Here is a 71,233-nt window from a genome sequence, read left to right on the forward strand (position 1 = left end):
ATGGTGGAAATCCAGGTGGTCACTTCTGGTGTGGAGTGTTACTGAGGGACCCTGTCCCACTTCAGCTGCCAGAGCAGCAGCCAGAAGTGGCTGGTTTTCAGAACCAAAGTCCAGTTGGTTATTTTGCTGAATGGATGCTGTGTTAATCAGACCCGCCTGTTTGAAACTCCGCTTTTCACTCACCATTCTGATGCCCAGAGTTTGAACTTGCCGGGAGACACTAAAACTGACACCGGCAGCTTGAAGACTCCAGAACTGGTTTGAAGCAATTCTCCTGGAGCAGTGTATGTGGGCTCCGCACAGCCACTTCCACTGAAGGTGTGGAGTGTGCTGTCTGACACACAGTGACATGTTCAGGATCACTCAGGGACTGAGTGAGAGGGGGCCCAGGTTCTCCTCCCATCCCTCCTGCAGACACAGCAAGATGTCAATGACCAATCATTCCCTTTCTCCTGGTGACTCCTATAAGGTGTCCAATAAGGTGGAGGAACACTGCACTTACTCTTTATAGGTGAACTCCTCCGAGAATTTCCAGAATAATGCTGAGAGTGTTGGTGAAATCTTGACAAATTCTCTGAGTCTCCCGACGTGTTTCGAAATTCCTCTTCAAATCTCCAGCAGGAATTGAACAGTAAAAGGTGATTTCCCTTTAAATAACTCTCCAAATCCTCAGCAATGGTTTGTTTACTCCTGATCAGTGTTGGGAGAGGGAGTTAGTCCAAGTGTTAGCTCCCAAAATACTGCAGCCAGCAAGATGCTACTGAGTAAACATTTCCTTTCTCCTGGTGACTCCTATAAGGAGGGCTCGACCCAATTCACAATCTCACCCATTTCAGGCAAACGGTAAAATGCAGGAATGTCCGAGGAATTCACCTTCAAAACAGGATTGAAAAGAAAATGGGAATTAATCATCAAATAGTCTGTTTACAAGCTTCCCTGTGGTCACTGTGATGGAAAAATACTTTACCTCCTTCATGTGATGATGGGATCTTCGAAAAAGAAATGGACAAAGTCCTCACTCAGGAGTAAGAATTCTCCTGGTCACTGGCTGCAGAGTTAAAGGTGCCAATGACAGCTTCTCCTGTTGGCGATTTCCATTGCAATCACAGACATGGTTTAATCGAACAAGGAGAGTGTTTACCAACATATATCAGCAGTTTGTAACTGGATGGTGCTTACAGGAAAGGGAGATGGGAACAGCACAGGGACATGGGATTAGGATGACTGCTCATGTGGGGGATAAACACCAGGAATCGATCAGAGAATCCGGACAAACCAACCAGACTCAAAAAGAGAAACTTGTGTTGAATTTGTCAGCCTTGCTTTGTGGAATGTTTCAGTGTTTGGTGAGAATGTTGATGCAGTGAAATGTTTTCCCTGTGGGATGACAGTTGTTGAATAGATATTATAACATTTATTGTAACATGAAGGTACCGTTTGCACTGAGTGTAACAACATTTGCAGCATCCCATCATGTCAGAACTTTGTAAATATAATGGAAAGAAGCATCAAAGAGCTGAAAGACATTAGCAGAAGAAAGTGGATGTGAAAAACTAGGACACTGATGTGAGAGGATGAGATAACTGAAAGCAAAGTGGGCTGCTTTGTCCTGGATGGTGTCAAACTTCTGGAGTGTTGTTGGAGCGGCACTCACCCAGGCAATTGGAGAGTATTCCATCACACTCCTGACTTATACCTTGTAGGTAGTGGACAGACTTTGGGGAGTCAGGAGGTGAGTTACTCGGCACAGGATTTCTGGCCTCTGACCTGCTCTTGCAGCCACAGTATTGATATGGTAGACCAGTTCATTTTCTGGCCAATGGTAACCCTCAGGATGTTGATAGTGGGGGATTCAGCGATGGCAAACCCATTGAGTGTCAAGGGTTGATGGTTAGATTCTCTCTTGTTGTAGATGGGTCATTGCCTGGCACTTGTGTGGCACGAATGTTACTTGCCACTTGTCAGCCCAAGCCTGGATCTTGTCCAGATTTTGCTGCATTTGGACTTGGGCTGCTTCAGTATCCAAGGAGATACAAATAGTGCTGAACATTGTGCAATCATCAGCAAACATCCCCACTTCTAAAATTAAGACAGAAAATGCTGGAAAAGCTCAGCAAATCTAACAGCATCTGTGGAGAGAGAAACAGAGTTAACATTTTGCGTCCATATGAATCTTCTTCAAAGCTAAAGAGAAGTCGAAATTTGGAGGAAGAAGGTGTGGCTATGGGTACTCACATGGTCCCCAGTTATGCCTGTCTCTTTATGGGGTATGTGGAACATTCCTTGTTCCAGTCCTACTCAGGCCCCCTCCCACAACTCTTCTTCCAGTACATCGATGACTGTTTCAATGCCGCTTCATTCACTCGCCTGGGCCTGGAAAAATTTATCAATTTTGCTTCCAATTTCCACCCCTCCATCACTTTCACATGATCCATCTCCGACACTTCCCCTCCTTTCCTTGACCTCTCTGTCTCAATTTCTGGTGATAGACCGTCCACCAATATTTATTACAAGCCCACCGACTCCCACAGCTACCTCGACTACAGCTCCTCACACCCTGACTCCTGTAAGGACTCCTTAGAAAACAGGAGCAGGAGTAGGTCATTCGGCCCTTCAAGCCTGCTCCGTCATTCATTATGATCATGGCTGATCATCCAACTCAATAGCCTGCTCCCGCTTTCTCCCCATATCCTTTGATCGCTTTCACCCTAAGAGCCATATCTAATTCCTTCTTCAAAACTTACAATGTTTTGGCCTCAACTACTTTCTGTGGTAGCGAATTCCACAGACTCACCACTCTCTGGGTGAAGAAATTTCTCCTCACCTCAGTCCTAAATGGTCCACCCCGTATCCTCAGACTGTGACCCCTGGTTCCGGACTCCCCCACAATCGGGAACATCCTTCCTGCATGCGACCTGTCTAGACCTGTTAGAATTTTACAGGTTTCTATGAGGTCCCACCTCATTCTTCTGAACTCCAGCGAATATAATCCTAACCGACTCAATCTCTCCTCATATGTCAGTCCCGCCATCCCAGGAATCGGTCTGGTAAACCTTCGCTGCACTCCCTCTATAGCAAGAACATCCTTCCTCAGATAAGGAGACCAAAACTGCACACAATATTCCAGGTACGGTCTCACCGAGGCCCTGTATAATTGCAGCAAGACATCCCTGCTCCTTGTACTCAAATCCTCTCACTATGAAGGCCAACATACCATTTGCCTTCTTTACCGCCTGCTGCACCTGCATGCTTACCTTCAGCGACTAGTGTATGAGGACACCCAGGTCTCATTGCACATTCCCCTCTCTCAATTTGTAGCCATTCGGGTAATAATCTTCCTTCCTGTTTTTGCTACCAAAGTGGATAACCTCTCATTTATCCACATGATACTGCATCTACCATGCATCTGCCCACTCACTCAGCTTGTCCAAATCACACTGAAGCAACTCTGCATCCTCCTCACAGCTCACCCTCCCACCCAGCTTTGTGTCACCTGCAAATTTGGAGATATTACATTTAATTCCCTCATCTAAATCATTAATATATATAGTGAATAGCTGGGGTCCCAGCACCGATCCCTGCGGTATCCCACTAGTCACTGCCTGCCATTCGGAAAAAGACTCGTTTATTCTTACTCTTTGTTCCCTGTCTGCCAACCAGTTTTCTATCCACCTCAATACACTACCCCCAATCCCACGCGCTTTCATTTTTCATATGTGGGACTTTGTCGAAAGCCTTCTGAAAGCCCAAATAAACCACATCCACTGGCTTCCCCTCATCAGCTCTGCTAGTTACATCCTCGAAAAATTCCAGTAGATTTGTCAAGCATGATTTCCCTTTCGTAAATCCATGCTGACTCTGTCCGATTCTGCCACTGTTTTCCACGTGCTCAGCTATTAAATCTTTTATAATGGACTTTAGAATTTTCCCCACTACCGACGTCAGGCTGACTGTTCTATAATTCCCTGTTTTCTCTCTACCTCCCTTTTTAGATAGTGGGGTTACATTAACTACCCTCCAATCTGTAGGAACTGTTCCAGAGTCTATAGAATCTCGAAAGGTGAACAACAATGCATCCACTATTTCTAGGGCCACTTCCTTAAGTACTCTGGGATGTAGATTATCAGGCCCTGGGGATTTATCAGCCTTCAGTCCCATCAATTTCCCCAACACCATTTCCTTACTAATACTGATCCCATTCTCTCAGTTCCTTCACCTCCATCGCATCTGTTCTGATGATGCCACTTTCAAAAACAGTTCCTCTGACATGTCTTCCTTCTTCCTTAACCGAGGTTTTCCACCCACAGTGGTTGACAGGGCCCTCAACAGTGTCCGGCCCATCACCCGCGCATCTGCCCTCACACCTTCTCCTTTCTCCCAGAAACATGATAGGGTCCCCCTTGTCCTCACTTATCACCCCACCAGCCTCCGCATTCAAAGGATCATCGTCCGCCATTTCCGCCAACTCCAGCATGATGCCACCACCAAACACATCTTCCCTTCACCCCCCCTGGCGGCATTCCGTAGGAATCGTTCCCTCCGTGACACCCTGGTCCACTCCTCCATCACCCCCTACTCCTCAACCCCCTCCCAAGGTACTTTCCCATGCAATCGCAGAAGATGCAACACCTGCCCCTTCACTTACCCTCTCCTCACCGTCCAAGGGCCCAAACACTCTTTTCAAGTGAAGCAGCATTTCACTTGTACTTCCCTCAATTTAGTCTACTGCATTCGTTGCTCCCAATGCGGTTTCCTCTACATTAGAGAGACCAAACGCAGACTGGGTGATCGCTTTGCAGAACACCTTCGGTCTGTCCGCAAGCATTACCCAGACCTCCCTGTTGCTTGCCATTAACACTCCACCCTGCTCTCTTGCCCATATGTCCGTCCTTGGCTTGCTGCATTGTTCCAGTGAAGCTCAACGCAAACTGAAGGAACAGCACTTCATCTTCCGACTAGGCACTTTACAGCCTTCCGGACCGAATATTGAGTTCAACAATTTTAGAGCATGAACTCTCTCCTCCATCCCCACCCCCTTTCCGTTTTTTCCCCCTCCTTTTTGTTTCTTCCAATAATTTATATAGATTTTTCTATTCCTACCTATTTCCATTATTTTTAAATGTATTTCCATCCGTTGTTTTATCTCTACCTTTTAGCTTTTTAAAAAAAATTCCTGCTCCCACCCCACCCCTACTAGGGCTATCTGTACCTTGCCTGTCCTGCTTTCTACCCTTAATTAGCACATTCCTTTATATAATATCACCACCTTCAACACCTCTTTGTTCTTTTGTCTGTGACATCTTTTGGTTATCTCCACCTATACTGGCCCTCTACCTAGCTCTTCTTGTCCCAACCAACTCCTCCCCCCCTCCTTAAACCAGCTTATATTTCATCCCTTTTCTATTTTTACTTAGTTCTGTTGAAGGGTCATGAGGACTCAAAACGTCAACTGTGCTCTTCTCCACCGATGCTGCCAGACCTGCTGAGTTTTTCGAGGTATTTCTGTTTTTGTTTTCACTAATGACATGTTCATCTTCTCCCTTTTGGGTTCAGCAGCAGGCGCTCGCACTCAGGACCCTGAAGGGCCACCCCTGACCCCGGAATATCACTATGTTCCCCACGCACCTGCCTCACACCCGCTCTGTCAAGCAGGCACCAGCGCAGATACCAGCAGCTCGGTGGGCATTAGATGGCCGTCCAGTATCTCAGTGCACATTGGTGAGGGAACTTCACACTCGTTTGAGGTGCAGGCGGAGGCAGAGAGTGCCCAGGGTGCTGGCAGTCGGAGGACTGCTGGAGACCAGGACGATGCTCAGTCGAAGGCTGATGATGAGCCTCTGGAGTCGTCCATTAGGAAGCAGATGCTGGACGTCCAGCGGGGTGTGCGGGAGGATCTAGCGGAGATCCATGAGGGTATGTGCGCCATGGTCTCCGTTATGGAGGAGTCCATGCGGAGCATGACCACTGAGCGCACTGCCTCAGCCAAGGAGAGAGTGGCGACTGTCAGGGAGAGGCTGCCCCAGGGACAGGATCAGGGGTCCCTGGGGATACACTCGGACCTGCAAGCGCTCACACCGGCAATGACCTCAGGTGGTCAGTGTCCGTGTGTGAGATGGATGGGGTACCCAGTATACCAGCTAGGTGCCCGTCCATCAATGGTGAGCAGGGAGGTCCTGAGTGACCTCACGTTGGCGCACGAGCTGCCTGTTGTCTCTGCGGGCTCCTCTCAGGGCTCTACGGATGATGGCAGCAGCCCCTCTGCCCCTCTGCCAGTGACCGTGGCATCTGATGAGGCTGCGGCGACTGGGGAGATGGCAGCCATGGCACTGGCCGCTCCCTCCCAGGTGGGGACAGCACAGGCTCCACTGGCCAGAGGACGACCGCCAAGGTCACCCAGGCCAACAAGGCAGCAGAGTCAGCAGGCTGCCTCCAATGCCAGTGCCAGCGAGGGGGCAGCACCTAGACATAGCACCCACAAATGTAAATTTAAAGCACCTTAAGCACAAGATGGTCTTGTCACGGGTGATGTTTTGTTCCCCCATTTTGCTTTGAGTTTTTTAATGGTGTGACAAACAACACCGGTTAATGTTCAGTTCAGGAATCTGTCACCTGCAACATTAAATGACATTTGATTTTGTGTTATTGGCCTGAGTTTGCTTCATTTGTTCTGCAGGTGCAGCGTAGGCCAATATTTAATGATGCACCGAAATATCGCGAGAGTGCGCGTTGACGTTGGGACGCTCGGCTGATGTCAACATGTTTCATTTCAGGCTCGAGCGAATCGGACACGCGCCCGCCCACCAAGCCAAAAATTCTGCCCATTGAGTTCAGTCTTTAGCCTATTTTGGGCAGTGAAAGAAGTTGTTTTGGACAATGGAGCCCCAAATCCTGGAAAACCGTTCATACAAAAGCACCATTCACTTGCAAATACACCTCTCCACCACTCTCTCTCTCTCTCTCTCACTCCACTGCAGCTTTTACCTCACAACATTTTAAACCAGTTCTCTGCTGCCGCTGCTGATACCGCTCTTAAAAGTACAGCAAGCTCCCAGCTCAAAGCTCATAGACTTTACACAGCTGCTGACAAGCATCTAAATTCACGATCACACAATGGTTACGGTGCATAAGCAGGCCAATCGGCCCATCGTGTCTGTACTGGCTCTCTGAATGAGCATCTCAATACCCAGTGCCATTCTCCTGCCCTCACCCAATAACCCTACAGATTGTTTCTTTTCAACTAATTATCTAATTCCCTCTTGAATGCTTTGATTGAACCACACTCTCAGTCAGTGCATTCCGGACCCTAGCCACTCACGGTGTGAAATCGGTTTCTCTTATGTCACTTCTGCTTCTTTGACCCGTTGCTTTAAATCTGTATCCCCTCATTTTCGATCATTTCACAAGTGGGGACAATTTCTCCCTATCTACTCTCTCCAGACCTCTCATGACTTTCAATACCTCTATCAACTCTCTTCTCAGCCTTCTTTTCTCTCAGGAAAACAGTCTCAACGTCTCCAATCTTACTCCGTAACTGATCTTCCACATCCCTCTTCGGCACTCTCTCCAATGCCTTCACATCCTCCCTAAAATGTGGCGCCCAGAACTGTACGCAGTACTCCAGCTGTGGTCTAACTCGTGTCTTATACAAGCCCCTATTAATAAAGCCTAGGATACTGAATGCTGTGTTAACTGCTCTCTCAACTTGTCCTGCCACCTTTAATGACTTATGCAAATACACACCCAGGTCCATCTGTGTCGACGCCCCCTTTATTTTGTGCTGTCTCTCTATGTTCTTCCTACCAAAATGCATCAGCTCATATTTCTCCACACTGAACTTCATCTGCCACATATCCGCCCATTCGACCAACTAGTCTGTGTCCTTTTCAAGTTCTCCACTGCCCTCTTCACGGTTCACAGTTGCTTCCAAGTTTTGTATCGTCTGCAAATTTTGAAAAATTTTCCTCTACTCTAAGGTCTAAACCATTCATATATATCAGGAAAAGCAAGGGTCCAATACTGACCCCTGGGGAACTCCACTACAAACCCGCCTCCAGCCCTAAAATCATCCATTAACTATTACTCTCTGTTTCTTGTCACTCAGTCAATTTTCTATCCACATTGCTACTGTCTGTTTTATTCCATGAGATATAACTTTTCTCACAAGTCTGTGTGGCACTGTATCAAATGCCTTTTGGAAGTCCATGTACACCACATCAACAGCATCACCTTCACCAACCCTCTCTGTTACCTCTTCAGAAAATTTCAGCAAGTTAGGGAAACGCCATTTTCCCTTAAGAAATCCATGCTGGCTCTTCTTAATTAACCCGCATTTGTCCCTGAATTTTCCGTGCCCGCTGGTGGTGGGCATGATAGGTGGCGCGATCGGTTTCACGATGGTGGGAAGGCAGGTTGTGATTGTCCGCTCAGCCCGCCAACGACAGGCCGCGTTTCCCACCATCGGTCATCGGGAACCTCATTGTAATACACCAGCATATCATTATCAGGCCATCCCGCCAGGCTCTTGCACCCCCGCTGGATCATCCGTCCACGTCAGCGGGAAAGCACGCTGACGTGTTTCACAACAGCACAGAGGTGACGTGCACTTGGCGGCTGCACTTTGGGTAAACTGGAGGTGAGTGAACAGCTCACTGGGGTTGCCTGTTGCTTTCCAGGCTTCAGGGGCACAGGGGGGGTCGGGGGTATGTGCTGCCCTGCCTCGGAGGCGACTTTTGTGGGTGAGGGGGAGTGGGGGGCAAGTGCAGCCTTGCCGTTGAGGTGACTGGTGGCTGAGGGTCATCGTTTGCTGTGCCCTTTACTCTGGGTAGGAGACGGCAATGTCCATTTCGCCAAGACTGGCTCGGTAGCACCACTACTGACCGAGCTGGCCGAGTCCTAAAGGACATAGCTGCTAGACTGGGTCTGTGGCAGGTGGTGAGGGAACCAACAAGAGGGGAAAGCATACTTGACCTCATCCTCACCAACCTACCTGCTGCAGAAGCATCTGTCCATGACAGTATCAGTAGGAGTGAGCACCACACGGTCCTTGTTGAGACAAAGTCCCATCTTCACATTGAGGATACCCTCTATTGTGTTGTGTAGCACTACCACTGTGCTAAATGGGATGGATTTCAAACAGACCTAGCAACTCAAGACTGCATCCATGAGGCTCTGTGGGCCATCAGCAGCAGTAGAATTGTACTCGAAACAATCTCTAACCTCATAAACCGGCAAGTTCCCTGCTCTGCCATTACCATCAAGCCAGGGGTTCAACCCAGGTTCATTGAAGAGTGCAGGGGGGCATGTCAGGAGCAGCTCCAGGCATACCTAAAAATGAGGTATCAACCTGGTGAAGCTACATCACAGGACGACTTGCGAGCCAAACAGCATAAGCAGCAAATGACAGACAGAGTCAAGTGACTGACCTTGATATCAAGACAGCATTTGACCAAGTGTGGAGCGGAGCACATCAGTGTAAAAGATAAGGCTGAAGCACTTGCAATAATCTTCAGCCAGAAATGCCGAGTGGATGATCCATCTCGACCTCCTTCTGAGGTCCTCAGCATCACAGATGCCAGTTTTCAGCCAAAGCGATTCACTCCACTTGATATCAAGAAATGGCTGAAGACACTGGATACTGCAAAGGCTATGGGCCCTGACAATATTGCGGTAATGGTACTGAAACTTGTGCTCCGGAACATGCCGTGCCCCTAGCCAAGCTGTTCTAGTACAGCTACCACACTGGCATCTACCCGTCAATGTGGAAAATTGCCCAGGTATGTCTTGTACAGACAAATCAGGGCAAACGCAACCCAGCCAGTTACCGCCCCATCACTCTACTCTCGTTCATCAGTAAAGTCATGGAAGGGGGTCATCAACTGCGCAATCAAGCGGCCATTGCTTAGCAATAACCTGCTCACTGACAGGTTTGGGTTTGGCCAGGGTCACTCAGCTCCTGGCCTCATTACAGCCTTGGTTCGAGCATGGACAAAAAAGCTGAACTCCTGAGGTGACGTGAGAGTGACTGACCTTGATATCAAGACAGCATTTGACCGAGTGTGGAATCAAGGAGCCCGATCAAATCTGGAGACGATGGGAAATGGGGGGAAGCTCTCCGCTGGTTGGAGTCATACCCAGCACTAGGGAAGATGGTTGTGGTTGTTGGAGGTCAATCATCTCAGTTCCAGGACAACAGTGCAGGAGTTCCTCAGGGTAGTATCCTCAGCTCAACCATCTTCAGCTGCTTCATCAATGACCTTCCGTCCATCAAAAGGTCAGAAGCGGGGACGTTCGCTGATGATTTCACAATGTTCAGGACCGTTCGTGTCTCCTCAGTTACTGAAGCAGCCCATGTCCAAATGCAGCAAGACCTGGACAATATCCAGGCTTGGGCTGACAAGTGGCTAGTAACATTTACGCCACATAAGTGCCAAGAAATTACCACCTCCAACAAGAGAGAATCTAACCATCACCCCTTGACATTCAATGGCATTGCCATCGCTGAATCACCCACTATCAATGTGCTGGGGGTTACCATTGACCAGAAAATGAACTGGACTACCATCTCAATACTGTGGCTGCAAGAGCAGGTCAGAGGCCAGAAATCCTGCGCCGAGTAACTCACCTTCTGACTCCCCAAAGTCTGTCCACTACCTACAAGGCATAAGTCAGGAGTGTGATGGAATACTCTCCAATTGCCTGGGTGAGTGCCGCTCCAACAACACTCCAGAAGTTTGACACCATCCAGGACAAAGCAGACCGCTTAATTGGCACCCCATCCACAAACATTCACTCCCAACACCACCAACGCACAGCGGCACCAGTGTGTACCTTCTGCTAGATGCACAGCAGGAACTCCCCAAAGTTTCTTAGGCAGCACCTTGCAAACCCACGACCACTACCATCTGAAGGACAAGGACAACGGACACATGGGAACACCCCCACCTACAGATTCCCCTCCAATCCACTCACCATCCTGGCTTGGAAATATGTCACCGTTCCTTCACTGTCGCTGGATCCAAATCCTGGAAGCGCTCCCTAACACAATGTGGGTGTATCCACAGCACATGGACTGCAGCGGTTCAAGAAGGCAGCTCAGCACCACCTTCTCAAGGGCAATTAGGAATGGGCAATAAATGCTGGTCTAGCCAGTGATACCCACGTCCTGTGTAAATGAATGAAAAAAGACTGGAAGAGCCTTTCTCACCACCGGCCAAGCCAAGTCTTGCTGGAAGCTGTGTAAAACCCCTCGGGCTGTATGTTTAACATGAAATGAATGCTGTAATGTAACCTGTAACTCTAAGTGTAGTGAGGCACCCTGTATGGAATGAAACTGATGTGTTAAATTTGAACTGTTCTGGAATGTAGCTTTACACATTTTATGAAACAAAATGTACTTTTTCACAAGCTTAGAGATCAACAGCAAATCAAGTACAGTGACTGTTGTTTACTGGGCTGAGGGGAGGAGTCAAGGTGTTGGGCTTCTCTCTGTCCCTGATATCTGATCGATTCAGCAGCCTGGAATGTTTATTCAAATTCAGTGTGAGGAAAAGACCAGACTAGGAGCAGTGAGCGAACAGTGTAGCGGCATTTTAATTTTCGCATGGATGTTACTGATACAAGCCTTGATTGAAACAATCAAAGGTGAGCAGCCACTGCTGAGGACAGAAATACCGAGTGTTGATCTATCACGGAGCACTCACAAGAATTGACCAGCCCAGTGCATTGCCAGGAGGAACCTGAAAACTGTGCTAAGCACAAGAGACCAAGACAAATTCAATTGAAAAGAGGAAAGCTGAGATCTGGGAGAATTGAGCAGCAAAGACACTCAGGTAAGCATGCTAGTTTGAAGATCAAGTTCAAAATGTTGTGCAAGATGTATTTACAGCGCAGATAATTTTCACTTTCCTAGAACAAGCCTTTTCCTTTCTGCAAGTTGCTCAATCTGCACGGTTGTTCTTTTCTGCTGCCCCTTCCCACTCACCTTGCCTGTCGCACAGGGGCTTCATGAAATGATGGGGAGATGATTAAAAGTAAAGTGAGAGGAAATTGGTGCAACCTGGCAGATATTGTTCTGTGCTCACAAGTGATTTTGTTCCCAAGTTTGCCTTGCATTCAAATGCAGGTTGAGGTTGAAAAATTCCTAAAATGTTGTAGAAAATAACCTTGGAGAAGGACGGATAAACATTGTAAAAATGGAATCTCAAGTGATTGTGAAGGAAATAATGGTGTGACGGCAAAAGTTGATAATTTGTCTCATTGTATTGCACGGCCTCAATTGGGCTGAGCTGTGTCATGTTGCAGCTTCTGTAATTTTGAGATTGTTTTCCGAATGTCCGGCAGTAAAGCTTTTTTTAATAGTTTACTGTCGGCCCCACATGAAGCGTCTGGGTCCTGATTTGCACATGTAAGGGAGCCATCCACTCCAACAGGTCTTGTCTCGCTTTAGCTGTTGCCCCCATCCCCCACCAGGTTCCACCTCATGGCTAGGGGAGGGGTGCTGCTGAGGTGGGATTCTTTTGAAGAACCGAAACGTTTTTTGTGAAAAATATACTTTATTCATAAAATATCTGGAAGAACATTCCAAAATATTTCAAATTCACCATCACAAAAAGTACAGTCAGATTCAACTTTTACACATGGATCACCAGGTGCATCAATACGATCAATGAATATTACAATCATTTCAATCTGGTCATTACAGACAGTCAGACAATGGGGTTGGAGTTATCAACATCCATCAAGTTGCTCTCTGAGGTGCTTCAATACAATTATAATACAATTAGCATTCAATGCATTCAATGCATTGTGAGCTGGACAGCCCGAGGGGCTCTGATTTAAAGCAACTGGCAGAAGAAGCAAAAACGATTTGAGAGAAAGCTTTTTCACACAGAGTGGCTAGGGTCCAGAACGCACTGACTGAGAGTGTGGTTCAATCAAAGCATTCAAGAGGGAATTAGATAATTAGTTGAAAAGAAACAATCTGTAGGGTTACTGGGAGAAGGTAGGAGAATGACACTCGGTATTGAGATGCTCATTCAGAGAGCCAGTACAGACACGATGGGCCGATTGGCCTGCTTATGCACCGTAACAATTGTGTGATCGTGAATTTAGACGCTTGTCAGCAGCTGTGTAAAGTCTATGAGCTTTGAGCTGGGAGCTTGCTGTACTTTTAAGAGCGGTATCAGCAGCGGCAGCAGAGAACTGGTTTAAAATGTTGTGAGGTAAAAGCTGCAGTGGAGTGAGGGAGAGAGAGAGAGAGAGAGAGTGTATTTGCAAGTGAATGGTGCTTTTGTTTGAACGGTTTTCCAGTATTTGGGGCTCCATTGTCCAAAACAACTTCTTTCACTGCCCAAATTAGGCTAAAGACTGAACTCAATGGGCAGAATTTTTCGCTTGGCGGGCGGGCGCGTGTCCCATTCACTCGAGCCTGAAATGACACATGTTGACATCAGCCGAGCGTCCCAACGTCAACGCGCACTCTCGCGATATTTCGGTGCATCATTAAACATTGGCCTACGCTGCACCTGCAGAACAAATGAAGCAAACTCAGGCCAATAACACAAAATCAAATGTCATTTAATGTTGCAGGTGACAGATCCCTGAACTGAACATTAATTACCGTTAATTAAATTGCACAATCAGAAAAGTAAAATCTAAAATAAACCAACGCAATCAGGCAGAATAATAGAAAGCAATCTTTTCTTTGTTTTCCATAAGCAGCGTTCCTTGAGCTATTTAATAGAGGCAGCACTGATGTTGATTCTATTGCTACCACTGAAAATACTGTAACTCCTTCCGCTGACTGGAAAGGCGTCAGCAACAGTTGCGCCTGCGCACTCGGGCCTCACTGTTGAATAGAAAAGTAGAGAGCTGATGCTTCAGTTATTCAGGGCATTGGTGTGACCCCATCTGGAGCACTGTGTACACTATTGGTCTCCTTATTTGAGGAAGAATGTCAATGCGTTGGAAGCCATTCAGATACGGTTTACCCAGCTAGTACCTGGATTGGGCGGATTGCCTTATGAGGAAGGATTGGACAGGCTAGGCCTGTATCTGCTGTAGTTCAGAAGAGTAAGGGGCGACTTGATTAAAACATACAAGAAGCTGAGGGGCCTTGAGAGGGTGGATGTGGAGAGGATGTTTCCTCTTGTGGGAGAATCTTGTATTTGGGGCCACTGTTTAAGACAGAGGTGAGGGGAAATTCTTTTCTCTCAGAGAGTCGTGAAACTTTGGAATTCTCTTCCTCAACAGGCGATGGAAGCAGAATCGTTGAATATTTTTAATTATTGAGAAGTAAGTGGGTGAAAGGTTATCGAGGGTAGGGGGTAATGTGGAAATGAGGTTACGATCAGATCAGCCGGGAGCTTATTGAGTGGCGAAGTGGGCTTGAAAGGCTGAGAGGCCGACTCCTGTTGCTAATTCATATGTTCATGTGTTTTTGTTAGTAACATGAAGAGGTTTTCACCCTCAAAGGTATTCAGAAGGCAAGAGAGAGAGGGAGAGGCTGGGGGAACGTTTCCCGTCTCCAGAAAAACCTGAACAAAAACAAAAATACCTGGAAAAACACAGCAGGTCTGACAGCATCTGCGGAGAGGGACACAGTTAATGTTTCGAGTCCGAATGACCCGTCAACAGAACTTCTCTGTTGAAGGGTCATTCGGACTTGAAACGTTAACTGTGTCCCTCTCCGCAGATGCTGCCAGAACTGCTGAGTTTTTCCGGTATTTTTGTTTTAGTTTTGGATATCCAGCGTCCGCAGTTTTTTGCTTTTATCCAGAAAAACCTGCTCCGGCTGCAGTCGATGGGGGTCGATATCAAGGAGGAACTCCAAGAGGTGAAGAGCCAGCAAGCCTCGCTCTTTGCCTCGGAGGCCTCTCAAGATGATCTTCCGGTCCAGAGTCCGCTCCGTGGAGCAGGATGAGACGTGCTCACGTTTCTTCTTCCAAAAGGTACACAGAGAGAGCTCTGTGATCAGCAGCCTGAAGGGAGAAGACAGCTCAGTAAAGTCATCGCAGTCCGACATTTTGAGGATCAGCAAATCCTTTTATGTCGGATTGTATGATGTGATGCCCACAGACAGTACGGAGTCCCAGTCCTTCCTGTCCACCATTACAAAGGGCTTTGATAACAGTACATGGGAGAGTCTGGACAAACATGGTGGATGTGCTCTCCAAAATGGGATTTGGGGAGGGAATCCGCAACACGCCTGGAGTCTCACCCCCTCTGCATGTTGCCCTCGAGGTGGCTGTGGTGGGGACAAGATCGTTGTTCACATCCTTGTGGATTGTGCCTTTGCAAAGAAGGTCTGGAGAGAGATTTTTTTTGCAAAAATATACTTTATTCATAAAATATCTTCAATCACATTCCAAACCATTTCAAAAACAGCATTACAAGGGTACAATCCAGGTTAAACTTTTACAAAATGTATCACCAGGTGCATCAGTACAAACAATATTACAATCATTTACAGCCTTTCATTTTGAGCTGTACAGCCCGAGGGGCTCTAAACAGTTCCCAGTCTCTCGGTGCGCTGTAGCACAAAAGGTCTTAGACAGCGACCCTTCCCCATTGTGCCTTTGCGGCGGCTGCCCCAAGCTTTAGTGCGTCCCTCAGCACGTAGTCCTGGACTTTGGAATGTGCCAGTCTGCAACACTCAGTCGGGGACAACTCTTTGCGCTGGAAGACCAACAAGTTTCGGGCAGACCAAAGCGCGTCTTTCACCGAGTTGATGATCCTCCAGCTGCAGTTGATGTTCCTCTCGGTGTGTGTCCCTGGGAACAGCCAGTAGAGCACAGAGTCCTGTGTCACAGAACTGATCGGGATGAACCTCGACAGAAACCACTGCATCTCTCTCCAGACCTTCTTTGCAAAGGCACAATCCATAAGGAGGTGAACAACGGTCTCGTGCCCAACACAGCCACCTCGAGGGCAACATGCAGAGGGGGTGAGACTCCTGGCGTGTAGGAAGGATCTGACCGGGAGGGCGTTTCTCACCACCAGCCAAGCTACGTCTTGGTGCTTGTTGGAAAGTTCTGGCGATGAGGCATTTTGCCAAATGACTTTCACAGTCTGCTGGGGAACCATCCGACAGGATTCTCCCTTTATTTTTCCCGCAGGGCCTCTAAGACGATATGTGCCGACCACTGCCTGATGGACTTGTGGTCAAAGGTGTTTCTCTGCATACATTTTTCCACCAGGGACGGGTGGTACGGCACGGGCCAACTACTTGGAGCGTTCCGCGGCAGCGTGGCCAGACCCATCCTTTGCAACACTGAGGACAAGTAGAACCTCAACACATAGTTACACTTGGTGTTTGCGTACCAAGGGTCTACGCACAGCGTGATGCAGCCGCACACAGTTTGAGGGCATGTTGGGAATGTATTCTCCCCCTTTATCCAGAGGCTTGTACATCGCGTTCCTGCTGACACGATCCATTTTCGACCTCCAGATAAAGCGGAAGATGGCTCGGGTGATCGCCATCGCGCAAGAGTCTGGAATGGGCCAGACGTGCGCCACGTACAGGAACAGCGAGAGTGCCTCACACCTGATGACCAGGTTCTTACCCGCAAATGAGAGGGAGCGTCGCTCCCACATGCCCACTTTTCTTTCCACTATTGATACTCGCTCTTTCAAGTTTCTAACACATGCCTCGGTCCCTCTGAACCATATCCCCAGCACCTTCAGGCCGACAGCCCTGACGGTGAAGGGGACAAAGGATCGGTCAGCCCAGTTCCCAAAGAACATGGCCTCGCTCTTCCCACGATTTACTTTGGCTCCCGAGGCCAGATCGAACAGGTCGCAGACCTGGATCAGTCTGCGCACCGACAGCGGATCCGAGCAGAAGACAGCGACATCGTCCATGTACAGGGCGGCGTTGACCTGAGTGCCTCCACTGCCTGGGATTGTCACTCCTCATATGCCCGGATCCTTCCTGATGGACACAGCAAAGGGTTCTATGCAACTCACAAACAGGACAGCGGAGAGAGGGAAGCCCTGCCTGACTCCTGATTTAATCGGAAAGCTATCTGATTCCCAGCCATTGATTGAGACTGCGCTGTTAGTGTACAGCAGTCGGATCCAATTGGGTTTTGAAACATGTACATGTTGGAAAGTAAAGAAAGCTTTGCTGTCCTTCACCGTCACCCGAACGGTGTTACGTACCCCATGATATGGGGCTCGACTGGTTATAGCCATTGCTTCACGACTACACTTGATCTTTGCCAAAAGGCCGAGAAGCGATTCCATTTGCCTTCCTTGTTACCTGCTGTACCTGCATACTAGCTTACAGCGATTCATGCGCGAGGACACCCAGATCCCTCTGTGCTGAAGCATTTCTGAAGTTTCTCTCCATTTAAATAATAAGTCACCTTTTTATTCTTCTGACCAAAATGGATAACCTCACACTTATCCACGTTAAACTCCATCTGCCAAATTTTGCCCCATTCACCTAACCTGTCCAAATCCATTTGTAAATTTCTTATTTCTTCATTGCAACTTACTTTCCCACCTATTTTGGTGTCATCTGCAAAGTTAGCTATAGTACCTTCTACCCCTGAATCCAAGTAAATAGTTGGGGCCAAAGGACCGAACCCTGTGGCACCCCACTAGTTACAGCTTGCCATCCACAAAAGACCCATTAATCCTGACTCTCTGCTTTCTGTTGGTTAGCCAATCCTCTAGCCAAGCTAATATATTACCCTTAGCTGCGTGTGATCTTATCTTGTGTATTAATCTTTTGTGCGGCACCTTATCAAATGCCTTCTGGAAGTCCAGACATGCTACATCTACAGGATCCCCATTATCCACTTTGCTTGTCACATCTTCAAAGAACTCCAGCAAATTAGTCAAACACGATTTACTCTTCGTAAAGCCATGCCGACTCTGACGGATTGCAATTTGACTTGCATTTTAGGAAGGTAGTGAAGGCATTGGAGAGAGTGCAGAAGAGGTTTACGAGTTTGGTTCCAGGGGCGAGGAAGTTGAGTTATGAAGTAAGATTGGGGAAGCTGGGAATGTATTCCTTGGGGAAAAGAAGTCCGAGAGGAGACTTGATAGAGGTATTGAAAATCATGAGGGGTCGGGAGAGAGTAGATAGGGAGAAACTGTTTGCACCGGGGAAAGGATCGAGAAGGAGAGGGCACAGGTTTAAAGTAACTGGCAAAAGAAGCAAAAGTGACAGGAGCAGCGAGTGGCCAGGGTCTGGAATGCACCGCCTGATAGCGCGGCGGAGGCAGGTTCAATTGAAGAGGGAATGAGATGATTATTTGAAAAGAAAGCATGTGCCGGGTTACGTGGAGAAGGCAGGAGAAAGGCACGAGGTGAAATGTTCATTGGGAGAACTGGTGCAGGCACGACGGGGGGAATGGGCTCCTTGTGCAATGTAAGGATTGTGTGAATGTGGATGTAGAGGTTTCGGAGTAGCTGTGTAAAGTGTGTGAGGTTTGAGGTGTGAGTTTTGATTGTTGCTGTATCAGCAGCAGCGGCAGCGGCAGCAGAGAGCTGGTTTAAAATGTTGTGAGGCGAAAGGTGCAGCTGAGAGAGTGTTTGAGAGGTGTATTTGCAAGTGAAAGATGTTTTTATATGAGTGAGGTAGAGTGTTTGTGAGATGAGAGTGCTGTCTGTGAGTGTTGGGTGAGCGTGCATGTTTTTTGTGTGTAGCTGCTGCGGGTGAGTGAGTGAGTGAGAGAGAGAGAGAGAGAGAAAGAAAGAAAGTTGGGTTTTGGAACATGTACATGTTGAAAAGTAAAGAAAGCAGATGTTTGTAAGAAAACTATTTTTAGCATTGAAAATCCCCTGGAAAGGGGAGGGTGCACCGTTCCCAGAGATACTGCAATACCGGGTCGATGCGTGGAGTGGACGGAGCAAGCCCCTATTCCATCTCCCTGCTCCAAAAATCAATTTAATATATGGTCCCCAGATAAGGGACGTATCAGATATTAAACTGATAAGAACAGATTTTTTTTTTTGTAAAAATATACTTTATTCATAAAATATCTTCAATCACATTCCAAACCATTTCAAAAACAACATTACAAGGGTACAATCCAGGTTAAACTTTTACAAAATGTATCAGCAGGTGCATCAGTACAAACAATATTACAATCATTTACAGCCTTTCATTTTGATCTGTACAGCCCGAGGGGCTCTAAACAGTTCCCAGTCTCTCGGTGCGCTGTGGTAGAAAGGTCTTAGACAGCGACCCTTCCCCATTGCGCCTTTGCGGCAGCTGCCCCAAGCTTTAGTGCGTCCCTCAGCACGTAGTCCTGGACTTTAGATTGTGCCAGTCCGCAACAATCGGTCGGGGACAACTCTTTGTGCTGGAAGACCAACAAGTTTCGGGCAGACCAAAGCGCCTCTTTCACCGAGTTGATGATCCTCCAGCTGCAGTCGATGTTTGTCTCGGTGTGTGTCCCTGGGAACAGCCCGTAGAGCACAGAGTCCTGTGTCACAGAACTGCTCGGGATGAACCTCGACAGCAACCATTGCATCTCTCTCCAGACTTTCTTTGCAAAGGCACAATCCACAAGGAGGTGGACAACGGTCTCTTCCCCACCACAGCCACCTTGAGGGCAACGTGCAGAGGGGGTGAGCTTCCTGGCGTGTAGGAAGGATCTGACGGGGAGGGCCTTTCTCACCACCAGCCAAGCTACGTCTTGGTGCTTGTTGGAAAGTTCTGGCGATGAGGCATTCTGCCAAATGACTTTGACAGTCTGCTCGGGGAACCATCCCACAGGGTCCACCCTCTCCTTATCCCTCAGGGCCTCTAGGACGTTACGTGCTGACCACTGCCTGATGGACTTGTGGTCAAAGGTGTTTTTCTGCATAAATTTTTCCACCAGGGACAGGTGGTACGGCACGGTCCAACTACTTGGAGCGTTCCGCGGCAGCGTGGCCAGACCCATCCTTCGCAACACCGGGGACAGGTAGAACCTCAGCACGTAGTGACACTTGGTGTTTGCGTAGTGAGGGTCTACGCACCGCTTGATGCAGCCGCACACAAAGGTGGCCATCAGGATGAGGGCGATGTTGGGCACGTTTTTTCCCCCTTTATCTAGAGGCTTGTACATCGCGTCCCTGCGGACACGATCCATTTTCGACCTCCAGATAAAGCGGAAGATGGCTCGAGTGATCGCCATCGCACAGGAGTCTGGAATGGGCCAGACCTGCGCCACGTACAGCAACAGCGAGAGTGCCTCGCACCTGATGACCAGGTTCTTACCCGCAAAGGAGAGGGAGCGTCGCTCCCACATGCCCAGTTTCCTTTTCACCATAGCCACTCGCTCCTTCCAGTTTCTAACGCATGCCCTGGTCCCTCCGAACCATATCCCCAGCACCTTCAGGCCGTCAGCCCTGACAGTGAAGGGGACAAAGGATCGGTCAGCCCAGTTCCCAAAGAACATGGCCTCGCTCTTCCCACGATTTACCTTGGCTCCCGAGGCCAGTTCGAACTGGTCGCAGATGTGGATCAGTCTGCGCACCGACAGCGGATCCGAACAGAAGACGGCGACGTCGTCCATGTACAGGGAGGCTTTTACCTGAGTGCCTCCACTGCCTGGGATCGTCACTCCTCTTATGCCCGGATCCTTCCTGATGGACTCGGCAAAGGGTTCTATGCAACACACGAAAAGAACAGGCGAGAGAGGACAGCCCTGCCTGACTCCAGATTTAATCGGAAAGCTATCTGTTTCCCACCCATTGATTGAGACTGCGCTACTGATGTTAGTGTAGAGCAGTTGGATCCAATTTCGAATTCCCTCCCCAAACCCAATTTTGGAGAGCACATCCCCCATGTAGGTGTGCGATATTCTGTCAAAGGCCTTCTCCTGATCCCAGCTGATGAGGCAGGTATCCACACCCCTGTCCTGTACATAGGCAATCGTATCCCTGAGCAGTGCCAGGCTGTCAGAGATCTTCCTGCCTGGCACAGAGCAGGTCTGGTCAGGGTGAATCACCAATTCCAGAGCGGATTTGACCCGATTGGCGATGACCTTGGACAGAATCTTATAGTCCACATTCAACAGTGAAATGGGTCGCCAATTTCTAATTTCCTCCCTTCCCCCCTTGTGCTTGTAGATGAGGGTGATGATGCCTTTCCTCATGGATTCTGACATACTACCGGCCAGGAGCATACTCTCGTACACTCCTAGCAGGTCTGGGCCGATCAAGTCCCACAGAGCCGAATACAACTCCGCCGGCAAGCCGTCGCTTCCGGGAGTTTTACTCTTCTCCATGGACTCAAGGGCCTTAGTCAGTTCATCAGGAGTTAGCGGTTTGTCCAGGCTCTCCCGCGTACTGTGGTCCAAGACCTCCGTGATAGAGGACAGGAAGGACTGGGAGGCCGTGCTGTCCGTGGGCTTCACGTCATACAATCCGGCATAAAAGGATTTGCTGATCCTCAAAATGTCCGACCGTGATGACTTTGCTGAGCCGTCTTCTTCCTTCAGGCTGCTGATCACAGAGCTCTCTCTGTGTACCTTTTGGAAGAAGAAACGTGAGCACGTCTCATCCTGCTCCACGGAGCGGACTCTGGAACGGAAGATGATCTTGGAGGCCTCCGAGGCAAAGTGCGAGGCTTGCTGGCCCTTCACCTCTTGGAGCTCCTCCTTGACATCGACCCCCATCGACTGCAGCCGGAGCAGATTCTGCATCTTTTCTGTCACGTCATTTTCGCCCGACCATTTGTTTTGTCGCCACCAAATTACTCGCGCCATTTTTAACCCCACATTTGCCCACTCAAAAATCTCTCTCAAACCCCCATGTAACTCCCAACCCACCATCACAACAGTCCCCCGACTCCCAGCAGCGCCCTCCACCCCCTACCTCTCTGGACTTTTGTGTAAATACAAACTCATATCAGTCAGCTATTAACTCATATGCATTCACCATTTAAAACATGTAGCAGCGACCCCTCACTACTTCAAACATGAACAAGCACCCTGTCCCCATGTTCATTCTAATTACCCCCCTCCGAAACGAACAGCAGCCTCCCTCCCCCTTGATCAGCCCCCTCTGTCACTCCTACCTTCTGAAACTCCTGCCCCCTCTCCCCATGTGTAAAGTCTTTCCCTGCCCCTTCTGCAGCTCACTTCCCCTGCTGTGGGTCCATCAATTCACCTGTGATTATTCCTTGAAGACTTAAATAGCGCAAAGCGAAGAAATAAACAGAAAGAAAACTGGAGAAAGGCAGATAGAAATCTAAACCCTCAGTAAAATGACCACCGGCAATCCCGTTTAACCGTCAGAATGATCGCACAGCCCAAAATACACGCATTATCCCTGAATTATAACAAGATTTTAGGCAGCTTCACATTAGGACTTTTCATTTCCTCTTGTGGGGCTCCTGTTCCTCACGCACCAGAGGCTAACATGTAAGTTTTAGATTGCAAGGCCGGGCTACTTTAACCCCAGGATTATCTTTTTGAAACTCCAGGCCTGCAGTCCAACAGGAACTGGTTAACCGGAGCCACCGAAAACCAGGGTCCCGGAGAGGAAATGAAATCTCAGGGTAAGAAACCGACACAAACTCACGTGGGCCCATGGGGCGCAGCCTTGGAGAAGGTCTCAGTCCGTCCCCTCTGGAGGAAGCTCCTGAAGAGGAAGAGTCCTTGTCCCGATCTGGATCTTCAGATTGCAAGTTTCAAAATAAAAATTCCTTGAGGGGTGGGGGAGAAAATTAATTTCATTAAAACAGAAAGCAAAGATCATTTTCAAACAAAATAGCACAAGAGCCAATGATTCACTCTCAGTTGCAACTCAGCAACATTCAAATACAAACAAGTCAAAAAGTTATAAAGCAGATTGAGACAGAGGGAACACACACACATTAAGCCAGAGTGGGGACTAGCTCCGCACTCTGGAGGCGGTCTTCGGATTGGGTTCCTAGCCAGGTATACCCTGAACGAGCAGTTTGCAGACTCCACCCCTGGCATGTTGGGAGGTCTTTCAATCTGCTCCCCAGGAGGCCTGTCCGTTGATATGTTCAGACAAGGCCATGTTCTTCGGGAACTGGGCTGACCGATCCTTTGTCCCCTTCACCGTCAGGGCTGATGGCCTGAAGGTGCTGGGGATAGGGTTCGGAGGGACCGGGACATGTGTTAGAAACTGGAAGGAGCGAGTGTCTATGGTGGAAAGAAAAGTGGGCATGTGGGAGCGATGCACCCTCTCCATTGCGGGTAAGAACCTGGTCATCAGGTGTGAGGCACTCTCGCTGTTGCTGTACGTGGCGCACGTCTGGCCCATTCCAGACTCCTGCGCGATGGCGATCACTCGAACCATCTTCCGCTTTATCTGGAGGTCGAAAGTGGATCGTGTCCGCAGGGACGCGATGTACAAGCCTCTAGATAAAGGGGGGAAAAACATGCCCAACATCGCCCTCACACTGATGGCCACCTTTGTGTGTGGCTGCATCAAGCGGTGCGTAGACCCTCAGTACGCAAACATCAAGTGTCACTACGTGCTGAGGTTCTACCTGTCCCCGGTGTTGCGAAGGATGGGTCTGGCCACGCTGCCGCGGAACGCTCCAAGTAGTTGGACCGTGCCGTACCACCTGTCCCTGGTGGAAAAATTTATGCAGAGAAACACCTCTGACCACAAGTCCACCAGGCAGTGGTCGGCACGTAACGTCTTAGAGGCCCTGCGGGAAAAGGAGAGGGTGGATCCTGTGGGATGGTTCCCCGAGCAGACTGTCAAAGTCATTTAGCAGAATGCCTCATCGCCAGAACTTTCCAACAAGCACCAAGACGTAGCTTGGCTGGTGGTGAGAAAGGCCCTCCCCGTCAGATCCTTCCTACACGCCAGGAAGCTCACCTCCTCTGCACGTTGCCCTCGAGGTGGCTGTGGTGGGGAAGAGACCGTTGTTCACCTCCTTGTGGATTGTGCCTTTGCAAAGAAAGTCTGGAGAGAGATGCAGTGGTTGCTGTCGAGGTTCATCCCGAGCAGCTCTGTGAGACAGGACTCTGTGCTCTACGGGCTGTTCCCAGGGACACACACCGAGACAAACATCAACTGCAGCTGGAGGATCATCAACTCAGTGAAAGAGGCGCTTTGGTCTGCCCGAAACTTGTTGGTCTTCCAGCACAAAGAGTTGTCCCCGACCGATTGTTGCGGACTGGCACAATCCAAAGTCCAGGACTACGTGCTGAGGGACGCACTAAAGCTTGGGGCAGCTGCCGCAAAGGCGCAATGGGGAAGGGTCGCTGTCTACGACCTTTCTACCACAGCGCACCGAGAGACTGGGAACTGTTTAGAGCCCCTCGGGCTGTACAGATCAAAATGAAAGGCTGTAAATGATTGTAATATTGTTTGTACTGATGCACCTGGTGATACATTTTGTAAAAGTTTAACCTGGATTGTACCCTTGTAATGTTGTGTTTGAAATGGTTTTGAATGTGATTGAAGATAATTTATGAATAAAGTATATTTTTACAAAAAAAAAAAATCTGTTCTTATCAGTTTAATATCTGATACGTCCCTTATCTGGGGACCATATATTAAATTGATTTTTGGAGCAGGGAGATGGAATAGGGGCTTGCTCCGTCCACTCCACGCATCGACCCGGTATTGCAGTATCTCTGGGAACGGTGCACCCTCCCCTTTCCAGGGGATTTTCAATGCTAAAAATAGTTTTCTTACAAACATCTGCTTTCTTTACTTCTCAACATGTACATGTTCCAAAATCCAACTTTCTTTCTTTCTCTCTCTCTCTCTCTCTCTCTCTCACTCACTCACCCGCAGCAGCTACACACAAAAAACACGCACTCTCACCCAACACTCGCCGGCAGGGCCGGCAGCAGATCCCTGATGGAAACAGTTAAGGATGCCAAGCTGCACGACGTCTTCAGCAACCCTGCAGACGGAGCGCAGCGTAGATACACCTGGTCGCGGCCAGACGGGTCCATTCGTTCCAGGATAGACTTCCTGTTTGTGTCCCGTGCATTCACAGTCAGATCCACCGACGTCAAGCCGGTGTTCTTCTCTGACCACTGCCTCCTACTGGCGGACTGCCACTTGGAGGAAGACCTGAGGGTGGGCAGGGGGGCATGGAAGCTAAATGTGCAACTGCTGACCCCAGAGAACATTGAGGAGCTCAAGAGGGATTACAAAGGTTGGAGAACTGTGAAACCCCTCTTTGAGTCCCTGACACACTGGTGGGAAGCGATCAAGGGAAGCATCAAGAGGTTTTTCATCCTCAAAGGCACCCAGAAAGCTAGAAAGGAACAGAGGGAAATGTCCCGACTCCAGAAAAAGATGCAGAATCTGCTGCGGCTGCAGTCGATGGGGGTCGATGTCAAGGAGGAGCTCCAAGAGGTGAAGGGCCAGCAAGCCTCGCACTTTGCCTCGGAGGCCTCCAAGATCATCTTCCGTTCCAGAGTCCGCTCCGTGGAGCAGGATGAGACGTGCTCACGTTTCTTCTTCCAAAAGGTACACAGAGAGCGCTCTGTGATCAGCAGCCTGAAGGAAGAAGACGGCTCAGTAAAGTCATCACGGTCCGACATTCTGAGGATCAGCAAATCCTTTTATGCCGGATTGTATGACGTGAAGCCCACGGACAGCACGGCCTCCCAGTCCTTCCTGTCCTCTATCACGGAGGTCTTAGACCACAGTACGCGAGAGAGCCTGGACAAACCGCTAACTCCTGACGAACTGACTAAGGCCCTCGAGTCCTTCGAGAAGAGTAAAACCCCCGGAAGCGACGGCTTGCCGGCGGAGTTGTATTGGGCTCTGTGGGACTTGATCGGGCCAGACCTGCTAGGAGTGTACGAGAGTATGCTCCTGGCCGGTAGTATGTCAGAATCCATGAGGAAAGGCATCATCACCCTCATCTACAAGCACAAGGGGGAAAGGGAGGAAATTAGAAATTGGCGACCCATTTCACTGTTGAATGCGGACTATAAGATTCTGTCCAAGGTCATCGCCAACCGGGTCAAATCCGCTCTGGAATTGGTGATTCACCCTGACCAGACCTGCTCTGTGCCAGGCAGGAAGATCTCTGACAGCCTGGCGCTGCTCAGGGATACGATTGCCTATGTACAGGACAGGGGTGTGGATACCTGCCTCATCAGCTTGGATCAGGAGAAGGCCTTTGACAGAATATCGCACACCTACATGGGGGATGTGCTCTCCAAAATGGGCTTTGGGGAGGGAATTCGATATTGGATCCAACTGCTCTACATTAACATCAGTAGCGCAGTGTCAATCATTGGGTGGGAAACAGATAGCTTTCCGATTAAATCTGGAGTCAGGCAGGGCTGTCCTCTCTCGCCTGTCCTTTTCGTGTGTTGCATAGAACCCTTTGCCGAGTCCATCAGGAAGGATCCGGGCATAAGAGGAGTGACGATCCCAGGCAGTGGAGGCACTCAGGTAAATGCCTCCCTGTACATGGACGACGTCGCCGTCTTCTGCTCGGATCCGCTGTCGGTGCGCAGACTGATGCACATCTGCGACCAGTTCGAACTGGCCTCGGGAGCCCAGGTAAATCGTGGGAAGAGCGAGGCCATGTTCTTTGGGAACTGGGCTGACCGATCCTTTGTCCCCTTCACTGTCAGGGCTGACGGCCTGAGGGTGCTGGGGATATGGTTCGGAGGGACCGGGGCATGCGTTAGAAACTGGAAGGAGCGAGTGGCTATGGTGAAGAGGAAACTGGGCATGTGGGAGCGACGCTCCCTCTCCATTGCGGGTAAGAACCTGGTCATCAGGTGTGAGGTACTCTCGCTGTTGCTGTACGTGGCGCAGGTCTGGCCCATTCCAGACTCCTGCGCGACGGCGATCACTCGAGCCATCTTCCGCTTTATCTGGAGGTCGAAAATGGATCGTGTCCGCAGGGACGCGATGTACAAGCCTCTAGATAAAGGGGGAAAAAACGTGCCCAACATCGCCCTCATCCTGATGGCCACCTTTGTGTGCGGCTGCATCAAGCGGTGCGTAGACCCTCAGTACGCAAACACCAAGTGTCACTACGTGCTGAGGTTCTACCTGTCCCCGGTGTTGCGAAGGATGGGTCTGGCCACGCTGCCGCGGAACGCTCCAAGTAGTTGGACCGCGCCGTACCACCTGTCCCTGGTGGAAAAATTGATGCAGAAAAACACCTTTGACCACAAGTCCATCAGGCAGTGGTCAGCACGTAACGTCCTAGAGGCCCTGAGGGATAAGGAGAGGGTGGACCCTGTGGGATGGTTCCCCGAGCAGACTGTCAAAGTCATTTGGCAGAATGCCTCATCGCCAGAACTTTCCAACAAGCACCAAGACGTAGCTTGGCTGGTGGTGAGAAAGGCCCTCCCCGTCAGATCCTTCCTACACGCCAGGAAGCTCACCTCCTCTGCACGTTGCCCTCGAGGTGGCTGTGGTGGGGATGAGACCGTTGTTCACCTTGTGGATTGTGCCTTTGCAAAGAAAGTCTGGAGAGAGATGCAGTGGTTGCTGTCGAGGTTCATCCCGAGCAGCTCTGTGAGACAGGACTGTGTGCTCTACGGGCTGTTCCCAGGGACACACACCGAGACAAACATCAACTGCAGCTGGAGGATCATCAACTCAGTGAAAGAGGCGCTTTGGTCTGCCCGAAACTTGTTGGTCTTCCAGCACAAAGAGTTGTCCCCGACCGATTGTTGCGGACTGGCACAATCCAAAGTCCAGGACTACGTGCTGAGGGACGCACTAAAGCTTGGGGCAGCTGCCGCAAAGGCGCAATGGGGAAGGGTCGCTGTCTACGACCTTTCTACCACAGCGCACCGAGAGACTGGGAACTGTTTAGAGCCCCTCGGGCTGTACAGATCAAAATGAAAGGCTGTAAATGATTGTAATATTGTTTGTACTGATGCACCTGGTGATACATTTTGTAAAAGTTTAACCTGGATTGTACCCTTGTAATGTTGTTTTTGAAATGGTTTGGAATGTGATTGAAGATATTTTATGAATAAAGTATATTTTTACAAAAAAAAAAAAAAAAAAATCTGTTCTTATCAGTTTAATATCTGATACGTCCCTTATCTGGGGACCATATATTAAATTGATTTTTGGAGCAGGGAGATGGAATAGGGGCTTGCTCCGTCCACTCCACGCATCGACCCGGTATTGCAGTATCTCTGGGAACGGTGCACCCTCCCCTTTCCAGGGGATTTTCAATGCTAAAAATAGTTTTCTTACAAACATCTGCTTTCTTTACTTCTCAACATGTACATGTTCCAAAATCCAACTTTCTTTCTTTCTCTCTCTCTCTCTCTCTCTCTCTCACTCACTCACCCGCAGCAGCTACACACAAAAAACACGCACTCTCACCCAACACTCGCCGGCAGGGCCGGCAGCAGATTGGACGCTACGTCCAGATCCCTGATGGAAACAGTTAAGGATGCCAAGCTGCACGACGTCTTCAGCAACCCTGCAGACGGAGCGCAGCGTAGATACACCTGGTCGCGGCCAGACGGGTCCATTCGTTCCAGGATAGACTTCCTGTTTGTGTCCCGTGCATTCACAGTCAGATCCACCGAGGTCAAGCCGGTGTTCTTCTCTGACCACTGCCTCCTACTGGCGGACTGCCACTTGGAGGAAGACCTGAGGGTGGGCAGGGGGGCATGGAAGCTAAATGTGCAACTGCTGACCCCAGAGAACATTGAGGAGCTCAAGAGGGATTACAAAGGTTGGAGAACCGTGAAACCCCTCTTTGAGTCCCTGACACACTGGTGGGAAGTGACCAAGGGAAGCATCAAGAGGTTTTTCATCCTCAAAGGCACCCAGAAAGCTAGAAAGGAACAGAGGGAAATGTCCCGACTCCAGAAAAAGATGCAGAATCTGCTGCGGCTGCAGTCGATGGGGGTCGATGTCAAGGAGGAGCTCCAAGAGGTGAAGGGCCAGCAAGCCTCGCACTTTGCCTCGGAGGCCTCCAAGATCATCTTCCGTTCCAGAGTCCGCTCCGTGGAGCAGGATGAGACGTGCTCACGTTTCTTCTTCCAAAAGGTACACAGAGAGCGCTCTGTGATCAGCAGCCTGAAGGAAGAAGACGGCTCAGTAAAGTCATCACGGTCCGACATTCTGAGGATCAGCAAATCCTTTTATGCCGGATTGTATGACGTGAAGCCCACGGACAGCACGGCCTCCCAGTCCTTCCTGTCCTCTATCACGGAGGTCTTAGACCACAGCACGCGGGAGAGCCTGGACAAACCGCTAACTCCTGACGAACTGACTAAGGCCCTCGAGTCCTTCGAGAAGAATAAAACCCCCGGAAGCGACGGCTTGCCGGCGGAGTTGTATTGGGCTCTGTGGGACTTGATCGGGCCAGACCTGCTAGGAGTGTACGAGAGAATGCTCCTGGCCGGTAGTATGTCAGAATCCATGAGGAAAGGCATCATCACCCTCATCTACAAGCACAAGGGGGAAAGGGAGGAAATTAGAAATTGGCGACCCATTTCACTGTTGAATGTGGACTATAAGATTCTGTCCAAGGTCATCGCCAATCGGGTCAAATCCGCTCTGGAATTGGTGATTCACCCTGACCAGACCTGCTCTGTGCCAGGCAGGAAGATCTCTGACAGCCTGGCGCTGCTCAGGGATACGATTGCCTATGTACAGGACAGGGGTGTGGATACCTGCCTCATCAGCTTGGATCAGGAGAAGGCCTTTGACAGAATATCGCACACCTACATGGGGGATGTGCTCTCCAAAATGGGCTTTGGGGAGGGAATTCGATATTGGATCCAACTGCTCTACATTAACATCAGTAGCGCAGTGTCAATCATTGGGTGGGAAACAGATAGCTTTCCGATTAAATCTGGAGTCAGGCAGGGCTGTCCTCTCTCGCCTGTCCTTTTCGTGTGTTGCATAGAACCCTTTGCCGAGTCCATCAGGAAGGATCCGGGCATAAGAGGAGTGACGATCCCAGGCAGTGGAGGCACTCAGGTAAATGCCTCCCTGTACATGGACGACGTCGCCGTCTTCTGCTCGGATCCGCTGTCGGTGCGCAGACTGATGCACATCTGCGACCAGTTCGAACTGGCCTCGGGAGCCCAGGTAAATCGTGGGAAGAGCGAGGCCATGTTCTTTGGGAACTGGGCTGACCGATCCTTTGTCCCCTTCACTGTCAGGGCTGACGGCCTGAGGGTGCTGGGGATATGGTTCGGAGGGACCGGGGCATGCGTTAGAAACTGGAAGGAGCGAGTGGCTATGGTGAAGAGGAAACTGGGCATGTGGGAGCGACGCTCCCTCTCCATTGCGGGTAAGAACCTGGTCATCAGGTGTGAGGTACTCTCGCTGTTGCTGTACGTGGCGCAGGTCTGGCCCATTCCAGACTCCTGCGCGACGGCGATCACTCGAGCCATCTTCCGCTTTATCTGGAGGTCGAAAATGGATCGTGTCCGCAGGGACGCGATGTACAAGCCTCTAGATAAAGGGGGAAAAAACGTGCCCAACATCGCCCTCATCCTGATGGCCACCTTTGTGTGCGGCTGCATCAAGCGGTGCGTAGACCCTCAGTACGCAAACACCAAGTGTCACTACGTGCTGAGGTTCTACCTGTCCCCGGTGTTGCGAAGGATGGGTCTGGCCACGCTGCCGCGGAACGCTCCAAGTAGTTGGACCGCGCCGTACCACCTGTCCCTGGTGGAAAAATTGATGCAGAAAAACACCTTTGACCACAAGTCCATCAGGCAGTGGTCAGCACGTAACGTCCTAGAGGCCCTGAGGGATAAGGAGAGGGTGGACCCTGTGGGATGGTTCCCCGAGCAGACTGTCAAAGTCATTTAGCAGAATGCCTCATCGCCAGAACTTTCCAACAAGCACCAAGACGTAGCTTGGCTGGTGGTGAGAAAGGCCCTCCCCGTCAGATCCTTCCTGCACGCCAGGAAGCTCACCTCCTCTGCACGTTGCCCTCGAGGTGGCTGTGGTGGGGAAGAGACCGTTGTTCACCTCCTTGTGGATTGTGCCTTTGCAAAGAAAGTCTGGAGAGAGATGCAGTGGTTGCTGTCGAGGTTCATCCCGAGCAGCTCTGTGAGACAGGACTGTGTGCTCTACGGGCTGTTCCCAGGGACACACACCGAGACAAACATCAACTGCAGCTGGAGGATCATCAACTCAGTGAAAGAGGCGCTTTGGTCTGCCCGAAACTTGTTGGTCTTCCAGCACAAAGAGTTGTCCCCGACCGATTGTTGCGGACTGGCACAATCCAAAGTCCAGGACTACGTGCTGAGGGACGCACTAAAGCTTGGGGCAGCTGCCGCAAAGGCGCAATGGGGAAGGGTCGCTGTCTACGACCTTTCTACCACAGCGCACCGAGAGACTGGGAACTGTTTAGAGCCCCTCGGGCTGTACAGATCAAAATGAAAGGCTGTAAATGATTGTAATATTGTTTGTACTGATGCACCTGGTGATACATTTTGTAAAAGTTTAACCTGGATTGTACCCTTGTAATGTTGTTTTTGAAATGGTTTGGAATGTGATTGAAGATATTTTATGAATAAAGTATATTTTTACAAAAAAAAAAAAAAAAAATCTGTTCTTATCAGTTTAATATCTGAAACGTCCCTTATCTGGGGACCATATATTAAATTGATTTTTGGAGCAGGGAGATGGAATAGGGGCTTGCTCCGTCCACTCCACGCATCGACCCGGTATTGCAGTATCTCTGGGAACGGTGCACCCTCCCCTTTCCAGGGGATTTTCAATGCTAAAAATAGTTTTCTTACAAACATCTGCTTTCTTTACTTCTCAACATGTACATGTTCCAAAATCCAACTTTCTTTCTTTCTCTCTCTCTCTCTCTCTCTCACTCACTCACCCGCAGCAGCTACACACAAAAAACACGCCCTCTCACCCAACACTCGCCGGCAGGGCCGGCAGCAGATTGGACGCTACGTCCAGATCCCTGATGGAAACAGTTAAGGATGCCAAGCTGCACGACGTCTTCAGCAACCCTGCAGACGGAGCGCAGCGTAGATACACCTGGTCGCGGCCAGACGGGTCCATTCGTTCCAGGATAGACTTCCTGTTTGTGTCCCGTGCATTCACAGTCAGATCCACCGAGGTCAAGCCGGTGTTCTTCTCTGACCACTGCCTCCTACTGGCGGACTGCCACTTGGAGAAGGACCTGAGGGTGGGCAGGGGGGCATGGAAGCTAAATGTGCAACTGCTGACCCCAGAGAACATTGAGGAGCTCAAGAGGGATTACAAAGGTTGGAGAACCGTGAAACCCCTCTTTGAGTCCCTGACACACTGGTGGGAAGCGATCAAGGGAAACATCAAGAGGTTTTTCATCCTCAAAGGCACCCAGAAAGCTAGAAAGGAACAGAGGGAAATGTCCCGACTCCAGAAAAAGATGCAGAATCTGCTGCGGCTGCAGTCGATGGGGGTCGATGTCAAGGAGGAGCTCCAAGAGGTGAAGGGCCAGCAAGCCTCGCACTTTGCCTCGGAGGCCTCCAAGATCATCTTCCGTTCCAGAGTCCGCTCCGTGGAGCAGGATGAGACGTGCTCACGTTTCTTCTTCCAAAAGGTACACAGAGAGCGCTCTGTGATCAGCAGCCTGAAGGAAGAAGACGGCTCAGTAAAGTCATCACGGTCCGACATTCTGAGGATCAGCAAATCCTTTTATGCCGGATTGTATGACGTGAAGCCCACGGACAGCACGGCCTCCCAGTCCTTCCTGTCCTCTATCACGGAGGTCTTAGACCACAGTACGCGGGAGAGCCTGGACAAACCGCTAACTCCTGACGAACTGACTAAGGCCCTCGAGTCCTTCGAGAAGAGTAAAACCCCCGGAAGCGACGGCTTGCCGGCGGAGTTGTATTGGGCTCTGTGGGACTTGATCGGGCCAGACCTGCTAGGAGTGTACGAGAGTATGCTCCTGGCCGGTAGTATGTCAGAATCCATGAGGAAAGGCATCATCACCCTCATCTACAAGCACAAGGGGGAAAGGGAGGAAATTAGAAATTGGCGACCCATTTCACTGTTGAATGTGGACTATAAGATTCTGTCCAAGGTCATCGCCAACCGGGTCAAATCCGCTCTGGAATTGGTGATTCACCCTGACCAGACCTGCTCTGTGCCAGGCAGGAAGATCTCTGACAGCCTGGCGCTGCTCAGGGATACGATTGCCTATGTACAGGACAGGGGTGTGGATACCTGCCTCATCAGCTTGGATCAGGAGAAGGCCTTTGACAGAATATCGCACACCTACATGGGGGATGTGCTCTCCAAAATGGGGTTTGGGGAGGGAATTCGAAATTGGATCCAACTGCTCTACACTAACATCAGTAGCGCAGTCTCAATCAATGGGTGGGAAACAGATAGCTTTCCGATTAAATCTGGAGTCAGGCAGGGCTGTCCTCTCTCGCCTGTCCTTTTCGTGTGTTGCATAGAACCCTTTGCCGAGTCCATCAGGAACGACCCGGGCATAAGAGGAGTGACGATCCCAGGCAGTGGAGGCACTCAGGTAAAAGCCTCCCTGTACATGGACGACGTCGCCGTCTTCTGCTCGGATCCGCTGTCGGTGCGCAGACTGATGCACATCTGCGACCAGTTCGAACTGGCCTCGGGAGCCAAGGTAAATCGTGGGAAGAGCGAGGCCATGTTCTTTGGGAACTGGGCTGACCGATCCTTTGTCCCCTTCACTGTCAGGGCTGACGGCCTGAAGGTGCTGGGGATATGGTTCGGAGGGACCGGGGCATGCGTTAGAAACTGGAAGGAGCGAGTGGCTATGGTGAAGAGGAAACTGGGCATGTGGGATCGAAGCTCCCTCTCCATTGCGGGTAAGAACCTGGTCATCAGGTGTGAGGTACTCTCGCTGTTGCTGTACGTGGCGCAGGTCTGGCCCATTCCAGACTCCTGCGCGACGGCGATAACTCGAGCCATCTTCCGCTTTATCTGGAGGTCGAAAATGGATCGGGTCCGCAGGGACGCGATGTACAAGCCTCTAGATAAAGGGGGAAAAAACGTGCCCAACATCGCCCTCATACTGATGGCCACCTTTGTGTGCGGCTGCATCAAGCGGTGCGTAGACCCTCAGTACGCAAACACCAAGTGTCACTACGTGCTGAGGTTCTACCTGTCCCCGGTGTTGCGAAGGATGGGTCTGGCCACGCTGCCGCGGAACGCCCCAAGTAGTTGGACCGTGCCGTACCACCTGTCCCTGGTGGAAAAATTGATGCAGAAAAACACCTTTGACCACAAGTCCATCAGGCAGTGGTCAGCACGTAACGTCCTAGAGGCCCTGAGGGATAAGGAGAGGGTGGACCCTGTGGGATGGTTCCCCGAGCAGACTGTCAAAGTCATTTGGCAGAATGCCTCATCGCCAGAACTTTCCAACAAGCACCAAGACGTAGCTTGGCTGGTGGTGAGAAAGGCCCTCCCCGTCAGATCCTTCCTACACGCCAGGAAGCTCACCCCCTCTGCACGTTGCCCTCGAGGTGGCTGTGGTGGGGAAGAGACCGTTGTCCACCTCCTTGTGGATTGTGCCTTTGCAAAGAAAGTCTGGAGAGAGATGCAGTGGTTGCTGTCGAGGTTCATCCCGAGCAGTTCTGTGACACAGGACTCTGTGCTCTACGGGCTGTTCCCAGGGACACACACCGAGACAAACATCAACTGCAGCTGGAGGATCATCAACTCGGTGAACGAGGCGCTTTGGTCTGCCCGAAACTTGTTGGTCTTCCAGCACAAAGAGTTGTCCCCGACCGATTGTTGCGGACTGGCACAATCCAAAGTCCAGGACTACGTGCTGAGGGACGCACTAAAGCTTGGGGCAGCTGCCGCAAAGGCGCAATGGGGAAGGGTCGCTGTCTAAGACCTTTCTACCACAGCGCACCGAGAGACTGGGAACTGTTTAGAGCCCCTCGGGCTGTACAGATCAAAATGAAAGGCTGTAAATGATTGTAATATTGTTTGTACTGATGCACCTGGTGATACATTTTGTAAAAGTTTAACCTGGATTGTACCCTTGTAATGTTGTTTTTGAAATGGTTTGGAATGTGATTGAAGATATTTTATGAATAAAGTATATTTTTACAAAAAAAAACAACCTGTTCTTATCAGTTTAATATCTGATACGTCCCTTATCTGGGGACCATATATTAAATTGATTTTTGGAGCAGGGAGATGGAATAGGGGCTTGCTCCGTCCACTCCACGCATCGACCCGGTATTGCAGTATCTCTGGGAACGGTGCACCCTCCCCTTTCCAGGGGATTTTCAATGCTAAAAATAGTTTTCTTACAAACATCTGCTTTCTTTACTTCTCAACATGTACATGTTCCAAAATCCAACTTTCTTTCTTTCTCTCTCTCTCTCTCTCTCTCTCTCTCACTCACTCACCCGCAGCAGCTACACACAAAAAACACGCACTCTCACCCAACACTCGCCGGCAGGGCCGGCAGCAGATTGGACGCTACGTCCAGATCCCTGATGGAAACAGTTAAGGATGCCAAGCTGCACGACGTCTTCAGCAACCCTGCAGACGGAGCGCAGCGTAGATACACCTGGTCGCGGCCAGACGGGTCCATTCGTTCCAGGATAGACTTCCTGTTTGTGTCCCGTGCATTCACAGTCAGATCCACCGAGGTCAAGCCGGTGTTCTTCTCTGACCACTGCCTCCTACTGGCGGACTGCCACTTGGAGAAGGACCTGAGGGTGGGCAGGGGGAATGGAAGCTAAATGTGCAACTGCTGACCCCAGAGAACATTGAGGAGCTCAAGAGGGATTACAAAGGTTGGAGAACCGTGAAACCCCTCTTTGAGTCCCTGACACACTGGTGGGAAGCGATCAAGGGAAACATCAAGAGGTTTTTCATCCTCAAAGGCACCCAGAAAGCTAGAAAGGAACAGAGGGAAATGTCCCGACTCCAGAAAAAGATGCAGAATCTGCTGCGGCTGCAGTCGATGGGGGTCGATGTCAAGGAGGAGCTCCAAGAGGTGAAGGGCCAGCAAGCCTCGCACTTTGCCTCGGAGGCCTCCAAGATCATCTTCCGTTCCAGAGTCCGCTCCGTGGAGCAGGATGAGACGTGCTCACGTTTCTTCTTCCAAAAGGTACACAGAGAGCGCTCTGTGATCAGCAGCCTGAAGGAAGAAGACGGCTCAGTAAAGTCATCACGGTCCGACATTCTGAGGATCAGCAAATCCTTTTATGCCGGATTGTATGACGTGAAGCCCACGGACAGCACGGCCTCCCAGTCCTTCCTGTCCTCTATCACGGAGGTCTTAGACCACAGTACGCGGGAGAGCCTGGACAAACCGCTAACTCCTGACGAACTGACTAAGGCCCTCGAGTCCTTCGAGAAGAGTAAAACCCCCGGAAGCGACGGCTTGCCGGCGGAGTTGTATTGGGCTCTGTGGGACTTGATCGGGCCAGACCTGCTAGGAGTGTACGAGAGTATGCTCCTGGCCGGTAGTATGTCAGAATCCATGAGGAAAGGCATCATCACCCTCATCTACAAGCAGAAGGGGGAAAGGGAGGAAATTAGAAATTGGCGACCCATTTCACTGTTGAATGTGGACTATAAGATTCTGTCCAAGGTCATCGCCAACCGGGTCAAATCCGCTCTGGAATTGGTGATTCACCCTGACCAGACCTGCTCTGTGCCAGGCAGGAAGATCTCTGACAGCCTGGCGCTGCTCAGGGATACGATTGCCTATGTACAGGACAGGGGTGTGGATACCTGCCTCATCAGCTTGGATCAGGAGAAGGCCTTTGACAGAATATCGCACACCTACATGGGGGATGTGCTCTCCAAAATGGGGTTTGGGGAGGGAATTCGAAATTGGATCCAACTGCTCTACACTAACATCAGTAGCGCAGTCTCAATCAATGGGTGGGAAACAGATAGCTTTCCGATTAAATCTGGAGTCAGGCAGGGCTGTCCTCTCTCGCCTGTCCTTTTCGTGTGTTGCATAGAACCCTTTGCCGAGTCCATCAGGAACGACCCGGGCATAAGAGGAGTGACGATCCCAGGCAGTGGAGGCACTCAGGTAAATGCCTCCCTGTACATGGACGACGTCGCCGTTTTCTGCTCGGATCCGCTGTCGGTGCGCAGACTGATGCACATCTGCGACCAGTTCGAACTGGCCTCGGGAGCCCAGGTAAATCGTGGGAAGAGCGAGGCCATGTTCTTTGGGAACTGGGCTGACCGATCCTTTGTCCCCTTCACTGTCAGGGCTGACGGCCTGAGGGTGCTGGGGATATGGTTCGGAGGGACCGGGGCATGCGTTAGAAACTGGAAGGAGCGAGTGGCTATGGTGAAGAGGAAACTGGGCATGTGGGAGCGACGCTCCCTCTCCATTGCGGGTAAGAACCTGGTCATCAGGTGTGAGGTACTCTCGCTGTTGCTGTACGTGGCGCAGGTCTGGCCCATTCCAGACTCCTGCGCGACGGCGATCACTCGAGCCATCTTCCGCTTTATCTGGAGGTCGAAAATGGATCGTGTCCGCAGGGACGCGATGTACAAGCCTCTAGATAAAGGGGGAAAAAACGTGCCCAACATCGCCCTCATCCTGATGGCCACCTTTGTGTGCGGCTGCATCAAGCGGTGCGTAGACCCTCAGTACGCAAACACCAAGTGTCACTACGTGCTGAGGTTCTACCTGTCCCCGGTTTTGCGAAGGATGGGTCTGGCCACGCTGCCGCGGAACGCTCCAAGTAGTTGGACCGCGCCGTACCACCTGTCCCTGGTGGAAAAATTGATGCAGAAAAACACCTTTGACCACAAGTCCATCAGGCAGTGGTCAGCACGTAACGTCCTAGAGGCCCTGAGGGATAAGGAGAGGGTGGACCCTGTGGGATGGTTCCCCGAGCAGACTGTCAAAGTCATTTAGCAGAATGCCTCATCGCCAGAACTTTCCAACAAGCACCAAGACGTAGCTTGGCTGGTGGTGAGAAAGGCCCTCCTCGTCAGATCCTTCCTACACGCCAGGAAGCTCACCTCCTCTGCACGTTGCCCTCGAGGTGGCTGTGGTGGGGAAGAGACCGTTGTTCACCTCCTTGTGGATTGTGCCTTTGCAAAGAAAGTCTGGAGAGAGATGCAGTGGTTGCTGTCGAGGTTCATCCCGAGCAGCTCTGTGAGACAGGACTGTGTGCTCTACGGGCTGTTCCCAGGGACACACACCGAGACAAACATCAACTGCAGCTGGAGGATCATCAACTCAGTGAAAGAGGCGCTTTGGTCTGCCCGAAACTTGTTGGTCTTCCAGCACAAAGAGTTGTCCCCGACCGATTGTTGCGGACTGGCACAATCCAAAGTCCAGGACTACGTGCTGAGGGACGCACTAAAGCTTGGGGCAGCTGCCGCAAAGGCGCAATGGGGAAGGGTCGCTGTCTACGACCTTTCTACCACAGCGCACCGAGAGACTGGGAACTGTTTAGAGCCCCTCGGGCTGTACAGATCAAAATGAAAGGCTGTAAATGATTGTAATATTGTTTGTACTGATGCACCTGGTGATACATTTTGTAAAAGTTTAACCTGGATTGTACCCTTGTAATGTTGTTTTTGAAATGGTTTGGAATGTGATTGAAGATATTTTATGAATAAAGTATATTTTTACAAAAAAAAAAAAAAAAATCTGTTCTTATCAGTTTAATATCTGATACGTCCCTTATCTGGGGACCATATATTAAATTGATTTTTGGAGCAGGGAGATGGAATAGGGGCTTGCTCCGTCCACTCCACGCATCGACCCGGTATTGCAGTATCTCTGGGAACGGTGCACCCTCCCCTTTCCAGGGGATTTTCAATGCTAAAAATAGTTTTCTTACAAACATCTGCTTTCTTTACTTCTCAACATGTACATGTTCCAAAATCCAACTTTCTTTCTTTCTCTCTCTCTCTCTCTCTCTCTCTCTCTCACTCACTCACCCGCAGCAGCTACACACAAAAAACACGCACTCTCACCCAACACTCGCCGGCAGGGCCGGCAGCAGATTGGACGCTACGTCCAGATCCCTGATGGAAACAGTTAAGGATGCCAAGCTGCACGACGTCTTCAGCAACCCTGCAGACGGAGCGCAGCGTAGATACACCTGGTCGCGGCCAGACGGGTCCATTCGTTCCAGGATAGACTTCCTGTTTGTGTCCCGTGCATTCACAGTCAGATCCACCGAGGTCAAGCCGGTGTTCTTCTCTGACCACTGCCTCCTACTGGCGGACTGCCACTTGGAGGAAGACCTGAGGGTGGGCAGGGGGGCATGGAAGCTAAATGTGCAACTGCTGACCCCAGAGAACATTGAGGAGCTCAAGAGGGATTACAAAGGTTGGAGAACCGTGAAACCCCTCTTTGAGTCCCTGACACACTGGTGGGAAGTGACCAAGGGAAGCATCAAGAGGTTTTTCATCCGCAAAGGCACCCAGAAAGCTAGAAAGGAACAGAGGGAAATGTCCCGACTCCAGAAAAAGATGCAGAACCTGCTCCGGCTGCAGTCGATGGGGGTCGATGTCAAGGAGGAGCTCCAAGAGGTGAAGGGCCAGCAAGCCTCGCACTTTGCCTCGGAGGCCTCCAAGATCATCTTCCGTTCCAGAGTCCGCTCCGTGGAGCAGGATGAGACGTGCTCACGTTTCTTCTTCCAAAAGGTACACAGAGAGCGCTCTGTGATCAGCAGCCTGAAGGAAGAAGACGGCTCAGTAAAGTCATCACGGTCCGACATTCTGAGGATCAGCAAATCCTTTTATGCCGGACTGTATGACGTGAAGCCCACGGACAGCACGGCCTCCCAGTCCTTCCTGTCCTCTATCACGGAGGTCTTAGACCACAGTACGCGGGAGAGCCTGGACAAACCGCTAACTCCTGAGGAACTGACTAAGGCCCTCGAGTCCTTCGAGAAGAGTAAAACCCCCGGAAGCGACGGCTTGCCGGCGGAGTTGTATTCGGCTCTGTGGGACTTGATCGGCCCAGACCTGCTAGGAGTGCACGAGAGTATGCTCCTGGCCGGTAGTATGTCAGAATCCATGAGGAAAGGCATCATCACCCTCATCTACAAGCACAAGGGGGAAAGGGAGGAAATTAGAAATTGGCGACCCATTTCACTGTTGAATGTGGACTATAAGATTCTGTCCAAGGTCATCGCCAACCGGGTCAAATCCGCTCTGGAATTGGTGATTCACCCTGACCAGACCTGCTCTGTGCCAGGCAGGAAGATCTCTGACAGCCTGGCGCTGCTCAGGGATACGATTGCCTATGTACAGGACAGGGGGGTGGATACCTGCCTCATCAGCTTGGATCAGGAGAAGGCCTTTGACAGAATATCGCACACCTACATGGTAGATGTGCGCTCCAAAATGGGGTTTGGGGAGGGAATTCGAAATTGGATCCAACTGCTCTACACTAACATCAGTAGCGCAGTCTCAATCAACGGGTGGGAAACAGATAGCTTTCCGATTAAATCTGGAGTCAGGCAGGGCTGTCCTCTCTCGCCTGTTCTTTTCGTGTGTTGCATAGAACCCTTTGCCGAGTCCATCAGGAAGGATCCGGGCATAAGAGGAGTGACGATCCCAGGCAGTGGAGGCATTCAGGTAAAAGCCTCCCTGTACATGGACGACGTCGCCGTCTTCTGGTCGGATCCGCTGTCGGTGCGCAGACTGATCCACATCTGCGACAAGATAGGATATAAAGCAGTGTAAAGTAAGTTAATAACAAATTGAGAAAGTAAATATGGAACACAAAATATTTTAAAACGAGGGCACAGGTTAAAAACATGATCCTAATTTCTGTTGAACTGAATGAGGCGAGTCATTACAGTGCGTGACCGATTTGTTTAAGTGTGCGGGCCCATTAAATTTTTTGCACAGCCGCGCAAATTTAAAGGGGCTTATGTGGCGGTGTGTCTGTGAGGAAACGTTGACTGTGACCTCTCCTCATATCTTGTATCCCACTGTGAAACCATCTTCAGCTCCCAAATTGCACTCAGACAATGTGCTACATTTGCATATTGTGCAGGAGTCGGGGGAGGGGTCATGGGGCTGCCCCTTGTCTCTGTACTTGAAAACTGTCTCTAATGGCAGCCAGGCAGCAACTGTTGTGCTTACTCAAAGCCAACCTGAAGAAAAGGCAAGACATGTTGGGTGCTGAGAGGGAGAAGCATTGCCACTTTAGGTTCTACTTGGATTTTACTGAGGTAAAAGGTGATTGAAAAAGTCAAGCATTTCTCCCCTAGCAGTTACCACTGAGGACAAATAATAGCGAGCGCTGATCTGTCACTGAGCACTGAGGCCGGCCAAGGGGAGGCATCTGAAAGCTGCAGAGAAAGCAAGAAGCCAGGATGGACGACTGAGAATACAGAAAAATACTGGCTGAGGTAGACAGCAAAAACTGTGACACAAGCTCAGGTAAGCGTGGTGTTTTGCAGTTCAAGTGCATCACTTTGTGACAGTATAGATATTTTTCACTTTCCTAGGATAAGGCTGTTCCCTTTCTAGAAGTTAGAAGCAGCCGTGCAGATGTATTTTCTGCGCTCCTTTGCTTGCCTGCTGAATAGGACTGATTGGAGGTGAAAAGGTGATTAAAAGAGAGCCGACATCATTGCAGGCTGGCAGATACTGTGCTGTGCTGTGCTGTGCTGTGCACGCAGGTGGTTTTGTTGTTTGGCTTGTATGTGACTTCTGGTTGAAGCTGAAAGATTTCTAAAATTTTGAAGGAAATAATCTTTGAGAAGGGGAGAAACATTTTCAACATTTTAACAGGATCTAAGGCTGTTCACTGTGTCGTACCTGTACTTATCCTTGCTGCCACCTGTCTTCTCACTGCTGATCATCATCTTGTGTTATTATAATGATATAATGCATTGGACCTATTTACTGTGACTTCATAACATGACACATTTCCCTTCTGGTGATGTCATGCTGACATCCCGTAAAGGAAATAGACCAACAGTCAGCCCAAAAGAAGGCCCAATGCCAAGCAAAGGAAGCCCATAACGAGGATGCTAGACAGCTCGTACAAAAGAAAGCAGGGCATCAGGAAACAACTCAACAGCAGCTGACGTAGTACTCTCCAGGTTCAGTGCAGGAGAAGTACTGGAATCAGTAAAAACTAATGCCCCTACATGTACGAACATACAACTTAGGAGCAGGAGTAGGCCACTGGGCCCCAAGAGCCTGCTCCACTATTCAGAAGATCATGGCTGATCTGATTGCAACCTCAACCCCACATTCCTGCCTACCACCGATAACCTTCCACCCCGCCTTGTTAATCTATCCAGCTCTGTCTTGAAAATATTCAAAGACCCTGTTTCCACCACCTTTTGAGGAAGAGAGTTCCAAAGACTCACTACGCTCTGAGAGAAACGCTCCTGACTTTGCCTTCCCTGTAGATGTGGAAGGAGTTTAGCTGCATGCCAGGTCAGCCGGCAAGCTCCACAGACTGATCGGCGCAGGCTTGGAGGGCCGAAATACATGTTCCTGTGCTGTACGTTTTTTTTGTTCTTTGTTCTTTGACTGCCCAAACTGAAAGCAAAGACAAAAATACAGCAGGCCTCGATCGAAGAACTCCTCTGCGCTGTGAGCTAGTTGCTCACACGGAAACTCAGCTACAAAGACTCGTGGATTGTCTCTCATGCCTGTCACGTGTTCTCCCTTGTGACTGACCGTTTCTCGAAATTTCCCATTACCTGCCAGTTACACGACACATCTAGCGCAACCATTGCAGGAAGGAACATTGCAGACATTTCAAAATGGTCATAACAGACAGTCAGACAGTGCAATGGTATTTAAGTTGCCTACATAGATCATGTTTCACTCTGAGGTGCTTCAAGGCAAAAGTGATACATGTAGTATTCACTGGAAACATTCACCGTGTGTCTTACAGCCCGAGGAGCCTATGCAAATCCCAGCCCCTTGGTGCACTATGGCTGAAAGGTCGTAGACAGCCACCTTTCCCCATTGCGCCTCTGCCCCAAACTTTAGTGCGTCCCTCAGCACGTAGTCCTGGACCTTGGAATGTGCCAACTCTTTGCAATGGAAGACCAAGAAGTTTCAGGCAGCCAAAGAGCGTCTTTCACCGAGTTGATCCTCCGGCTGCAGTTGATGCTTGTCTCGGCGTGTGTCCCTGGGAACAGCCCGTAGAGCACAGTGTCCGGACCTGTGTCACGGAACTGCTCGGGATGAACCTCGACAAGAACCACGGCCACTCTCTTCAGACCTTTTCTGCAAAGGCAGATTCCACAAGGAGGTGGGCAACGGTCTCTTCCCCACCACAGCCACCTCGAGGGCAACGTGCAGAGGGGGTGAGGCTCCTGGCGTGTAGGAAGGACCTGACGGCAAGGTCCTTTCTCACCACCAGCCAAGCTACGTCTTTGTGCTTGTTGGAAGGTTCTGGTGATGAGGCATTCTGCCAAATGACCCTGACAGTCTGTTCGGCGAACCATCCGACGGGATCCACCATCTCCTTTTCCCGCAGGGCCTCTAGGGTGATACGTGCTAACCACTGCCTGATGGACTTGCGGTTCCTCTGCATAATTTTTCCACACGGGACAGGTGATATGGCACTTGGAGCTTTCCGTGGCAGCGTGACCAGACCCATCCTTCGCAACACCAGGGACAGGTAGAACCTCAGCACGTAGTGACGCTTGGTGTTTGGGTCTACACACAGCTTGATACAGCCATACACAAAGGTGGCCATCAGGATGAGGGTGATGTTGGGCATGTTTTCTCCCCCTTCATCCAGAGGTTTTTTACATCATGTCCCTGCAAACATGGTCCACTTTTGACCTCCAGACAAAGCGGAAGTTGGCTCGCGTGATCGCCACAGCGCAGGAGTGAGGAATGGGCCAGACCTGCGCCATGTACAACACTGAGAGTGCCTCACGCCTGATGAGCAGGTTCTTACCCGCAATGGAGAGGGAGCTTTGCTCCCACAAGCCCAGTTCTTTTCTCACCATGGCTACTCGCTCCTTCCAGTTTCTAACGCATTCCCTGGTCCCTCCGAACCATATCCCCAGCAGCTTCAGGCAGTCTGACCTGCTGGTGAAAGGGACAAAGCTTAGTTCAGTTCCCAAAGGGCACGGCCTCGCTCTTGCCACGGTTTACCCTTGGCACCCGAGGCCGGTTCGAAGTGGTCGCAGGTGTTGATCGGTCTGCGCACCGATGTGTGAAAAGTGGGGAGTTGACCGTACTACCGCATCACCACACTGCCCCAGGTCCAATAGCATGGCGGAATGTATATACTGTAAAGTGCTTACTTATGAAATGTCAGCAAAGTAAACAAGGCTTGTGACGGCCTGTCACAATGCTACACCTTAGAGCGACAGCGCTCAGTGCAACCACTCCTTCACCAGCAGAATTACAGTGCGAACAACCCTTCCCAGTCATCATTGGACAAAAGGTATGACTACAACACCCAACCGATGGAACATGAAATCCGGCAGAAATCAGCAGCATCTGTCCAGAACCATGATCAGATCAAGTACGAGCACCCATTGTGAAGAAACCGATGGCGAATCAGGGAAGTACCAGAACAAGAAACACCAAGTAACCCCATCGCAAGCAGAACGCGATCTAAGACACGATCCCAGCGCAAGACTCCTACAGACAACCAGAATTGTGAGAACGTACGGCAATCTCAAACCAACTTCACAGTATCAACGAACCACCATTCCGTCCCAGGGACTCATAAGGTGATCACTTTGTACAATTGTAGGTTCAAACACAGAAGAGCAATTTGTTGTAATGTAAATAGTTCTTATTATTTAAGGGTACAGCTTGGAGTTGTTGTGGTATACCTTTAAAGAGCGTATCTAAAATTGCTGTGCATCGCCAGGCAGGGTGTGACGTGTATATACTCATGTATAATTCTCGGGCCGATGATAGGAGCTGTCCTAGAGACCTAGATATTGTTGTATATATTTCATCTCTTCAAATCAAAGAATTGAGTTAGCGATCCTCTTTGTGTCGTCGGTGTGTTTGCGTAAGGTGGAAAACACAACATGGAGGACCCCCATTTAAAGTGAATGGCAAAAGAACTAAGGCGACATGAGGAGAAACCTTCTTGCGCAGCGAGTGGTTAGAATCTGCAATGCACTGCCTGAGAGTGTGCTGGGGGCACTTTCAAGAGTGGCTTTCAAAAGAGAATCGGATAATTATCTGAAGAGAAAATATTTGCAGGGCTATGGGGAAAAGGCAGGTGAGTGGCACTAGGGGAGTTGCTCTTGCAAAGAGCTAGCACAGACACGACAGGCCGAATGGCCTCCTTTTCTGCTCTAACCAATCTAGGACTCTATGTGTGCAGCTCTGCACACTTGCTTGCTGCATTGTCACTCACGCCCTGCAAGACACGCAACTGCTTTCAAAAGCTTCTTCCACAGCAGCCTCTGACACTGACGTCCATGTGGATAGGCACAACCCTCTCCCATCTGATTGGTGGAATACTGCCGATCTACATAACTCTGATGCAGTCTCACTGAAAGAGAGAGAACAAAGGCAACTTTTCCAATTAGAAATCCCGGGACAAATATGCCAACAGTGAAACCGTCAGTGCTTAGATATATATATACATAAGTCTTTGAACGCTGTCAGTCTGCTTTAAAGGAGGGAAGGCAGATGGCACTCGGGGAAGTCAAGGGCGGCGCCGGCATCGCTTCTCGGCCTTTTGGCTAAGATCAAGTGTTGCAGGAGCGACACCATGGTCCTGCCATGGCAAGGTCGGGATGGAAGGGCGAAAACCAATCGCAATCCGAATTCATACCGTGGGTTACCTATCACCGTCCGAGTCACGGTGAACCACAGCGACGAAGGAGGATCACCTATGGATCGGGGCTTCTTCACCAGGAGGATCCTGTTGAAGGCGTGCGGCTTCCAAGCTACGGAGATCTTCACCCTGCACGACTCCCGCAAAGGTGGTTATTTCGACGTCACGTTCAAGCAAGTGGCAGACTGCGTCCGGCTCCTGAGGGTGTTCGAGGAGAAGAGAGACCTGCCGGAGATGAAGATCCTGACGGCGGAGCCGCACTTTTCTCTGCCGTTGCAACGGGAACGTGAGGTGATGGTGCATGTGTACAACCCCTTCGTCCCTGTCGCCGACGTGGTCACCTTCCTCACCAGGTACTTCGATAAGGTGGGGAGCGGCACCGAGATTCGAGACGACTTGGGGATCTGGACAGGCAAACGCCTGTTTAAGGTCACGCTAAAGACCGATGGTAAGGGAGCCATTTTCCACCCTCCTTCCAGTTTCGCTATCGGGGGAAACCGTGGCTACCTGGTCTACGCTGGGCAACCCAAGCATTGTCGCTCATGCGGCAAGGCTGGTCATGTGGCGGCCAACTGCAGCGCCTCCCTCTGCAAGATCTGCAAACAGGAAGGGCACCAGACAAAAGACTGCAAACAGGCCAAGTGCTGCAACCTGTGTGGCGAGGCAAGTCACCTCTACAGGACCTGCCCCAAACGCTGCCGTACTTACGCACAGGCAGCCAAAGCCGACCACGGGGAAGCAGAAGAAATGTTCCGTGTCACACCAACCACCAAGGCCCCCAGGGAGCTCAACGGGACAAAGGAGGACACAGAGAGAGACAAGGTGGAGAAAGAGATTGAGGCAACAGAGAGCCAATCAACAGCACCACCCCCTGAACCTTCCAGTCCTCAGGACAGCGAATCAATGGAGGAGGAGGCAGCAGTGGAAAAGCAGCAGGGGGAGTGGCGGACGGTGAAGAACAAGAAAAGTAAGAGGGAGCGAAGAAGAAGCAAAGGCGTTTCCCAGAGAAGCGGCAAGAGGCGTCTCCCATCCGACACGGATGACAAGGGCAGCAGCTCTTCGGATGAGGAAGTGCCAGAGCGGCACCGACAGAAGAGGCGGCAAAGCTCCAGGGCGTTGGAGGACGAGACACCCGAGCTCCAGAAAATTGGAGACAACAAGGAGACCAACGCACCCCAACTTTGCCTGCAACCTGAGGAGGCCAGTGCACCACAGCCCCTGGAATCTGGGAGCAGTGAGGCAATCATCGCACCCCAGCTCCAGGAAGCCGGGAACAGCAACCCCCCAGAGGGGGTGAGTTTTGGAGAAGCTTCTCCAGCAAAGGTCATCTCAAAATCCGCTCACTACGTGAACCTCCAGATGCCACTGGAGCAGAACACGGCCAAGGAGATCTACCTCAGCCCATCCAAAGTGAAGGAATTTGAGCTCACTACGGGTATGAAGGAGCAGACTAAAGGTCTGGGACTCTCAGAGACAGTGGGTTTGGTAGGAGAATAAATGCTTTAATATGGGTTTAAAGATTGTATCCATAAATGTGCGTAGCATTAAATCTACTACGCGATGTGTTGCGACCTTGGACTACCTTGCCAAGGTCAAAGCTGACCTGTTGTTTCTGCAGGAGTGTGCGATACCGCACCTCAGCTCCTACAGGCAATGGTCACGATGGTGGTCCCACGGGCCATCGATCTGGTCGGGCGGAAACGACTCTCGTTCCTCCGGCCTGGGTATTCTGCTGCGGGGAGGCAACTTCACCGTCTCCGAGGTCAAGGAGGTGGTGGGCGGGCGACTCCTGGTAGCAGACGTAATGTACAAGAACGCTCCACTCCGGTTAATTAACGTGTACGGCCCGGCACAAGGGGCTGAGCGGCTGGAGGTTTTTCAGCAGCTCCCACTGCTGCTGGCGACCTCCAGGCCGGTCATTCTGGGCGGGGACTTCAACTGCATCATCGATGCGGCTGGACGATCCGGCAGGGCCGGAAGCAGATTGGACGCTACGTCCAGATCCCTGATGGAAACAGTTAAGGATGCCAAGCTGCACGACGTCTTCAGCAACCCTGCAGACGGAGCGCAGCGTAGATACACCTGGTCGCGGCCAGACGGGTCCATTCGTTCCAGGATAGACTTCCTGTTTGTGTCCCGCGCATTCACAGTCAGATCCACCGAGGTCAAGCCGGTGTTCTTCTCTGACCACTGCCTCCTACTGGCGGACTGCCACTTGGAGGAAGACCTGAGGGTGGGCAGGGGGGCATGGAAGCTAAATGTGCAACTGCTGACCCCAGAGAACATTGAGGAGCTCAAGAGGGATTACAAAGGTTGGAGAACCGTGAAACCCCTCTTTGAGTCCCTGACACACTGGTGGGAAGTGATCAAGGGAAGCATCAAGAGGTTTTTCATCCTCAAAGGCACCCAGAAAGCTAGAAAGGAACAGAGGGAAATGTCCCGACTCCAGGAAAAGATGCAGAATCTGCTCCGGCTGCGGTCGATGGGGGTCGATGTCAAGGAGGAGCTCCAAGAGGTGAAGGGCCAGCAAGCCTCGCACTTTGCCTCGGAGGCCTCCAAGATCATCTTCCGTTCCAGAGTCCGCTCCGTGGAGCAGGATGAGACGTGCTCACGTTTCTTCTTCCAAAAGGTACACAGAGAGCGCTCTGTGATCAGCAGCCTGAAGGAAGAAGACGGCTCAGTAAAGTCATCACGGTCCGACATTCTGAGGATCAGCAAATCCTTTTATGCCGGACTGTATGACGTGAAGCCCACGGACAGCACGGCCTCCCAGTCCTTCCTGTCCTCTATCACGGAGGTCCTAGACCACAGTACTCGGGAGAGCCTAGACAAACCGCTAACCCCTGACGAACTGACTAAGGCCCTCGAGTCCTTCGAGAAGAGTAAAACCCCCGGAAGCGACGGCCTGCCGGCGGAGTTGTATTCGGCTCTGTGGGACTTGATCGGCCCAGACCTGCTAGAAGTGTACGAGAGTATGCTCCTGGCCGGCAGCATGTCAGAATCCATGAGGAAAGGCATCATCACCCTCATCTACAAGCACAAGGGGGAAAGGGAGGAAATTAGAAATTGGCGACCCATTTCACTGTTGAATATGGACTATAAGATTCTGTCCAAGGTCATCGCCAACCGGGTCAAATCCGCTCTGGAATTGGTGATTCACCCTGACCAGACCTGCTCTGTGCCAGGCAGGAAGATCTCTGACAGCCTGGCGCTGCTCAGGGATACGATTGCCTATGTACAGGACAGGGGTGTGGATACCTGCCTCATCAGCTTGGATCAGGAGAAGGCCTTTGACAGAATATCGCACACCTACATGGGGGATGTGCTCTCCAAAATGGGGTTTGGGGAGGGAATTCGAAATTGGATCCAACTGCTCTACACTAACATCAGTAGCGCAGTCTCAATCAATGGGTGGGAAACAGATAGCTTTCCGATTAAATCTGGAGTCAGGCAGGGCTGCCCTCTCTCGCCTGTCCTTTTTGTGTGCTGCATAGAACCCTTTGCCGAGTCCATCAGGAAGGATCCGGGCATAAGAGGGGTGACGATCCCAGGCAGTGGAGGCACTCAGGTAAAAGCCTCCCTGTACATGGACGACGTCGCCGTCTTCTGCTCGGATCCGCTGTCGGTGCGCAGACTGATGCACGTCTGCGACCAGTTCGAACTGGCCTCGGGAGCCAAGGTAAATCGTGGGAAGAGCGAGGCCATGTTCTTTGGGAAGTGGGCTGACCGATCCTTTGTCCCCTTCACTGTCAGGGCTGACGGCCTGAAGGTGCTGGGGATATGGTTCGGAGGGACCGGGGCATGCGTTAGAAACTGGAAGGAGCGAGTGGCTATGGTGAAAAGGAAACTGGGCATGTGGGAGCGACGCTCCCTCTCCATTGCGGGTAAGAACCTGGTCATCAGGTGTGAGGTACTCTCGCTGTTGCTGTACGTGGCGCAGGTCTGGCCCATTCCACACTCCTGCGCGATGGCGATCACTCGAGCCATCTTCCGCTTTATCTGGAGGTCGAAAATGGATCGTGTCTGCAGGGACGCGATGTACAAGCCTCTAGATAAAGGGGGAAAAAACGTGCCCAACATCGCCCTCATACTGATGGCCACCTTTGTGTGCGGCTGCATCAAGCGGTGCGTAGACCCTCAGTACGCAAACACCAAGTGTCACTACGTGCTGAGGTTCTACCTGTCCCCGGTGTTGCGAAGGATGGGTCTGGCCACGCTGCCGCGGAACGCTCCAAGTAGTTGGACCGTGCCGTACCACCTGTCCCTGGTGGAAAAATTTATGCAGAAAAACACCTTTGACCACAAGTCCATCAGGCAGTGGTCAGCACGTAACGTCCTAGAGGCCCTGAGGGATAAGGAGAGGGTGGACCCTGTGGGATGGTTCCCCGAGCAGACTGTCAAAGTCATTTGGCAGAATGCCTCATCGCCAGAACTTTCCAACAAGCACCAAGACGTAGCTTGGCTGGTGGTGAGAAAGGCCCTCCCCGTCAGATCCTTCCTACACGCCAGGAGTCTCACCCCCTCTGCACGATGCCCTCGAGGTGGCTGTGGTGGGGAAGAGACCGTTGTTCACCTCCTTGTGGATTGTGCCTTTGCAAAGAAAGTCTGGAGAGAGATGCAGTGGTTGCTGTCGAGGTTCATCCCGAGCAGTTCTGTGACACAGGACTCTGTGCTCTACGGGCTGTTCCCAGGGACACACACCGAGACAAACATCAACTGCAGCTGGAGGATCATCAACTCGGTGAAAGACGCGCTTTGGTCTGCCCGAAACTTGTTGGTCTTCCAGCACAAAGATTTGTCCCCGACCGATTGTTGCGGACTGGCACAATCCAAAGTCCAGGACTACGTGCTGAGGGACGCACTAAAGCTTGGGGCAGCTGCCGCAAAGGCGCAATGGGGAAGGGTCGCTGTCTAAGACCTTTCTACCACAGCGCACCGAGAGACTGGGAACTGTTTAGAGCCCCTCGGGCTGTACAGATCAAAATGAAAGGCTGTAAATGACTGTAATATTGTTTGTACTGATGCACCTGGTGATACATTTTGTAAAAGTTTAACCTGGATTGTACCCTTGTAATGTTGTTTTTGAAATGGTTTTGAATGTGATTGAAGATTTTTATGAATAAAGTATATTTTTACAATAAAAAAAAAAAAAAAAAAAAAAAAAATCTGTTCTTATCAGTTTAATATCTGATACGTCCCTTATCTGGGGACCATATATTAAATTGATTTTTGGAGCAGGGAGATGGAATAGGGGCTTGCTCCGTCCACTCCACGCATCGACCCGGTATTGCAGTATCTCTGGGAACGGTGCACCCTCCCCTTTCCAGGGGATTTTCAATGCTAAAAATAGTTTTCTTACAAACATCTGCTTTCTTTACTTCTCAACATGTACATGTTCCAAAATCCAACTTTCTTTGGAAAAACTCAGCAAGTCTGGCAGCATCGGCGGAGAAGAAATCAGTCAACGTTTCGAGCCCTCATGGCCCTTCAGCAGAACTGAAGCATAGTTTCAACAAGGGAGAAATATAAATTGGTTTAAGGTGGGTGGGGGGGAAGAGACACATTGAGGGTGTGGTGTGAGCAGATAATCAAAAGATGTCAGAGACAAAAGGGTCAAAGAGGTGTTGAAGGTGGTGGTCTTTGTCTGAGAAAAGTGCTAATTAAGAATGCAAGACAGGATATTCAAAGTACAGCTCTAGTGGGGGTGGGGTGGAAAGACTAAAGGTCTTTAGTCATTCTTAATTAGCACTTTTCTCAGACAAAGACCACCACCTTCAACACCTCTTTGACCCTTTTGTCTCTGACATCTTTTGATTATCTGCTCACACTACACCCTCAATGTGTCTCTTCCCCCCCCACCCACCTTAAACCAATTTATATTTCTCCCTTGTTGAAACTATGCTTCAGTTCTGCTGAAGGGCCATGAGGGCTCGAAACGTTGACTGGTTTCTTCTCCGCCGATGCTGCCAGACTTGCTGAGTTTTTCCAGGTAATTCTGTTTTTATTTTGTTTTGGATTTCCAGCATCCGCAGTAGCTTTTAGCTTTTTGTTTTTATCCAACTTTCTTTCTTTCTCTCTCTCTCTCTCTCTCTCTCACTCACTCACCCGCAGCAGCTACACACAAAAAACACGCACGCTCACCCAACACTCACAGACAGCACTCTCATCTCACAAACACTCTACCTCACTTATACAAAAACAGCTTTCACTTGCAAATACACCTCTCAAACACTCTCTCAGCTGCACCTTTCGCCTCACAACATTTTAAACCAGCTCTCTGCTGCCGCTGCCGCTGCTGCTGCTGACACAGCAACAATCAAAACTCACACCTCAAAGCTCACACACTTTACACAGCTACTCCGAAACCTCTACATCCACATTCACACAATCCTTACATTGCACAAGGAGCCCATTCCGCCCGTCGTGCCTGCACCAGCTCTCCCGGTGAACATTTCACCTCGTGCCTTTCTCCTGCCTTCTCCACGTAACCCGGCACATGCTTTCTTTTCAAATAATCATCTCATTCCCTCTTCAATTGAACCTGCCTCCGCCGCGCTATCAGGTGGTGCATTCCAGACCCTGACCGCTCGCTGCTCCTATCGCTTTTGCTTCTTTTGCCAGTTACTTTAAACCTGTGCCCTCTCCTTCTCGATCCTTGCCCCGGTGCAAACAGTTTCTCCCTATCTACTCTCTCCAGACCCCTCATGATTTTCAATACCTCTATCAAGTCTCCTCTCAGACTTCTTTTCCCCAAGGAATACAGTCCCAACTTCTCCAATCTTACTTCATAACTCAACTTCCTCGCCCCTGGAACCAAACTCGTAAACCTCTTCTGCACTCTCTCCAATGCCTCCACTACCTTCCTAAAATGCAAGTCAAAATGCAATCCGTCAGAGTCGGCATGGCTTTACGAAGAGTAAATCGTGTTTGACTAATTTGCTAGAGTTCTTTGAAGATGTGACAAGCAAAGTGGATAACGGGGATCCTGTAGATGTAGTATGTCTGGACTTCCAGAAGGCATTTGATAAGGTGCCGCACAAAAGATTAATACACAAGATAAGATCTCACGCAGCTAAGGGTAATATATTAGCTTGGATAGAGGATTGGCTAACCAACAGAAAGCAGAGAGTCAAGATAAATGGGTCTTTTGTGGATGCCAAGCTGTAACTAGTGGGGTGCCACAGGGTTCGGTCCTCGGGCCCCAACTATTTACTTGGATTCAGGAGTAGAAGGTACTATAGCTAAATTTGCAGATGACACCAAAATAGGTGGGAAAGTAAGTTGCAATGAAGAAATAAGAAATTTACAAATGGATATGGACAGGTTAGGTGAATGGGCCAAAATTTGGCAGATGGAGTTTAACTAAGTTAAATAAGTTTAATAAGTGTGCGGTTATCCATTTTGGTCAGAAGAATAAAAAGGCGACTTATTATTCAAATGGAGAGAAACTTCAGAAATGCTTCAGCACAGAGGGATCTGGGTGTCCTCGCGCACGAATCGCTGAAAGCTAGTATGCAGGTACAGCAGGTAACAAGGAAGGCAAATGGAATCGCTTCTCGGCCTTTTGGCTAAGATCAAGTGTTGCAGGGGCGACACCATGGTCCTACCAAGGCAAGGTCGGGATGGAAGGGCTATAACCAATCGCAATCGAAATCCATACCGTGGGTTACCTATCACCGTCCGAGTCACGGTGAACCACAGCGAAGGAGGATCACCTATGGATCGGGGCTTCTTCACCAGGAGGATCCTGTTGAAGGCGTGCGGCTTCCAAGCTACGGAGATCTTCACCCTGCACGACTCCCGCAAAGGCGGTTATTTTGACGTGACGTTCAAGCGGGTGGCAGACTGCGTCCGGCTCCTGAGGGTGTTCGAGGAGAAGAGAGACCTGCCGGAGATGAAGATCCTGACGGCGGAGCCGCACTTCTCTCTGCCGTTGCAACGGGAACGTGAGGTGATGGTGCATGTGTACAACCCCTTCGTCCCTGTCGCCGACGTGGTCACCTTCCTCACCAGGTACTTCGATAAGGTGGGGAGCGGCACCGAGATTCGAGACGACTTGGGAATCTGGACAGGCAAACGCCTGTTTAATGTCACGCTAAAGACCGATGGTAAGGGAGCCATTTTCCACCCTCCTTCCAGTTTCGCTATCGGGGGAAACCGGGGCTACCTGGTCTACGCTGGGCAACCCAAGCATTGTCGCTCATGCGGCAAGGCTGGTCATGTGGCGGCCAACTGCAGCGCCTCCCTCTGCAAGATCTGCAAACAGGAAGGGCACCAGACAAAAGACTGCAAACAGGCCAAGTGCTGCAACCTGTGTGGCGAGGCAAGTCACCTCTACAGGACCTGCCCCAAACGCTGCCGTACTTACGCACAGGCAGCCAAAGCCGACCACGGGGAAGCAGAAGAAATGTTTCGTGTCACTCCAACCACCAAGGCCCCCAGGGAGCTCAACGGGACAAAGGAGGACACAGAGAGAGACAAGGTGGAGAAAGAGATTGAGGCAACAGAGAGCCAATCAACAGCACTACCCCCTGAACCTTCCAGTCCTCAGGACAGCGAATCAATGGAGGAGGAGGCAGCAGTGGAAAAGCAGCAGGGGGAGTGGCGGACGGTGAAGAACAAGAAAAGTAAGAGGGAGCGAAGAAGAAGCAAAGGCGTTTCCCAGAGAAGCGGCAAGAGGCGTCTCCCATCCGACACGGATGACAAGGGCAGCAGCTCTTCGGATGATGAAGTGCCAGAGCGGCACCGACAGAAGAGGCGGCAAAGCTCCAGGGCGTTGGAGGACGAGACACCCGAGCTCCAGAAAATTGGAGACAACAAGGAGACCAGCGCACCCCAACTTTGCCTGCAACCTGAGGAGGCCAGTGCACCACAGCCCCTGGAATCTGGGAGCAGTGAGGCAATCATCGCACCCCAGCTCCAGGAAGCCGGGAACAGCAACACCCCAGAGGGGGTGAGTTTTGGAGAAGCTTCTCCAGCAAAGGTCATCTCAAAATCCGCTCGCTACGTGAACCTCCAGATGCCACTGGAGCAGAACACGGCCAAGGAGATCTACCTCAGCCCATCCAAAGTGAAGGAATTTGAGCTCACTACGGGTATGAAGGAGCAGACTAAAGGTCTGGGACTCTCAGAGACAGTGGGTTTGGTAGGAGAATAAATGCTTTAATATGGGTTTAAAGATTGTATCCATAAATGTGCGTAGCATTAAATCTACTACGCGATGTGTTGCGACCTTGGACTACCTTGCCAAGGTCAAAGCTGACCTGTTGTTTCTGCAGGAGTGTGCGATACCGCACCTCAGCTCCTACAGGCAATGGTCACGATGGTGGTCCCACGGGCCATCGATCTGGTCGGGCGGAAACGACTCTCGTTCCTCCGGCCTGGGTATTCTGCTGCGGGGAGGCAACTTCACCGTCTCCGAGGTCAAGGAGGTGGTGGGCGGGCGACTCCTGGTAGCAGACGTAATGTACAAGAACGCTCCACTCCGGTTAATTAACGTGTACGGCCCGGCACAAGGGGCTGAGCGGCTGGAGGTTTTTCAGCAGCTCCCACTGCTGCTGGCGACCTCCAGGCCGGTCATTCTGGGCGGGGACTTCAACTGCATCATCGATGCGGCTGGACGATCCGGCAGGGCCGGAAGCAGATTGGACGCTACGTCCAGATCCCTGATGGAAACAGTTAAGGATGCCAAGCTGCACGACGTCTTCAGCAACCCTGCAGACGGAGCGCAGCGTAGATACACCTGGTCGCGGCCAGACGGGTCCATTCGTTCCAGGATAGACTTCCTGTTTGTGTCCCGTGCATTCACAGTCAGATCCACCGACGTCAAGCCGGTGTTCTTCTCTGACCACTGCCTCCTACTGGCGGACTGCCACTTGGAGGAAGACCTGAGGGTGGGCAGGGGGGCATGGAAGCTAAATGTGCAACTGCTGACCCCAGAGAACATTGAGGAGCTCAAGAGGGAGTACAAAGGTTGGAGAACCGTGAAACCCCTCTTTGAGTCCCTGACACACTGGTGGGAAGTGATCAAGGGAAGCATCAAGAGGTTTTTCATCCGCAAAGGCACCCAGAAAGCTAGAAAGGAACAGAGGGAAATGTCCCGACTCCAGGAAAAGATGCAGAATCTGCTCCGGCTGCGGTCGATGGGGGTGGATGTCAAGGAGGAGCTCCAAGAGGTGAAGGGCCAGCAAGCCTCGCACTTTGCCTCGGAGGCCTCCAAGATCATCTTCCGTTCCAGAGTCCGCTCCGTGGAGCAGGATGAGACGTGCTCACGTTTCTTCTTCCAAAAGGTACACAGAGAGCGCTCTGTGATCAGCAGCCTGAAGGAAGAAGACGGCTCAGTAAAGTCATCACGGTCCGACATTCTGAGGATCAGCAAATCCTTTTATGCCGGACTGTATGACGTGAAGCCCACGGACAGCACGGCCTCCCAGTCCTTCCTGTCCTCTATCACGGAGGTCTTAGACCACAGTACGCGGGAGAGCCTAGACAAACCGCTAACTCCTGACGAACTGACTAAGGCCCTCGAGTCCTTCGAGAAGAGTAAAACCCCCGGAAGCGACGGCCTGCCGGCGGAGTTGTATTCGGCTCTGTGGGACTTGATCGGCCCAGACCTGCTAGAAGTGTACGAGAGTATGCTCCTGGCCGGCAGCATGTCAGAATCCATGAGGAAAGGCATCATCACCCTCATCTACAAGCACAAGGGGGAAAGGGAGGAAATTAGAAATTGGCGACCCATTTCACTGTTGAATGTGGACTATAAGATTCTGTCCAAGGTCATCGCCAACCGGGTCAAATCCGCCCTGGAATTGGTGATTCACCCTGACCAGACCTGCTCTGTGCCAGGCAGGAAGATCTCTGACAGCCTGGCGCTGCTCAGGGATACGATTGCCTATGTACAGGACAGGGGTGTGGATACCTGCCTCATCAGCTTGGATCAGGAGAAGGCCTTTGACAGAATATCGCACACCTACATGGGGGATGTGCTCTCCAAAATGGGCTTTGGGGAGGGAATTCGAAATTGGATCCAACTGCTCTACACTAACATCAGTAGCGCAGTCTCAATCAATGGGTGGGAAACAGATAGCTTTCCGATTAAATCTGGAGTCAGGCAGGGCTGTCCTCTCTCGCCTGTCCTTTTCGTGTGCTGCATAGAACCCTTTGCCGAGTCCATCAGGAAGGATCCGGGCATAAGAGGAGTGACGATCCCAGGCAGTGGAGGCACTCAGGTAAAAGCCTCCCTGTACATGGACGACGTCGCCGTCTTCTGCTCGGATCCGCTGTCGGTGCGCAGACTGATGCACGTCTGCGACCAGTTCGAACTGGCCTCGGGAGCCAAGGTAAATCGTGGGAAGAGCGAGGCCATGTTCTTTGGGAAGTGGGCTGACCGATCCTTTGTCCCCTTCACTGTCAGGGCTGACGGCCTGAAGGTGCTGGGGATATGGTTCGGAGGGACCGGGGCATGCGTTAGAAACTGGAAGGAGCGAGTGGCTATGGTGAAAAGGAAACTGGGCATGTGGGAGCGACGCTCCCTCTCCATTGCGGGTAAGAACCTGGTCATCAGGTGTGAGGTACTCTCGCTGTTGCTGTACGTGGCGCAGGTCTGGCCCATTCCCCACTCCTGCGCGATGGCGATCACTCGAGCCATCTTCCGCTTTATCTGGAGGTCGAAAATGGATCGTGTCTGCAGGGACGCGATGTACAAGCCTCTAGATAAAGGGGGAAAAAACGTGCCCAACATCGCCCTCATCCTGATGGCCACCTTTGTGTGCGGCTGCATCAAGCGGTGCGTAGACCCTCAGTACGCAAACACCAAGTGTCACTACGTGCTGAGGTTCTACCTGTCCCCGGTGTTGCGAAGGATGGGTCTGGCCACGCTGCCGCGGAACGCTCCAAGTAGTTGGACCGTGCCGTACCACCTGTCCCTGGTGGAAAAATTTATGCAGAAAAACACCTTTGACCACAAGTCCATCAGGCAGTGGTCAGCACGTAACGTCCTAGAGGCCCTGAGGGATAAGGAGAGGGTGGACCCTGTGGGATGGTTCCCCGAGCAGACTGTCAAAGTCATTTGGCAGAATGCCTCATCGCCAGAACTTTCCAACAAGCACCAAGACGTAGCTTGGCTGGTGGTGAGAAAGGCCCTCCCCGTCAGATCCTTCCTACACGCCAGGAGTCTCACCCCCTCTGCACGATGCCCTCGAGGTGGCTGTGGTGGGGAAGAGACCGTTGTTCACCTCCTTGTGGATTGTGCCTTTGCAAAGAAAGTCTGGAGAGAGATGCAGTGGTTGCTGTCGAGGTTCATCCCGAGCAGTTCTGTGACACAGGACTCTGTGCTCTACGGGCTGTTCCCAGGGACACACACCGAGACAAACATCAACTGCAGCTGGAGGATCATCAACTCGGTGAAAGAGGCGCTTTGGTCTGCCCGAAACTTGTTGGTCTTCCAGCACAAAGATTTGTCCCCGACCGATTGTTGCGGACTGGCACAATCCAAAGTCCAGGACTACGTGCTGAGGGACGCACTAAAGCTTGGGGCAGCTGCCGCAAAGGCGCAATGGGGAAGGGTCGCTGTCTAAGACCTTTCTACCACAGCGCACCGAGAGACTGGGAACTGTTTAGAGCCCCTCGGGCTGTACAGATCAAAATGAAAGGCTGTGGATGACTGTGGTGTTGTTTGTGCTGGTGCACCTGGTGATACATTTTGTGGGGGTTTGACCTGGATTGTACCCTTGTAATGTTGTTTTTGAAATGGTTTTGAATGTGATTGAAGATTTTTATGAATAAAGTATATTTTTACAAAAAAAAAAAAAAATCTGTTCTTATTGCTCTCCAAAATGGGCTTTGGGGAGGGAATTCGAAATTGGATCCAACTGCTCTACACTAACATCAGTAGCGCAGTCTCAATCAATGGGTGGGAAACAGATAGCTTTCCGATTAAATCTGGAGTCAGGCAGGGCTGCCCTCTCTCGCCTGTCCTTTTTGTGTGCTGCATAGAACCCTTTGCCGAGTCCATCAGGAAGGATCCGGGCATAAGAGGAGTGACGATCCCAGGCAGTGGAGGCACTCAGGTAAAAGCCTCCCTGTACATGGACGACGTCGCCGTCTTCTGCTCGGATCCGCTGTCGGTGCGCAGACTGATGCACGTCTGCGACCAGTTCGAACTGGCCTCGGGAGCCAAGGTAAATCGTGGGAAGAGCGAGGCCATGTTCTTTGGGAAGTGGGCTGACCGATCCTTTGTCCCCTTCACTGTCAGGGCTGACGGCCTGAAGGTGCTGGGGATATGGTTCGGAGGGACCGGGGCATGCGTTAGAAACTGGAAGGAGCGAGTGGCTATGGTGAAAAGGAAACTGGGCATGTGGGAGCGACGCTCCCTCTCCATTGCGGGTAAGAACCTGGTCATCAGGTGTGAGGTACTCTCGCTGTTGCTGTACGTGGCGCAGGTCTGGCCCATTCCACACTCCTGCGCGATGGCGATCACTCGAGCCATCTTCCGCTTTATCTGGAGGTCGAAAATGGATCGTGTCTGCAGGGACGCGATGTACAAGCCTCTAGATAAAGGGGGAAAAAACGTGCCCAACATCGCCCTCATACTGATGGCCACCTTTGTGTGCGGCTGCATCAAGCGGTGCGTAGACCCTCAGTACGCAAACACCAAGTGTCACTACGTGCTGAGGTTCTACCTGTCCCCGGTGTTGCGAAGGATGGGTCTGGCCACGCTGCCGCGGAACGCTCCAAGTAGTTGGACCGTGCCGTACCACCTGTCCCTGGTGGAAAAATTTATGCAGAAAAACACCTTTGACCACAAGTCCATCAGGCAGTGGTCAGCACGTAACGTCCTAGAGGCCCTGAGGGATAAGGAGAGGGTGGACCCTGTGGGATGGTTCCCCGAGCAGACTGTCAAAGTCATTTGGCAGAATGCCTCATCGCCAGAACTTTCCAACAAGCACCAAGACGTAGCTTGGCTGGTGGTGAGAAAGGCCCTCCCCGTCAGATCCTTCCTACACGCCAGGAGTCTCACCCCCTCTGCACGATGCCCTCGAGGTGGCTGTGGTGGGGAAGAGACCGTTGTTCACCTCCTTGTGGATTGTGCCTTTGCAAAGAAAGTCTGGAGAGAGATGCAGTGGTTGCTGTCGAGGTTCATCCCGAGCAGTTCTGTGACACAGGACTCTGTGCTCTACGGGCTGTTCCCAGGGACACACACCGAGACAAACATCAACTGCAGCTGGAGGATCATCAACTCGGTGAAAGACGCGCTTTGGTCTGCCCGAAACTTGTTGGTCTTCCAGCACAAAGATTTGTCCCCGACCGATTGTTGCGGACTGGCACAATCCAAAGTCCAGGACTACGTGCTGAGGGACGCACTAAAGCTTGGGGCAGCTGCCGCAAAGGCGCAATGGGGAAGGGTCGCTGTCTAAGACCTTTCTACCACAGCGCACCGAGAGACTGGGAACTGTTTAGAGCCCCTCGGGCTGTACAGATCAAAATGAAAGGCTGTAAATGACTGTAATATTGTTTGTACTGATGCACCTGGTGATACATTTTGTAAAAGTTTAACCTGGATTGTACCCTTGTAATGTTGTTTTTGAAATGGTTTTGAATGTGATTGAAGATTTTTATGAATAAAGTATATTTTTACAAAAAAAAAAAAAAAATCTGTTCTTATCAGTTTAATATCTGATACGTCCCTTATCTGGGGACCATATATTGGGCCGCAGTTGTGGGCTCTCCGCGGCTTGTAGAGATTTGTAGCGTCTAACAAGAAGAAACACCGTCTCACCCAGGACTGGGACGAGTACAAACAAGGTGAGTGGAGGGCTCGAGACGGGCGGTGGTGAGGGAGAGAGACCGCTGTCACAGCGAACCCTCCATCGTGGCTTCAGACGATGTGGCTGAGGGGCAGCATCGGCAACCCTGCAGACGGAGCGCAGCGTAGATACACCTGGTCGCGGCCAGACGGGTCCATTCGTTCCAGGATAGACTTCCTGTTTGTGTCCCGTGCATTCACAGTCAGATCCACCGAGGTCAAGCCGGTGTTCTTCTCTGACCACTGCCTCCTACTGGCGGACTGCCACTTGGAGGAAGACCTGAGGGTGGGCAGGGGGGCATGGAAGCTAAATGTGCAACTGCTGACCCCAGAGAACATTGAGGAGCTCAAGAGGGATTACAAAGGTTGGAGAACCGTGAAACCCCTCTTTGAGTCCCTGACACACTGGTGGGAAGTGATCAAGGGAAGCATCAAGAGGTTTTTCATCCTCAAAGGCACCCAGAAAGCTAGAAAGGAACAGAGGGAAATGCCCCGACTCCAGGAAAAGATGCAGAATCTGCTCCGGCTGCGGTCGATGGGGGTCGATGTCAAGGAGGAGCTCCAAGAGGTGAAGGGCCAGCAAGCCTCGCACTTTGCCTCGGAGGCCTCCAAGATCATCTTCCGTTCCAGAGTCCGCTCCGTGGAGCAGGATGAGACGTGCTCACGTTTCTTCTTCCAAAAGGTACACAGAGAGCGCTCTGTGATCAGCAGCCTGAAGGAAGAAGACGGCTCAGTAAAGTCATCACGGTCCGACATTCTGAGGATCAGCAAATCCTTTTATGCCGGACTGTATGACGTGAAGCCCACGGACAGCACGGCCTCCCAGTCCTTCCTGTCCTCTATCACGGAGGTCCTAGACCACAGTACGCGGGAGAGCCTAGACAAACCGCTAACCCCTGACGAACTGACTAAGGCCCTCGAGTCCTTCGAGAAGAGTAAAACCCCCGGAAGCGACGGCCTGCCGGCGGAGTTGTATTCGGCTCTGTGGGACTTGATCGGCCCAGACCTGCTAGAAGTGTACGAGAGTATGCTCCTGGCCGGCAGCATGTCAGAATCCATGAGGAAAGGCATCATCACCCTCATCTACAAGCACAAGGGGGAAAGGGAGGAAATTAGAAATTGGCGACCCATTTCACTGTTGAATATGGACTATAAGATTCTGTCCAAGGTCATCGCCAACCGGGTCAAATCCGCTCTGGAATTGGTGATTCACCCTGACCAGACCTGCTCTGTGCCAGGCAGGAAGATCTCTGACAGCCTGGCGCTGCTCAGGGATACGATTGCCTATGTACAGGACAGGGGTGTGGATACCTGCCTCATCAGCTTGGATCAGGAGAAGGCCTTTGACAGAATATCGCACACCTACATGGGGGATGTGCTCTCCAAAATGGGGTTTGGGGAGGGAATTCGAAATTGGATCCAACTGCTCTACACTAACATCAGTAGCGCAGTCTCAATCAATGGGTGGGAAACAGATAGCTTTCCGATTAAATCTGGAGTCAGGCAGGGCTGCCCTCTCTCGCCTGTCCTTTTTGTGTGCTGCATAGAACCCTTTGCCGAGTCCATCAGGAAGGATCCGGGCATAAGAGGAGTGACGATCCCAGGCAGTGGAGGCACTCAGGTAAAAGCCTCCCTGTACATGGACGACGTCGCCGTCTTCTGCTCGGATCCGCTGTCGGTGCGCAGACTGATGCACGTCTGCGACCAGTTCGAACTGGCCTCGGGAGCCAAGGTAAATCGTGGGAAGAGCGAGGCCATGTTCTTTGGGAAGTGGGCTGACCGATCCTTTGTCCCCTTCACTGTCAGGGCTGACGGCCTGAAGGTGCTGGGGATATGGTTCGGAGGGACCGGGGCATGCGTTAGAAACTGGAAGGAGCGAGTGGCTATGGTGAAAAGGAAACTGGGCATGTGGGAGCGACGCTCCCTCTCCATTGCGGGTAAGAACCTGGTCATCAGGTGTGAGGTACTCTCGCTGTTGCTGTACGTGGCGCAGGTCTGGCCCATTCCACACTCCTGCGCGATGGCGATCACTCGAGCCATCTTCCGCTTTATCTGGAGGTCGAAAATGGATCGTGTCTGCAGGGACGCGATGTACAAGCCTCTAGATAAAGGGGGAAAAAACGTGCCCAACATAGCCCTCATACTGATGGCCACCTTTGTGTGCGGCTGCATCAAGCGGTGCGTAGACCCTCAGTACGCAAACACCAAGTGTCACTACGTGCTGAGGTTCTACCTGTCCCCGGTGTTGCGAAGGATGGGTCTGGCCACGCTGCCGCGGAACGCTCCAAGTAGTTGGACCGTGCCGTACCACCTGTCCCTGGTGGAAAAATTTATGCAGAAAAACACCTTTGACCACAAGTCCATCAGGCAGTGGTCAGCACGTAACGTCCTAGAGGCCCTGAGGGATAAGGAGAGGGTGGACCCTGTGGGATGGTTCCCCGAGCAGACTGTCAAAGTCATTTGGCAGAATGCCTCATCGCCAGAACTTTCCAACAAGCACCAAGACGTAGCTTGGCTGGTGGTGAGAAAGGCCCTCCCCGTCAGATCCTTCCTACACGCCAGGAGTCTCACCCCCTCTGCACGATGCCCTCGAGGTGGCTGTGGTGGGGAAGAGACCGTTGTTCACCTCCTTGTGGATTGTGCCTTTGCAAAGAAAGTCTGGAGAGAGATGCAGTGGTTGCTGTCGAGGTTCATCCCGAGCAGTTCTGTGACACAGGACTCTGTGCTCTACGGGCTGTTCCCAGGGACACACACCGAGACAAACATCAACTGCAGCTGGAGGATCATCAACTCGGTGAAAGACGCGCTTTGGTCTGCCCGAAACTTGTTGGTCTTCCAGCACAAAGAGTTGTCCCCGACCGATTGTTGCGGACTGGCACAATCCAAAGTCCAGGACTACGTGCTGAGGGACGCACTAAAGCTTGGGGCAGCTGCCGCCAAGGCGCAATGGGGAAGGGTCGCTGTCTAAGACCTTTCTACCACAGCGCACTGAGAGACTGGGAACTGTTTAGAGCCCCTCGGGCTGTACAGATCAAAATGAAAGGCTGTAAATGACTGTAATATTGTTTGTACTGATGCACCTGGTGATACATTTTGTAAAAGTTTAACCTGGATTGTACCCTTGTAATGTTGTTTTTGAAATGGTTTTGAATGTGATTGAAGATTTTTTATGAATAAAGTATATTTTTACAAAAAAAAAAAAAAAAAAAAATCTGTTCTTATCAGTTTAATATCTGATACGTCCCTTATCTGGGGACCATATATTAAATTGATTTTTGGAGCAGGGAGATGGAATAGGGGCTTGCTCCGTCCACTCCACGCATCGACCCGGTATTGCAGTATCTCTGGGAACGGTGCACCCTCCCCTTTCCAGGGGATTTTCAATGCTAAAAATAGTTTTCTTACAAACATCTGCTTTCTTTACTTCTCAACATGTACATGTTCCAAAATCCAACTTTCTTTGGAAAAACTCAGCAAGTCTGGCAGCATCGGCGGAGAAGAAATCAGTCAACGTTTCGAGCCCTCATGGCCCTTCAGCAGAACTGAAGCATAGTTTCAACAAGGGAGAAATATAAATTGGTTTAAGGTGGGTGGGGGGGAAGAGACACATTGAGGGTGTGGTGTGAGCAGATAATCAAAAGATGTCAGAGACAAAAGGGTCAAAGAGGTGTTGAAGGTGGTGGTCTTTGTCTGAGAAAAGTGCTAATTAAGAATGCAAGACAGGATATTCAAAGTACAGCTCTAGTGGGGGTGGGGTGGAAAGACTAAAGGTCTTTAGTCATTCTTAATTAGCACTTTTCTCAGACAAAGACCACCACCTTCAACACCTCTTTGACCCTTTTGTCTCTGACATCTTTTGATTATCTGCTCACACTACACCCTCAATGTGTCTCTTCCCCCCCCACCCACCTTAAACCAATTTATATTTCTCCCTTGTTGAAACTATGCTTCAGTTCTGCTGAAGGGCCATGAGGGCTCGAAACGTTGACTGGTTTCTTCTCCGCCGATGCTGCCAGACTTGCTGAGTTTTTCCAGGTAATTCTGTTTTTATTTTGTTTTGGATTTCCAGCATCCGCAGTAGCTTTTAGCTTTTTGTTTTTATCCAACTTTCTTTCTTTCTCTCTCTCTCTCTCTCTCTCTCACTCACTCACCCGCAGCAGCTACACACAAAAAACACGCACGCTCACCCAACACTCACAGACAGCACTCTCATCTCACAAACACTCTACCTCACTTATACAAAAACAGCTTTCACTTGCAAATACACCTCTCAAACACTCTCTCAGCTGCACCTTTCGCCTCACAACATTTTAAACCAGCTCTCTGCTGCCGCTGCCGCTGCTGCTGCTGACACAGCAACAATCAAAACTCACACCTCAAAGCTCACACACTTTACACAGCTACTCCGAAACCTCTACATCCACATTCACACAATCCTTACATTGCACAAGGAGCCCATTCCGCCCGTCGTGCCTGCACCAGCTCTCCCGGTGAACATTTCACCTCGTGCCTTTCTCCTGCCTTCTCCACGTAACCCGGCACATGCTTTCTTTTCAAATAATCATCTCATTCCCTCTTCAATTGAACCTGCCTCCGCCGCGCTATCAGGTGGTGCATTCCAGACCCTGACCGCTCGCTGCTCCTATCGCTTTTGCTTCTTTTGCCAGTTACTTTAAACCTGTGCCCTCTCCTTCTCGATCCTTGCCCCGGTGCAAACAGTTTCTCCCTATCTACTCTCTCCAGACCCCTCATGATTTTCAATACCTCTATCAAGTCTCCTCTCAGACTTCTTTTCCCCAAGGAATACAGTCCCAACTTCTCCAATCTTACTTCATAACTCAACTTCCTCGCCCCTGGAACCAAACTCGTAAACCTCTTCTGCACTCTCTCCAATGCCTCCACTACCTTCCTAAAATGCAAGTCAAAATGCAATCCGTCAGAGTCGGCATGGCTTTACGAAGAGTAAATCGTGTTTGACTAATTTGCTAGAGTTCTTTGAAGATGTGACAAGCAAAGTGGATAACGGGGATCCTGTAGATGTAGTATGTCTGGACTTCCAGAAGGCATTTGATAAGGTGCCGCACAAAAGATTAATACACAAGATAAGATCACACGCAGCTAAGGGTAATATATTAGCTTGGATAGAGGATTGGCTAACCAACAGAAAGCAGAGAGTCAAGATAAATGGGTCTTTTGTGGATGCCAAGCTGTAACTAGTGGGGTGCCACAGGGTTCGGTCCTCGGGCCCCAACTATTTACTTGGATTCAGGAGTAGAAGGTACTATAGCTAAATTTGCAGATGACACCAAAATAGGTGGGAAAGTAAGTTGCAATGAAGAAATAAGAAATTTACAAATGGATATGGACAGGTTAGGTGAATGGGCCAAAATTTGGCAGATGGAGTTTAACTAAGTTAAATAAGTTTAATAAGTGTGCGGTTATCCATTTTGGTCAGAAGAATAAAAAGGCGACTTATTATTCAAATGGAGAGAAACTTCAGAAATGCTTCAGCACAGAGGGATCTGGGTGTCCTCGCGCACGAATCGCTGAAAGCTAGTATGCAGGTACAGCAGGTAACAAGGAAGGCAAATGGAATCGCTTCTCGGCCTTTTGGCTAAGATCAAGTGTTGCAGGGGCGACACCATGGTCCTACCAAGGCAAGGTCGGGATGGAAGGGCTATAACCAATCGCAATCGAAATCCATACCGTGGGTTACCTATCACCGTCCGAGTCACGGTGAACCACAGCGAAGGAGGATCACCTATGGATCGGGGCTTCTTCACCAGGAGGATCCTGTTGAAGGCGTGCGGCTTCCAAGCTACGGAGATCTTCACCCTGCACGACTCCCGCAAAGGCGGTTATTTTGACGTGACGTTCAAGCGGGTGGCAGACTGCGTCCGGCTCCTGAGGGTGTTCGAGGAGAAGAGAGACCTGCCGGAGATGAAGATCCTGACGGCGGAGCCGCACTTCTCTCTGCCGTTGCAACGGGAACGTGAGGTGATGGTGCATGTGTACAACCCCTTCGTCCCTGTCGCCGACGTGGTCACCTTCCTCACCAGGTACTTCGATAAGGTGGGGAGCGGCACCGAGATTCGAGACGACTTGGGAATCTGGACAGGCAAACGCCTGTTTAATGTCACGCTAAAGACCGATGGTAAGGGAGCCATTTTCCACCCTCCTTCCAGTTTCGCAATCGGGGGAAACCGTGGCTACCTGGTCTACGCTGGGCAACCCAAGCATTGTCGCTCATGCGGCAAGGCTGGTCATGTGGCGGCCAACTGCAGCGCCTCCCTCTGCAAGATCTGCAAACAGGAAGGGCACCAGACAAAAGACTGCAAACAGGCCAAGTGCTGCAACCTGTGTGGCGAGGCAAGTCACCTCTACAGGACCTGCCCCAAACGCTGCCGTACTTACGCACAGGCAGCCAAAGCCGACCACGGGGAAGCAGAAGAAATGTTCCGTGTCACTCCAACCACCAAGGCCCCCAGGGAGCTCAACGGGACAAAGGAGGACACAGAGAGAGACAAGGTGGAGAAAGAGATTGAGGCAACAGAGAGCCAATCAACAGCACCACCCCCTGAACCTTCCAGTCCTCAGGACAGCGAATCAATGGAGGAGGAGGCAGCAGTGGAAAAGCAGCAGGGGGAGTGGCGGACGGTGAAGAACAAGAACAAGAAAAGTAAGAGGGAGCGAAGAAGAAGCAAAGGCGTTTCCCAGAGAAGCGGCAAGAGGCGTCTCCCATCCGACACGGATGACAAGGGCAGCAGCTCTTCGGATGAGGAAGTGCCAGAGCGGCACCGACAGAAGAGGCGGCAAAGCTCCAGGGCGTTGGAGGACGAGACACCCGAGCTCCAGAAAATTGGAGACAACAAGGAGACCAACGCACCCCAACTTTGCCTGCAACCTGAGGAGGCCAGTGCACCACAGCCCCTGGAATCTGGGAGCAGTGAGGCAATCATCGCACCCCAGCTCCAGGAAGCCGGGAACAGCAACCCCCCAGAGGGGGTGAGTTTTGGAGAAGCTTCTCCAGCAAAGGTCATCTCAAAATCCGCTCACTACGTGAACCTCCAGATGCCACTGGAGCAGAACACGGCCAAGGAGATCTACCTCAGCCCATCCAAAGTGAAGGAATTTGAGCTCACTACGGGTATGAAGGAGCAGACTAAAGGTCTGGGACTCTCAGAGACAGTGGGTTTGGTAGGAGAATAAATGCTTTAATATGGGTTTAAAGATTGTATCCATAAATGTGCGTAGCATTAAATCTACTACGCGATGTGTTGCGACCTTGGACTACCTTGCCAAGGTCAAAGCTGACCTGTTGTTTCTGCAGGAGTGTGCGATACCGCACCTCAGCTCCTACAGGCAATGGTCACGATGGTGGTCCCACGGGCCATCGATCTGGTCGGGCGGAAACGACTCTCGTTCCTCCGGCCTGGGTATTCTGCTGCGGGGAGGCAACTTCACCGTCTCCGAGGTCAAGGAGGTGGTGGGCGGGCGACTCCTGGTAGCAGACGTAATGTACAAGAACGCTCCACTCCGGTTAATTAACGTGTACGGCCCGGCACAAGGGGCTGAGCGGCTGGAGGTTTTTCAGCAGCTCCCACTGCTGCTGGCGACCTCCAGGCCGGTCATTCTGGGCGGGGACTTCAACTGCATCATCGATGCGGCTGGACGATCCGGCAGGGCCGGAAGCAGATTGGACGCTACGTCCAGATCCCTGATGGAAACAGTTAAGGATGCCAAGCTGCACGACGTCTTCAGCAACCCTGCAGACGGAGCGCAGCGTAGATACACCTGGTCGCGGCCAGACGGGTCCATTCGTTCCAGGATAGACTTCCTGTTTGTGTCCCGTGCATTCACAGTCAGATCCACCGAGGTCAAGCCGGTGTTCTTCTCTGACCACTGCCTCCTACTGGCGGACTGCCACTTGGAGGAAGACCTGAGGGTGGGCAGGGGGGCATGGAAGCTAAATGTGCAACTGCTGACCCCAGAGAACATTGAGGAGCTCAAGAGGGATTACAAAGGTTGGAGAACCGTGAAACCCCTCTTTGAGTCCCTGACACACTGGTGGGAAGTGATCAAGGGAAGCATCAAGAGGTTTTTCATCCTCAAAGGCACCCAGAAAGCTAGAAAGGAACAGAGGGAAATGTCCCGACTCCAGGAAAAGATGCAGAATCTGCTCCGGCTGCGGTCGATGGGGGTGGATGTCAAGGAGGAGCTCCAAGAGGTGAAGGGCCAGCAAGCCTCGCACTTTGCCTCGGAGGCCTCCAAGATCATCTTCCGTTCCAGAGTCCGCTCCGTGGAGCAGGATGAGACGTGCTCACGTTTCTTCTTCCAAAAGGTACACAGAGAGCGCTCTGTGATCAGCAGCCTGAAGGAAGAAGACGGCTCAGTAAAGTCATCACGGTCCGACATTCTGAGGATCAGCAAATCCTTTTATGCCGGACTGTATGACGTGAAGCCCACGGACAGCACGGCCTCCCAGTCCTTCCTGTCCTCTATCACGGAGGTCCTAGACCACAGTACTCGGGAGAGCCTAGACAAACCGCTAACCCCTGACGAACTGACTAAGGCCCTCGAGTCCTTCGAGAAGAGTAAAACCCCCGGAAGCGACGGCCTGCCGGCGGAGTTGTATTCGGCTCTGTGGGACTTGATCGGCCCAGACCTGCTAGAAGTGTACGAGAGTATGCTCCTGGCCGGCAGCATGTCAGAATCCATGAGGAAAGGCATCATCACCCTCATCTACAAGCAGAAGGGGGAAAGGGAGGAAATTAGAAATTGGCGACCCATTTCACTGTTGAATATGGACTATAAGATTCTGTCCAAGGTCATCGCCAACCGGGTCAAATCCGCCCTGGAATTGGTGATTCACCCTGACCAGACCTGCTCTGTGCCAGGCAGGAAGATCTCTGACAGCCTGGCGCTGCTCAGGGATACGATTGCCTATGTACAGGACAGGGGTGTGGATACCTGCCTCATCAGCTTGGATCAGGAGAAGGCCTTTGACAGAATATCGCACACCTACATGGGGGATGTGCTCTCCAAAATGGGCTTTGGGGAGGGAATTCGAAATTGGATCCAACTGCTCTACACTAACATCAGTAGCGCAGTCTCAATCAATGGGTGGGAAACAGATAGCTTTCCGATTAAATCTGGAGTCAGGCAGGGCTGCCCTCTCTCGCCTGTCCTTTTTGTGTGCTGCATAGAACCCTTTGCCGAGTCCATCAGGAAGGATCCGGGCATAAGAGGAGTGACGATCCCAGGCAGTGGAGGCACTCAGGTAAAAGCCTCCCTGTACATGGACGACGTCGCCGTCTTCTGCTCGGATCCGCTGTCGGTGCGCAGACTGATGCACGTCTGCGACCAGTTCGAACTGGCCTCGGGAGCCAAGGTAAATCGTGGGAAGAGCGAGGCCATGTTCTTTGGGAAGTGGGCTGACCGATCCTTTGTCCCCTTCACTGTCAGGGCTGACGGCCTGAAGGTGCTGGGGATATGGTTCGGAGGGACCGGGGCATGCGTTAGAAACTGGAAGGAGCGAGTGGCTATGGTGAAAAGGAAACTGGGCATGTGGGAGCGACGCTCCCTCTCCATTGCGGGTAAGAACCTGGTCATCAGGTGTGAGGTACTCTCGCTGTTGCTGTACGTGGCGCAGGTCTGGCCCATTCCACACTCCTGCGCGATGGCGATCACTCGAGCCATCTTCCGCTTTATCTGGAGGTCGAAAATGGATCGTGTCTGCAGGGACGCGATGTACAAGCCTCTAGATAAAGGGGGAAAAAACGTGCCCAACATCGCCCTCATACTGATGGCCACCTTTGTGTGCGGCTGCATCAAGCGGTGCGTAGACCCTCAGTACGCAAACACCAAGTGTCACTACGTGCTGAGGTTCTACCTGTCCCCGGTGTTGCGAAGGATGGGTCTGGCCACGCTGCCGCGGAACGCTCCAAGTAGTTGGACCGTGCCGTACCACCTGTCCCTGGTGGAAAAATTTATGCAGAAAAACACCTTTGACCACAAGTCCATCAGGCAGTGGTCAGCACGTAACGTCCTAGAGGCCCTGAGGGATAAGGAGAGGGTGGACCCTGTGGGATGGTTCCCCGAGCAGACTGTCAAAGTCATTTGGCAGAATGCCTCATCGCCAGAACTTTCCAACAAGCACCAAGACGTAGCTTGGCTGGTGGTGAGAAAGGCCCTCCCCGTCAGATCCTTCCTACACGCCAGGAGTCTCACCCCCTCTGCACGATGCCCTCGAGGTGGCTGTGGTGGGGAAGAGACCGTTGTCCACCTCCTTGTGGATTGTGCCTTTGCAAAGAAAGTCTGGAGAGAGATGCAGTGGTTGCTGTCGAGGTTCATCCCGAGCAGTTCTGTGACACAGGACTCTGTGCTCTACGGGCTGTTCCCAGGGACACACACCGAGACAAACATCAACTGCAGCTGGAGGATCATCAACTCGGTGAAAGACGCGCTTTGGTCTGCCCGAAACTTGTTGGTCTTCCAGCACAAAGATTTGTCCCCGACCGATTGTTGCGGACTGGCACAATCCAAAGTCCAGGACTACGTGCTGAGGGACGCACTAAAGCTTGGGGCAGCTGCCGCAAAGGCGCAATGGGGAAGGGTCGCTGTCTAAGACCTTTCTACCACAGCGCACCGAGAGACTGGGAACTGTTTAGAGCCCCTCGGGCTGTACAGATCAAAATGAAAGGCTGTAAATGACTGTAATATTGTTTGTACTGATGCACCTGGTGATACATTTTGTAAAAGTTTAACCTGGATTGTACCCTTGTAATGTTGTTTTTGAAATGGTT

General features: G+C 51.1%; 3 non-coding genes and 5 pseudogenes across 3 annotated transcripts; 7 read left to right on the forward strand and 1 right to left on the reverse strand.

The window, feature by feature from the left end:
- Positions 1 to 18,801: 18,801 nt before the first annotated feature.
- LOC144675054 (U2 spliceosomal RNA) lies at positions 18,802 to 18,975 on the reverse strand (annotated as a pseudogene).
- A 5,439-nt stretch (positions 18,976 to 24,414) lies between these two features.
- On the forward strand, positions 24,415 to 24,589 carry LOC144675065 (U2 spliceosomal RNA; annotated as a pseudogene).
- A 3,325-nt stretch (positions 24,590 to 27,914) lies between these two features.
- LOC144675056 (U2 spliceosomal RNA) lies at positions 27,915 to 28,096 on the forward strand. The gene has a single exon (XR_013574740.1). It is a non-coding gene; the product is annotated as a U2 spliceosomal RNA (small nuclear RNA).
- Positions 28,097 to 31,442: 3,346 nt separating this feature from the next.
- LOC144675060 (U2 spliceosomal RNA) lies at positions 31,443 to 31,623 on the forward strand (annotated as a pseudogene).
- Positions 31,624 to 34,965: 3,342 nt separating this feature from the next.
- LOC144675059 (U2 spliceosomal RNA) lies at positions 34,966 to 35,140 on the forward strand (annotated as a pseudogene).
- Positions 35,141 to 38,487: 3,347 nt separating this feature from the next.
- On the forward strand, positions 38,488 to 38,667 carry LOC144675061 (U2 spliceosomal RNA; annotated as a pseudogene).
- Positions 38,668 to 50,751: 12,084 nt separating this feature from the next.
- LOC144675058 (U2 spliceosomal RNA) lies at positions 50,752 to 50,943 on the forward strand. The gene has a single exon (XR_013574742.1). It is a non-coding gene; the product is annotated as a U2 spliceosomal RNA (small nuclear RNA).
- A 12,665-nt stretch (positions 50,944 to 63,608) lies between these two features.
- LOC144675057 (U2 spliceosomal RNA) lies at positions 63,609 to 63,792 on the forward strand. The gene has a single exon (XR_013574741.1). It is a non-coding gene; the product is annotated as a U2 spliceosomal RNA (small nuclear RNA).
- The last annotated feature ends 7,441 nt before the right edge of the window (positions 63,793 to 71,233 follow it).

This window comes from Cetorhinus maximus, unplaced genomic scaffold, assembly GCF_964194155.1.
Source record: "Cetorhinus maximus unplaced genomic scaffold, sCetMax3.hap1.1 HAP1_SCAFFOLD_905, whole genome shotgun sequence".
NCBI lineage: Eukaryota > Metazoa > Chordata > Chondrichthyes > Lamniformes > Cetorhinidae > Cetorhinus > Cetorhinus maximus.